Below are 72,089 nucleotides of genomic sequence, written 5' to 3' on the forward strand. Positions count from 1 at the left end.
CGATTTGCAACCCTAGTTTCCTATTAGGTTGAGACTTTTATTTTTGATCAATTTGTTCTGAAGAGACAGTAAGGGAAAATACAGTGGGTTCGAGATCTTCATTGTGCTTTGCTTCAGGTAAAGAATTTATCTTGCTTCAGTACTCCTTAAAGAAATGTGTGCTATGTTTCACTGGAAGAAGATTATTTAATTGTGGTATAATAGGCACTATACAACTGAAATTATCCGCTGTATTAATGCAACTGTGCTTGAGACTGTTTGGAGTGAATTTGAGCAGGTGACATCCACATTTGATTTAATTTTGCCCTTTCAAACTCATCTCCAACCCAATGGGTGAATTATTTTTGGAGTTCTATATGTTAAAAATTTGCACATTTTTTTTTTTTCTGCTGCTTGAAAGATTCCACTTTCAACTGAGAGGCAGCTCAGGTCTCTCTGTGACCACAAAATGTCACCCTGTGTGGGGCCTGACGAGATTCTCTCCAGGTCCTTGGTGTCCTGGGCATGAAGTGAACCAGATCAACAGGACAGCTAGTGAAGGTGCACATTCCCTGGAAGCCAGAGAGAGAGTGTCACTGACCAAACTCACAGCAGCCTCAGGATAAAGGAGAGGGGTCTTTGGTGTCTGAAATTCCTTGATTGTTTCTCCTGTGTGCGGATATGGAGAGTTGTTCTACCGAAAGCTCATTTTGCCTGACACAGGATTTAAACTGTCCAGTAGAAATCTCAAATGGCTTCCTCCAGAGGAAAGTAGAAGGTTAGAAAGCACTTTTTGACTAGTTTTGTGTACAGTCCTCAGGAGCAATAGTGTCACTTTGCATCCTGGGTTCAAAACTAGTTTTCTGGGTCATCATGACTTTGACAAATTGCTCCCCATTGCTTTTTTTTTTTTAATTTTCCCAGTGCTTATCGCCTGCCCCACAACCATATAACACTCTTGGGTCAGGGCTGATGAGCTCTTGTGGCCTGGACCACCGGTCATGCTGGCTGAGAGTGGGACTCTTCTGAGCTGGTGCTGTGCTGAATAACATCACTCAGGGGCCCTCATGTACTCCAGGCTCGCCAATGGCTGACCATCTGCATAGGGACACAAGAAATCTCAACACGTAACTTAAGTTACACTTGCTGTGAAGTAAAACAAATGCATCATCTGAACTCTTAGCATATGTTTGCTTGGACTCCTCATCAATCAAGATTGTATTTTTAGTTGTTCGGTGATATATCTTTCCACAACTTAACTACAGTAACTTTTAAGCTTTGTTTTTCCATTTGTAGAACAGTTGAGTTCAGATACTGATTTGTATTGAGCTGGTTTCTCAGATTTTGTAACTCAGAAATAAATTGGGTATGTAAGAATGAGGTAGTTATAAATGCATTGATAATAGTAAAATGTCTAGTTTGCTTCTAATTAAGATAAAACATTTAAAATACATGCTAAGTATAAATCCAAGTATTCTTGGATTCCTAAAAATCTTTAAAGTAATATACTTAGGTGTATTAAATACACATGATAAAATTTATTGCTTGTCTTATAGTGAACCATCAATGCATGAAACTGTTTGGTCATGATGAATGATTTTTTTTATGTGTTGTGATCATGATTTATAAGTTATTGAGTATTTTTCATGTATGGTAATCAGGACCAGTGGTCTATAGTTTTATTTTTGTTGTTTCCTTGTCAACTTTGGTAGCAGCATAATGCTGGCCTCATGAAATGAGTTTAGAAGGATTCCCTACATTATCATTCTATAAAATAATGTATGAAAAATTAGGATTAACTTTTTAAATACTTGGTAAAGTACAACAGTGAGTCATTGTTTGGAGACACTTCATTCTCAGTCTCATTAATTCTTATTGGTCTATTTAGATTTTCTATATACATTGTACTTAGTTTTGCTAAGTCATTTATATCCCAAAATCATCAATTTAATTTACATTTTATGGTTTAATAAATTAATGTTTTCTCATTATTCCTAACTATCCTTTGAATTTCTCTGTTATCAGTTATAAAATTTCCTGTTGCACTTCCAATTTTGTTTTTTTAGGTTCTCTCTCTGTATTGCTTCTCTCTCTCTGCCTCTATGCCTGTTTTTTACTCTGACTGTGCCAGTTCTATCTGTTTTATCATTTTACATTTTCAGAGAAGTAAATTTTGTTTTATAGATTCTTTTTATTTTTCTTTTGTACTCTCAGTTATTTTGCCATGATTTTATTTATTTTTTATTGCTTTTGGGGTTTCTTTGTTTGTTTTGGTTTCTGTTTTTGTACTTTCTGTTCAATTTGAATATAGTTTCTTTTTGCTTTTCTAAGACATTGAGATGCATCATTGGGACATTTATTTTAAACCTTTCAATTTTTCTGTAGCTAATCATTGCAATAATTTTCATTTTTAATAATACTTTTGTATCTCACAAGTTACATTGTATTTCAGATCACACATTCTATTTTCATTTGCTTTAAAACATTTTGCAATTTTCCCATGAATTCCTCAACGGCTCACTGTTTATTTGAAAGTCTGTTGTTTGGTCTATATCTATTTACATAATTTCTAACATTGCTCTTGATAAGCACTTCTAATTATTGTGATTACAAAAGATATAAGATATGATTTTTAACAACCAACATTTTGCTAAGGAGAAAAAAAACCAAACTCATATGTAGTAACTACAAAATCATAAAAATGTAAGAATCATCATGAAACAAAAATACATGTATACATCAAACTGAGAAGATAGTGAACAAATCTGAAAAACATATAAATGAATGGGAATGAAGACTATAATCATGTTTTGGAAATATTAGCATAGATAAACTATTCCTGCTTCCAGAAAACCTAGATTTTAAACAAAGAGTCAAGAGACAAACTACGTATTAGAAAAAAAACATACTTTGCACACATACCTGAAGAAGGAAATTAATATCCAAATCATAAAATGTTCTAAAAAGTCATAGATTTGGTCAACAGACTTGAATGGTGCTCAATGTGACTACTGTCAGGGAAGAGACACTAAAAGCACAATGAGGAAACCCCTCACCTTCATATTGGCAGGTATCCAAAGAGGATTATGAATATGATGATCACTTGTTAATTATAAATAAGTATGCATCAACAAATGAATACATAAAGGAAACTTTGGTCAAGAACCTGAAGAAAAAGCAACATTTGTAAATTACTGATGAGATTGGCACACTCTTATGCAAATACAAATGGAGTTTCTTACACATCTGAAAATGGAGATATCAGAGGATCCTCTAGTGCTATTTCTAGGTACTAATTAGAATGCCTGAAGTTAATGTGGTGAAAATGTCTGCTCCTCCCCACACATTGATGTGTGGTGCAGAGCAGCTAAATTCAGAATTAAACTGCATTTTCTTCAGCAAATGAACTGTGAAGTAAGTTGGTATCAACACACAATTGAATACATTTAGCACTAAAAATGAGATTTGACTTTGCTACCAAAATGTTTGAAATTGAGAACCATTATACTAAGTGAAATGAGCCAGACACAGAGGTAAATGGCTGCCTTTTCTCACTTGTATCAAGATCCTAAGGAAACTGAGCTGAAACAGACAGAGCTGTCCGCTGGTGAGCAGAGGGTATGTAGGAGGAGCAATGAGGAGAGGAGGACTGAGAGATGCACAGCTTCAGCTGGGTCAGGTGACGTCCTTTCCCCTCCTACAAGACATTACCCAGAATAACAAATGGAGTCAGTAAAGTAACTTACATTCAAACTCGCAAGGCTAGTAAACTGTTTCCACCGCATGTAGAAAATGAAAGGTATTTGAAGAGGGGACTGTGTTCATTAAATTGATTTAATTATTGCACACTGTGTTTATAAACCATGGCATAATACCCAGAAATATTCACAACTATAATTTGTCAAGTTATATCTAAAATAAAAGCAGAAAATAGTGTATAGATACATGGCTAAATATACATTTAAAAATAGACACTAAAACACATAACTAGAGATCACACATATAAAATTATGTACTCACGTATAGAAATAGGTACAGATCTGTAAATAGATGCACATAAGACCGCAGAACACAGTTTTGCTTGACTCAGGCTGCTACATTTGTATGTCACAGAGATATTTTTCTTTGGGTAACAAAATCTAAGGCTGCAGAAGATAGACATAGAGATAATATAATTAGGTCTAACCAAAACGATATCTATATATGCTAATAAATTTCTGTATACCTCCAGGTGTTTTTTCTATATGTCAAGAAAAAAATTGTTATTTTAAAAAGTCATCCTAAGAATTCATCACGAATAGAAGCAAATAGAGAACTGAGCAATTCTGCTTTACTATTGCACTTACTGTGAACTTCCTCTACCCCACACAGCCCTTGTGAGCACCCTTTTCACCTCTGTGTTCCTCAGGCTGTAGATGATGGGGTTAGGCATGGGGGTGATGACCCCCATAGAGCACGGAGATGAGCCTGTCTCTGGCAGGGGAGTATCAGCTGGAGGATGGGCAGATGTAGGTGAAGATGGTTGTGCCATAGAACAGACAAACCACCGGGAGGTGTGAGGCACACATGGAGAATGCTTTATACTTCCCTTCTGAAGACTGGATCTTCAGGGTGGTGGAGATTATGTACACATAGGAGATCAAGGTGGTCAGGAATCAAATGAACCCAAGAGATGCCCCCCACCATTAACACAAGCATTTCAATCATGTAGGTGGATGAACAAGACAAGGCCACCACTGGTGGGATGTCACAGTAGTACTGGTTAAGCGGATTAGATCTGAAAAGGACAAGCTAAACGTTAACACTGTGTGCATGGTGGAGTTGAGCAACCCAGCATCCCAGGTCCCTGATACAAGCTGGGCACAGGGAGCCTTGCTTATGATGACAGAGAAGCAAAGTGGGAAGAGATGGCCACATATCTGTCATAAGCCATGACAACCAGCAGGAAGACCTCAGTCCCCATAAAGGCCACCAGGAAATACAGCAGCAGGGCACAGCCAACAAAAGAAATGCTGTGGTCCTCAGTCATGAGGTTATGGCCACTTTAGTGGATGGGCAGAATATGTCTAAGAGGGACAAGTTTGTCAGAAAGTAGTACATAGGCATGAGAGGCAGACTGGCCTCAGTGCTGATAGCAGGAGTATGGCCTGTTTCCTACCAAGGTGAACTTTTAGATGATGGCAAAAGCCACAAAGAGAGGGTAGTGCAACTCAAGGGGGTCAGAGAGCCCAATGAGGATTTACTGAGTCACCATGGTGACATTGAAGGTGTGCACCTCCTGTCTCTCCAGTGTCACTCTGGAGGGAAGAAATCAGTAAACTCAGAGTAAGGTGGCAAACAAAGACCTCAGTGCTGAGAAATTGTTAGAAAACAGTTGATGTGTGGTTGGTGATGAATTATTTTGGTCCTAATTTAGTAGGAGAGTTTAAGTTTTTGAAGTACTATGCTCTCATTTCTTGACATATTTATTCTCGGTCTTCATCAGGTTGAAGCCCTGAGAGTCTTCTCTAGACTCAAAAGAGTTTTTCTGTCACCATTCTGAGTCTTCAGAATTCACATCTCCGAGTTTCAGAGATTTCACCTTTTACTGAAAAGTTTACACATAATTCTAAAAGACAGAAGTGACATTTTAGGTTGTAATGATCTCAGGTACCTTACAAGGAAGATTTTGTAGTAATCGGGTGGCCAAATTAGTACAGAATGAGTAAGTTCTTCCAGGCATTGTAGTGGACACCTGTAATCCCAGCATTTGGAAGCCTGAGGTAGAAGAATGGCCATGAGTTTGAGGCCAGCCTGGGCTACATCATGAGTACAAGGCCATTTTGAACTATATGGTGAGATTATGTATCAAAAAGCTAAAACAAACAAACAAGCAAGAATACATTGGTGATATGCTAACTATGCCATAATTATAGTAATCAGTCTTCCAACATATGGTTATACCATTAAATATTTTTATAAACATTCATTTTCATGAGAGAATAACAAACATTTTCATCATGGTGTCATGCTTTTAGTCAGTGAAGGTTGTGCTTCATTCACATAAAGATCCAAAATGAGAACAATTTAGATTCAAAAGGAACAGAAAAGTAAGCCCATTGAACCTGTAGCTCACAAGTCAATTTTGCGTGGATACACTATTAAATATGAAAATAATCCAAATAAGACATGTATTATTGGTCTTCAAATTAGATAGAATGATTTATTCAAACTATTAAAAATTACTTGCACCTTTATTAATCTCATTTCATATTTATGTGTATTTGCACATGCATATATAAATCTGTTTTAAATTAAAAATTTTAAACTGTATATTGATAATGGCTGATATATTTGAAACACATCTGAATAATAGAACACATTGAAATAATTTTTGTTCTCAAATTTGCTTATTTTGTAAATTATCATTTTAATTTTCAGCAGTTCATAAAACATTATGATTGATAATTTGAAATTTTGCTCTCTTTAGGTTTTCCACTACAATTTTTGTAGTTTATGAAACATATTTTAATCTATATTCTATATGACTTTAAATTTTGAGTGTTTTGAACAATATATGCTAATGTGCCTGTATTTCACCTCCCCTCATATCATTATCTCCAATGCTGAATTATTTCTAATCCAGTTTAATGTTGTGTGATTGGAAATTGCAAAAAACTACTTCAGAAATCTTCTCTCAAAAAACGGTGCTTCCACGTAATTAAGGGCTTTCTCTTCCCACCTAAAGCAATGTAGAGGACCTAAACATTTGAAATCTCTTCTGTGGTTTCACTCTCCCAGCTCAGTTCCAAAGACTCCGAGTTGCTCTGAACACTTCAAAGGAGCCATCCCTGTGTCACAGATTCACCCAGGGAGTATAAATATCTGACCTCATTTGAGTTATTTTCAAATTGGAGAAGGAATTCCACTGAAAGTGTATTTCCTTTTATAGAACTTCTCTAGATTTTAAAAATATGAGAAGATGAGCCAAATGACTTCTAAAATCCAATAATTCTTTGTTGTTTTATAATAGGAAAAACCAGGTCGGTGTGCAGTTACCCGGAATTGATGCCATCCAAGGGTTGACATTTCCCCTTTCCTTGCAGCTTCCTGTCTCTTCAAAGCAGTTAATTATTAGGCCGCCTCTCAATGTGTATTTTATATGTCATTTCTTGGGAAGCACCCATAGAAGAATCACTCAGGATCACCTGATATCTCCCCTCCCGGAACCGGAGATGTTAATTTTCATCACTACATGGCAAGAATTTCTGCATTCTAATTTTTCTTTATTCATGATAAAATTACTGTTTCCCCATGATCAATTATAATAAAAGTAAGCTTTATTTTAGGACTTTTATGAGTTCACTTATTGCATTTACCTCTTACCCAAGGGTAAGTGATTCCTGTGTATGATGTAAGGTATGGATTTAATTAGGTTATTTTCACTCCACTATCCATTCTCCTAGGACAATTTATTTAAAAGTTCATCATGGACTCCAGCAATCTGGGCTATCACCTTGTCATCTACTCCCTTTTCATATGTACTTGATTCTTCTGTTGGGCTTTCTGTCCATTTTACTGATCTTGCTCACATGCCAGCACAATACTACTTTAACACAGAAGTTTCATATGTCTTAAAACATTTGTTCTCATAGCTTTTCATTTTCTGCATTCTTGGATGTACATTTTTCACTGTGAACTTTGTTATAAACATATGTATCTCTACTTTTAAAACAAAAAGAGAAAGGTTTATGAAACTCATTCTGTTGGATGTTGACAGTCTAAAGTAGTTTTGCACCAGCTCTCTGAGGCCTTGGGATCTGTGAGGTACTGGTGGGTGAGTAGGAGAGGAAGTGATCTCAGAAGACAGGAGCAACTAAAGGGTGGTCAGGCCTGTGTTTGCAGGGATCCTCTCAGGAAAGAATCAGGATCCAAGAGAGTTGCTTGTCTCTGGTCCTTCCAGGGACAACACCTCCAGGTCACACTGGGTCCACCTCCAAAGGTCCCATGCCTCTCAGACCACCACACTGTGCAGAGTCCTAACACCTGACCCTCTGGGGGCACACACATACGAACACTGCACAGGTCACTCCCCCTGCAGCTGCGCCACATCCCTCACCCGGAAGGAGGAGGTGCTAGTTCATGGAAGCTGGTTTAAGAGGCCTCCTAAGATCAGTGCCCACCCCAGGTGCTGAATGTGTGACAGGGTTATCAGATCACCATCAAATGCAAGGAAATTCTGTTCCCAGTCCTTTTTACTTGAAAGGATGCTTAAAAAGCAATGAATACTGGTAAGTGCTATATGTATGTTGAGTGTGTTTATATGTGTGAGAGTGTGTGTTTTATATGTATGAAACATCTGGCTGATAGAATTTATGCATGTTTTATTACTATTCAAACTAGAATGACTTATTCAGACTCTTCTAAAATTACTTGCACCTTTATCAGTCTCATTATATATATATATATATATATATATATGTGTGTGTGTGTGTGTGTGTGTGTGTGTGTGTGTGTACATGCATATATAAATCTGTTTTAAATTAAATATTTTAAACTGTGAATATTGATACCTAGGCTGATACATTTGAAATATATCTGAGTAGTATAACACATGGAAATAACTTTTGTCCTGAATATTTTCTAATTTTGTAATTTATCACTTTAACTTACTTTCTGATTTGATTTATTTTTATGTTGGAGTTAGTTATATGAAGATAGCACTCATCATCCAAATAATAGCTATAAATATGCTTTTAGGTCTGTTGGTTATAATTTCCAGTCTACTGTTTATCCAGCTGAAATGAAATAATAAGGTTCAGATTAATGAGTTTATGAGTTGATGTAACTTGTGTCTAGATGTCCTTGCAAAGCCTCATGGGATCATAGGTTGGTCTTTCTTAGAGGTGGTGCCACTGGGGTTTATTTATTTTGCAACACAAGTATCAAAAGCACCAGGATTAAGAATGTGAGTTCTACCCTCCCTAATCAGCCTGGAGAAAATATAAGAGATAAGAGATACAAAGTACCGTGGTCATCCCTTATTTGCTACTTTCTGCCAATAATGAAAAATTTCTCTTCTGCACTGCTGTGTGCCATGCCAACCTGCATTGGAGCCAGCCCATTTATGTACTGAAACTCGTGCAAACTCTGAGCTAAATAAATCATTCTCCTTTAACTTTGGTTGTCAGATATTTTATTTCAGCAATGGGAAATATCAATAAGATACTAGTATCAATAAGATACTAGTGTTATACTTGTATCAATAATTATAATAGAAATTTTTGCACAAATAAAAAGTTTATTTTGTGAAATACAGCAACAATTGACTTATATAACTTTGAAAATGAGGAACAAGAAGTAGTGTAGATAAATTCAACACTTTCATGAGCCTATATTCTTATTTTTTCATTTATTTTAGCCCTGATTTCCTCTTTTTTCTTTTTATTGTCTTGTTTCTGAAATAAACACAACCCTTGAATTGTTAAACAAAAAGTTAAAATGGAAAGCTTGTTTCATTTTCTTATTTTTCTTAACTTCTCCCTGAGAGATGTGTGACATCTTTCAAACAGGCATTAAGCAAATATAGGAGTTCTGCAAGCAAAGGGAAAATAAAGAAATGCACACCCCAAGGGCCAGCAAAATGGTTGCCGCCTTCCCAGTTTAGAGAAGCAGATTTTATTAAGATAAAGGCCAAAGAAACTCATAGTGTATATGCTTAGATTATGTAACATGTTTTCTTCTTGTTCTTATGTTTTTATCATGGGGGCAGGGGATGTTTCAAGGCATGCACCTTCCACCAAGACACTGTCAACAGTTGTGTCCAGTACAAAATGGAGTCAGTGTGGCCTATCTAATTGTCTACCTCTCAAATGCCCAAACCAATTCTCAAATCATGAAAAATAGAGAAGGTCACAGTATCATGTACCCCACTGACCTCCAATAAATCACACTGTTGAACCAGAGTCTACTGGTAGTCAAGATCCTCTAGGGTCTGATATCCAGTTGACAGCTTTGTTGTTGTTGTTGTTGTTGTTTTTTGTTTGTTTGTTTGTTTTTTATGAATCTCCAAACTGAAATTCATAGCATTGTGCTAATTTACATCCCACCAACACTGGAGAATGTTTCCTTTACCCCTGTAGTCTCACTAGCATTTGTTACTGTTTCATTTCTTGATTATTACCACATTTTCTGGGGGAAAATGGAATCTCATCATTATTTTTGTCTGCATTTCTCTAGTGACCAGCAATCTGGATTGTTTTTCCATAAAATTATTGGCATACTCTTAGGGGAAATAAATGAGACATAAAAGTATAAATATCACATTGTTTCTCTTATGTGCATACCCAAAATTTAAATAAAGAGGGAAATAAAGGAGAATATCTCCCACTTGTGGAAAAAGAATATAACATACAAACAAGTGGGATATATAGAAAGCTAATTAGATATTATTAGAAATCTATACCAAAGTACATCATAATACTCAATATTTCAAAACAAAACATTTAATTCTTTTAGAGAAAATAACTAAAACATCTAAAATTTAAAGCTCATCAGAATCAGAGAATGCTCAGCAAAAATCATCAATGCAAGGGAAGCTTGGAGTTAGGAATTTCAAGTCACAAAAGAAAATTACTTCCGAAAAGAAATACCAGAATAAAATCAAAATTAAAAAAAGGAATTAGTAAATATCTACAGAAAATTTCCACCCATAGCACAGAAATAGAATCTTCTCAGCTGCACATAGGTCTTTCTCCAACATTGACCATGTACTAACTCACATAAAATGCTTAAATAAATGAAAACGAAGTGAAATTATTCCATTCATTTTTTAAAGCATACTGTTAATGAAATTGGAAATCAGTGTCAGAAAAACTCACAAAAAACTGCAGAAATACTTGAAAATTAACTAACAAGCCCTTGAACAGCCAATGGGTGTCAGGTGAAATTAAAGAAGAAATCAGACAATTTCTACAATTAGACTATTAGGCTATTATGAGATGTTGCAACTTAAAGGATGCGATGAACGCATGTCTGAGGGTATTTACAGTGGTGAATTCCCACATCAGGAAAACAGAGCAAGCTCAAATAAAAAACTGATGCTTGAATGTCAGACTCCTAGAGAAAAGGAGGCTGCTAAATCCAAATGACATATGAGAGAAGAAATTGTACAAATCAGAGCAGAAATTCATGCAAATGATACTAGGAAACAATGCAAAAAATCAATGAATTGAAGGTTTGCTTCTTTGAAACACAAAATGAAATAGAAAACCTTCTAACCAACCAGAATGGAAAGAGAGATGAAAGAATCAAATCCATGCACGTAGGAAAGAAAAGGGTGAAATGAGAACAGATTCTTCAGAAAGATCATGAATACCTATTTAGAAAAACTTTATTCTTGTAGGATGGAAAACAGAAGAAAATGAAAGATTCCTAGATATACACATCAATTAACAAAGCTGAATCAAGCCGATACAAAAATTCTAAGAAATGTAATGTGAGCTGACGAAATTGATGGTGTAATTAAAAACCTGCCAACAAGAAAAGCCCAGGCCATGATGCGTTTCATTGCTGAATGCTAGAAAAACTTTAGAGAAGTCCTAAGGCCATTATTTTGCAAACTCTACAATAAAATTGAAAGACAGTCAAGATTCCCAAAGTCATTCCTGGAACAAATTATTCCTCTGATACCAAAACCAGAGAAGGATACAAAGAAAAGAAAATGTCAGACTAATCTCTCTAATGAACAGAGATGCAAAGCCCTCACTAAAATACTGGCAAATAGAATGCAACAAATCATCTAGAAGCTTTTACACCACAGATGCTAAGTCTGACCAACCTGGAAAAGCAACATCAGTGGTCCTGTGAGTAGATCCTGCTGTCTGCACTGTGATCTTTGCTCTCCCACTTCCACTCAGGCTAGGATAAGAAAACAGGTGATTAAGAATGCCCAACTCAGGCCTGAGTACACAATGGGCTATTAATACTGAGACCCCTGTTTGCTACCCTGTCTATTGCATCTGCTAAAAGCCCTTTGATTCATTTGGTGAAATTAGGGCACAGAACAATGGAACTTCACAAAATTTGTATTTTGGGAGGTTTGTTTCTCCCTGTGCTCTGGGTGAAGAGATCCACTCCATGCCTTATTCATTCAAATTTTTTTGCATAAAATATTATCAGATTGTGGTATGGAGACTGAGACTCAGATTTATCTCTATTGACAGGTCATATGTGCACATCTGGTACATTTATTTTCATCAAATTGTGTATGCACATGCATTCATTGAAAATGGAAATGTTTTATTTTTCTGGCACCTAATCACTGAGCCTGTAACATAGTGGTTAAAATACATACATTATTGTCAACTTTGTGTTCCAGAACTGAATTCCAAACTTGCCTAGGCTTCTGTCCAGATGTCTTGTCTAGGAAAACCCAGCACTGAGGTGCTGGCACCCATCTATAACCTGTCTAGCACTGGGATAGAGGAGCACCAGTTCCTCACAGAAGCAGATAGCACTTGGCACCATGGACCCCTGTCATCCCGAGCTTACACCTGCATGAAGCCTACCCTCCTCTGATGCATGAAACACTTCAGCTTTCCATCTTTCATCTGTTTCTCTCCAGCTTTATCTAGAAAACATCAGACAGTTGTTTATATAATATGCAAACTTAATTTAATTTAATTTCTGTATTTGTCATCAAACACACTCCCTAACCCAACCAAATATACCCACATTTCCTTTTAAAGTATAATTTTATCTGGGTTATCTCTATGACTGATGACAAGGGGAAACAATCCCTCTGTATCTTAAACAACCCTGCTGCAAACAGATTTCAGTTTCTGAATATGAATTTATTTTGGCCTATTTTTGTCTTTATTTAGATTCATATGCATTTTTCTATCCAATTTGTTTTCCTCCAGTTTTCTGAAAGAACAGGTAGATTAATTTCTAATTTCCATGATTCATTTATAAATTTATGTTGCTCAAGTTCTTCTCTGTTTTTACTATTTTGAACATATGATTTTCACTAATGGATTTGTAAAATTTCATATTAGTATTTTTGTGCATTTTCAAATTGTGTACCATTATAGATTAGACATTTTCAACTGTAAAATTTAAATGTTTTATACTAGGAAATCTTATTTATAGTTTTTTGTCTTGGGTAATTTTATGTATTTATTCATTTACATATAACAATCATATGATTTAAAGGATGCATTATGATTCTTAAGGTTTACAATGTGGAATTATTATTATTATTATTATTATTTTGGTCTTTTTCCTCTTTTATCAGTACCGGGGATCGAACTCACGACTGCCTGCTTGCAAGGCAGGCGCTTATGCTGCTGAGTTAAATCCCCAACCCCCAAAGTGGAATTCTTAAAGGAAACTAATTATCAAATCTATCATCCATTTATCTTAACATTTTTGGTGTGAACATTCAATGTCTACTTTTTCCAGCAATTGAAAATACACCACGCATTATTATGACTGTTTCTCACCACTCTGTGCAGTAGATCACTGAAGCCAACTTTTTCTATTTAGTTGAAATTTTGTACACTTTGATCAGCATTTCTGTTGTACACTGAACTCCCTGTCAGAGGATCTGGTAACAATAATTCTATTCTCTAGGCATATGAATTCACATTTGTGAGAATCCACACTGAAGAGATTTATGGAGGTTTGTTTTCCGTGCCTGGCTTGTTGGATGCAGTATAATGTCTTCAAGGTTCAGCCATGCTGGTACAAATGACAGGACTCCCAGATTTTTAAGACTGTATACCTGCATCCCATTACTGTGTGTACTGGAATTTACCCCTTATGTGAAGAAGTCCTAGTTTGCTTTCACATCAACAAACCTGCAGTGAATTAGAGATTGAGGGTATTTCTCCAGTAGACTGACCTCAGGGTCTTGCATACACACCAGGGATGGGATTACTCTGTCATATATGCTTTGGCTTGTAACTAGATGTCCCCACAAACCCTCAAGCCTCATAGATGGGGACCTTGAGGGGTGAATGGATACGGGGTGTGTGAATGTGGATGATACATGTTTCGTAACTAGATTCACCCACTGGTTGGATTAACATGGTTCTGGCTCTGTGATGCCCCTCTGCCATGCCAACCTACCTTGAAGCCCGCTAACTATGGATTGAACCCTCTGCAAACTGTGAGCTAAAGTAGACCTTTCCTCTGCTAAATTTGGGTGCTGGATATTTTGTCTCAGGAATGAGAAAAGTGACTAATACATTGTAATAACTTTATTTTTGTCATTTTGAGGGACCTCTATGAAGTTTTCCATGATAGCTGTGCTAATGTGCAAACCCACTAATAAACACATGACTTATTTGATTCTGTAGCTTCACATACACTGTCACCTGTCTTTTTTTCCTTTTTATTTTTTGGATAATATTTATATTAGAAAGGAAGTAATACCTTGTCTTTTCATGAGCATACTGACTGCTCTATGTCTCTTTTGAGAAATGTCTGTGCATTTAGTTGGCCCATTCTCTGATTGGGTTTCTTGTTTCTTTGATACTGAGTTGTTTTACTTCCTTATGTATTTTAGATATCAGTCACTCATCATTATATGGTTAGCAAATATTTTCTTTCAATCTGTTAGTCATCTAATCACTTTGATAAATTTTATTCTTTGCTGTGAAAAACATTTTTTTTAATTTTTCAAAGTATTTACTTATTGGAAAAAATAAAAAAATACAAAAAATTATTTATTTTTTAGGAACGCATAACTTGCATTTGTTATATGGAATTTGCATTTGTACAGGATAAATATGAACTGCCCTTTTTTTCATTATTTTTTCATCCCCTCCTTTCAAACCTCTTTATCCTCCTTGTTCACAAAGCTCTGTTTGTTTATTCTCTTTTTTTTACTTTTCATTTTAAAAGGAAATAAAACTGATAATATGAAATTTCAAAGCAAACAAAATAAGAGATTAGCAGTGGTTAATATATTGCATATTGTTTTCTTCAAAGTAGTTGTTCAGATTAAAATATATAGGCATGAAAACAATGAAATCACAAAAAATTATTTTCAGTGAACTAACAGAGATTAATAGTATAATTACCTATGATATATATGATGTATATTCTATTCTTTCTTTTCTCCATTTCCCCATCCTAATTGTTTTCCTTTTGAGCAGTTTCTTCCCGTTTCATATTTTCTGTTGTAACTTTTGGAACTTACTTACTCTCAGTTTTTTACACGAGGGAGATAATATGATGTTTAAATATTTATTTCACTCATTAGAATGATCTCAAGTTGCATCCTCTTATCTATCAAAACCTGGAGTTTATTCTACTTTATAGCTTAACAGTACTCCATTGTATAAAAAGTCACATTTTTTTTTCATTCTGTGGTTTATGGGGATTTGGGTTGTTTCCAAAATTTAACTATTATAAATTATGCTGCTATAAACATAATACATACATATATATATATCACTGTGATACGATATTTTTAATTCTTCTAGGAAAATATTCAGAAGTGGAATAACCAGGTCAAATGGGACAGCCAATCCTAATTTTATGAGAAATCTCCACAGTGATTTTTATAGTGCTTACACCAGTTTATACACTGCCTTTTGTAGGGCAAAAATGTTCCTTTTTTCTTATGATCCTGCCAGCAATTTTTGCTTGCCATTTTCTTGATAATAGCCATTCTCCAGTGTGAGATGGAGTCTCAGCATTGTTTTAATCTTGGGTGACCAGTGATGCCAAGCATTTTTAAATATTTTTCTTTACCATTTTTAATACTTTTTCTGAAAAATGTGCATTCATCTCAGATACCCATTTTTGGACTGAGTCTTTAAATTTGAGGGATTTGATTTTTTTTTTTTAGTCCCAGATAGTCTAGATATTAGTCCTCTGAAGAACAATAATTTTCCTCCTTTGTGCTTTGCATTTTGTTGGTGATTTCTTTTGTTGTGAAAAAGCTTTGTAATAAGATGAAATCACAGCTGCTTTTTGTGATCAAGATTTTGTTCGTGAAATCTTTGGCTACTCGTATGTCTTCCAGAGTCCTTGCTATTTTATCTTCCAGTCACTTTATTGTTTCTATTATAATATTTGGGTCTTCTATCAGTTTTAATTTTAGTCTAATACTGAATGGTACACATGGGTCTAGTTTGAATCTTTGGCATTTGGAAATCCAATTTTTTCAGCACCATTTATTAAAGAGGTTATATTTCTTCCAGTGTGCACACTGGTCCCTTTGTCAAAAATCAAGTGGATAAATGTATCTGGATTGTTTATACATCTTGTAGTTTGTCCCATTGACCCTCAGGTTTACGTTTTTGCCAAGTACCATGCTTTTTAAAATCATAATCATATGTAATATAATTTTAAGTCAGGGACTGCAATGTCTCCTGACTTTCCTTTATTGAGCAGCATAATGAAAATGATCATACCCCAAAATTGCTCTATAGATTTAGCACAATTCCAATCAAACTACCACTAGCATATCTCACAGAATTAGAGAAAACATTCCTAAAATGTATTTGTTCCCAAAAGAGGACTAGATTAGTAAAATCAATTCTGGGCAACAAAGGCAAATCTGTTAAAGAACTCTCATACTATAGTGACATATGAATACCTTTGTTTATAGCAGCAAGAAAAAAACAGGTTCAGGTTTCTGCTCAAAAGAAGGGCTGCATTGGTTGTTGGACTCCAGTGGATGTGTGTTATGGCTTGGCAGAAAGTTTGTCTGCATTTTACTAGTGTCCAGAGACTTTGCCTGACTCTAAGATTGAGGGCAATGGACTGATTAATCTGGAATTAGAAATTTCAAGGCAGCTGAATGTTGAATCTGTGGCATGGCTATTGTTAGGGGCTTTTAGCCAGATTTATGTTGCAAAACAAGAGCAAAGAGCCATCAGGATAATTTAAAAAGCTGTGAGTTTGGTCAGACAAAAAACTCCAGTAAATCTGTGGGTTATAAAGAGAGCTGAAACTTCGATTGTTGAGATGGAACAGAGAAATAAAAATGATGGCCATCGGGCATCCCAGGAAGAACCAGGTCTCCATCCTTTGTAGCCTCAAAACTGAAAAAGTGAAAGACTGCTTAGAGAAGAAAGCTTCAGAACACCATACTCCAAAATGGTGACAGAGGCCACATGATGTTCCAAAAGGTGGCAGCCATATGAGGTTCCAAAATGGTGACAGCCACACCAGGTTCCAGAATTGAGGCAACATAGAAAACCTTTTCCTCATAAACAGGTTTTCAAAGCTCAGTGATTCAGGCACTGGACCCCTACAACCAGGAGAGAGAAAAGCCTGGCCACTGCTCCAGCTGGCAGAAAACTTTGGTGGCACTCACTTGGTGCTGATTTTAGGTGCAAGGAAAATGCACAAATTCTGAGGGTAAGATGGCTTCCACTCCAATTACAAAAGGCCTAGGAGGCAAGCAGTATACTCCTGAGAGGGTAATTTTAAAGTTGTAAAGGTTAAGCCAAAAGTGCAGTGGAGAACCCAGAAATTATGAAAAACCAGGAACATGGATCACCCTGGGAAACCTTCAAGACTGGAGCAGAGGTGCTAAAGAGAAAATCTGCATGAGCTGAAATCCCTGGAGGGGCTGTGGTGATAAAATCATGCCAGGCTTTTGGAGCCTGCAAGCAGATTGCTCCAAATGCTGAGCATGGAACTCTAGGACTTAATGTTCACCCTGCTGGATGTTGGATTTGCTTTGTTTCCAATGCTTTGTGTGCCCCCATTTGTAACTTTTGGAATGGTAATGTTTATCTTGTGCCTTTTCATTTTGGAAATGTTTAACCTTGTTTCATTTGTACATTTGTAAAAATATGTGTTATTTGTATTTTATGTTTTAAATAACTCAAATTAAAGACAACAAAGGGGCTCCTGGGCAGTACTGTTACTGGAGTTCAGGGACAACACAAGAACTCAAATTTTCTTGTACAATCCCTATTCTAGCTTGTTTGGAAAAAATGAAATAATCTCTAAGGCTGTGAAGACATCATAGAATAATATGACCAAGAAATTTGTACTGCACACAGAACAAGACCAGTTGTCACTTACCTCTGCATAATGCCAAGATAGATGGTATTTGTTATAAAGTAATAGTATGAATGAACTAGCAATATCCTGTAGGGGGATTCTTTTAGTGTGTGGTCTACAAAAGTTCACTTTCTTAAAGCCAAAGTTTTTGAAATAGATTGATTCACTCCATGGCTTAATTAATTCTCAAGTTGCATAATACTATTTTCCTTCTTCACTGAAATACAAAGCTCCAAAGCAACAACAATAACAAAAAAATCTAGATCTACTCTGAAGAAATCCTTCAATTTCCTCTTCTGTTGAATAGTACTTCTCTATCGCCAATTGTTATCTCTAGGCCCTGTGATGGTATGCAGTGCTTGTGTCAGCATTTCAGGTTTAACAGAAAATACACTGGAGGAAACCACATGCCATCCATGTACAAGCCTTGTTTTGCCATCAAAAATCTTGAGTCTCTTACTAAGTTAATGACTAACCCTAGATACTATTTACAATAGTAATTAGAAAGCACTTCTTCATATAATAATCAACAATGGGTCCTTTTGTGCAGTTCCACTGCCCTTTTTTCCAATTTTCATACTCATTATCCTAAAAATCCCATGCATCAACTCATTCTTTCCACTTTCTGAAGCATATATCAAATACTCCTCTTTTGTGTCTTCATGAGATGTGACCAGACACACAGTGAATGCTCCTGTCATCTAATGGAAAGGCAGGAGCATAGGAATATGACAGTATGTCCCCATCCATGATCACTGACCTGGCCTTGTGTGACTTCTAGCTCTTGCCCAAAATCAAAATGACTATGAAAAGGAAACTCTTTGAATAGATTCAGGTCAAGACAGCTGTGACAGTACAGCTAAACACATTCAGAAAGAAGACTTCCAAAACTGCTTCAGCAGAAGCAATACTTATGAGATGAATGTGTTGGAATCCAGATCTTTCTGGCTTATTCCAGGTGAAGATATCAGAAGGCTGGAATGGGCTCCACACCAGTGGTCTTCATGAGAGAAAGACCACCTGTCTCACCCCTACACTATGTCTGTCTTTGATCTTGTTGCTCATTCTGTTATGATGACAGATTTCTATAACTCATTGGGAAAAACTCTAATTTTTTCTAAGTGTCCTAGTATTCTATTATTTGCTCAGTGCTACTACCTTTTCAGTGTCTTCCTACATCCTGATTTAATTGAAACTGAGAAATCAACCACAGCCTTCCAGGTTATTTCTGATTGTCACTTCAGCAGGATGCTTCACAAAAGTGTACCTGTGTTTGAAGTATGGATCTTAAAAATCATTTGAACCAACTTATTTTCCAGTGAACGTTTCGTATGAAAATGGTACCAGCGTTCCTTTGTTTCATTTGTGGTATCACCTGATTAGTTTGCCATTGGTGACAGGTCACATGGCAAACCTGCAGAAATAGGCAACCCCACTATCTTCACAGAATTCCTCCTCCCAGATGTCGATATGTCCCAGCAGCTCTGCCTCCAACCTAGACTGATGATCTCAGTGATCCATGTGGGGGCTCCTGGCAGGTATCTGCTGACCATTCTGCCCTTGTGATGGAACCAATAGCATGCTTTCTAATATCCTTCTGAATACAGAGTTTATCCCTCATAGATTTTGGTTACATTTCTGTTACAGTTCTCAACTCACCCATAAATTGTCTGACATGAAGAAAATGGATTTATCTTCCAAAATGTGACACGCAGTTTCCTTTTACCTTTTTTAGATCCACTGTGTTACTGTTTTCTTGTGTTTATGTACTACACCTGCTCTGTCATACTTTGCCACTGTCAGCACTAGGAGCTCCCCACAACTCCAGGGCTTTGCATGCAGCAATATGGGGCTCTCAGGCCTCTGGGATGGATTATTCTGCTGCCCATATCCAGAATACTCTGCAGAAGTCCAGTGAGATCCATTAATATTTCTGAGATAGACTTAAGTCATAAGCATCTCATCACAGGCCACGCTGATTCCATGCACTTGCATTTCATTCTGTTCTGTCAACTTACTCACTTCTGGTGGTACCATAGCTTGTTTTTTATTTTCACTGGTGTGCGTTTGCAGTATGTAATGATTGCTCTCATCCTGGTGAGTAGGTGTGTATACACAACACCTCTTTCCTCTTCTTTGAATCCCCTTTCTATACACTCCCTTTTGCATCTCTCCATGTCTTGCTTCCATTCCCTTTGCAAAATATCTATCTGCCTACTTTATAATACTTATAACTTTTTATGTACCATTTGGGTTTCTTATGTAATATAAACTATGTGATATTCAAGCTGTGAATCTGATGCACCTCACTTAACATTTAACTCAAGGCACATTCATTTCCCTTCAAATGATTCAGGTTTATCCTTATTTATAGAAATTTTGGCACCCAGCACACCTGGTGTTAGTGAGGCCCAACAGGCTAGAGCAAGCCAACCCCCCTGACTTCATCAATTGCAGCCCACACAGCCTCTCCTTCAGGCTGATTCCACTTGCTCCTGACAGCTTTCCCTGGAAGATATTTAGGTTCCTGTCCTCTCTGGCTTCCTGTGGTCTCTTTTCGACATTTGGCTTCAATCTCTCAGCTTCATCCACCCAGCTCTCAGAGGTTTCTTGCCTGGGCTCTGTCAAGAATCTTCCTCTGGCCCCACCATCTTATATCTTGCATCCTACACAGCCAGCATCACATTGATGACACCACAGCTCCTCACCAGCTTGAGCAGTAGGCAGGACCCTGGATCATGACAACAGGAGCTATGTACCACCAGGATCACTGAGCACCAAGAAATAAAATCTAGGGCACCAATGCCTTTGGCAGCCCTTCTTCAGCAGAGTCCCAGAGGCTCACCTCTTAACTGAAAAGCTTGTATTTAGCACAATTCAACCAACAATAAATGGGTGTTGCCAACTTGTGCAGTGTGTGGAGGACATCTTTCTTCTTCTTCCTGTGCAGACCACATGGTGGCCTTACAATGGCACGAATCACTACAGCAACCAAACCTTCTTTGGTTAATTTTACTTTAAAGAGAAAAAAAAAAAGATAATGAAACCGAGTTTCAAAACAGATCAATTCGACAGTTACAATATTGTATACATTGTGCATTTTCGTCTTTGTAGTAGTTTATTCAGAGTACAGGACATAGACATGGTAGCTTGTCTAAAGAATATTAGCACAAAACATTCTTTTCAAGGAACAAATAGAAGCCAGCTTGACTATCTTGTTTATATGTGTATTTTTTTGTTTTTCCCTTTCTTCCTTTCTCTGTTCCCCTACCAGAGTTTGTCTTTTCTTTTGAACAATTTTTCCTCAATGCACAATAACTATTGTACATTTCAGATCTTATGTACTTGTTCAGGTTCTCACACTAGGAAAACAATGTGATTTTCACAAGAATGGGTCTGATTTACTTCATTGAAGGATGGTCCTGAGTTGCATTCATTTACCTATAAATGTCTACAATTTATCCTTCTTTATGACTGAGTAGTACTCCGTTATATATATATATATATATATATATATATATATATATATATATATTTTTTTTTTTTTAAAATCACATATTTTTTATCCATTCTTTGGTTGATAGGCATCTGGTTTGTTTCCAAGATCTATTACAAATTGTGTTTCTACAAACATGGGTGCACATATAAAGATGGGCTATGGTATTTTGAATTCTTCTGATAAAATACCTAGAAGGGAAATAGCTGGATCAAATGGGACCTCTAATCTTGTTTCTTGAGGAATCTCCACACTGATTTACACAGTAATTTACCAGTCTAAACTTACACCAACAATGCAGAAGAGTTTCGTTTTCCGCACCAGCATTTGTTATTGGTTAATTTATTGATGACAGCCATTCTTTCTGGGGTAAGATGGAATCTCAGTGTTGTTTTAGTTTACATTTCTTAATTGACCAATGATGTTGAATGTTTTTTCATATATTTATTTGCCATTTATATTGCATCTTAGAAATACATATTCATCCACAATGCCAATTTTATTTCATTTGTGTTGGGTCCTGCTTTTGGTTTAATACCTATAACTCTTAAATTATTTCTATTTGCATTCATTTTGCAGCACTTGAATTATTATTTCCTATTTACTTGTTATTTTTAAGACATTTTTCTTTCACCATCACTAGCTAAAATCCTGTCCTCAAGGTCTAAAAGTCTATATTCAGTCTCTTTCAAGCATTTTGCCAGCTTTTCATCAACTTTTAATATTTCTTGAATTTCTCTTTGAATTAGTCTCATACATTTTAATTCCTTTCTATATTGTTCATTCATGGTTTTCATCATTTTCCTGTGCTTCTCTTTTTCTCTACGTCTTCTTTAGATATACTCAGAAGTTCATTCATTATGTTTGTGATTTCTTATTTTACCTGAGACATTATTTATGATTTGATTTCTCTTACAATCTCATGAAATTTTTCTTTACTTCAGTTGCTATTCTCTCGGGAATTTCACGTGTGTGACTTATCTTTTCTTTTATGTCTATATCTACCAGACTTGTTCTGTGTGGGCTGAAGGTCTGAGGTTGCCTTTTGCTCCTTCATCTTAATATTCTCCTGGGTTTCTTCCCAACAAATTGGTTGTGGGGTCCTGGCACTTCCCACACTGGCAGCCCCTCCACAGGGTAGGGGAAGGGGACAGGCACCTGGGTTTCTCTGACTCCAGGTTTACAGGAAGGAATCAGGGGATGAGGCAGGAGTCTCCAGAGCCATGCAGTTACACTAGGGCTCCCCTGATGGTCAGGGGTTCATGGTGGTGGGGCTGATTTTGTCATCTTGTGTGTCTACAACAGGACTCCCATGGTGGTGGTGGACACACAGGGATGGGTTTCTTTGATTCTCCCAGTGGGTAAAGGCTGCCTAAAAGAAAGAAAGGACTCAAGTGGTGACCTGTAGTTCCACAGGCCTATTTGATTGTGTCCTTGCTCATGCTGACTGACCACAGGAAGCAAGCTTTCCAATGGCAGCTGTACTTTCTTTCAATTCTGCTGTGAATCTAAAATTGCTCTAAACTTTCCAAAGCAGAGGGAGATAGTGGGTTATATTCAGAGATGTCACAAAAGATGAGCCTTCCTTGCAAGCAGGCAGTTGTGAGTTCAATCCCTGGTACTGATAAAAATGAAAAAGACAAAAAAAAAAAAGAAAAAAGAAAAGAAAGAAAAAGAAAAAAAAATGATGAGCCTTAGGGCAGGCACAGGTTGCTTGAAGTTGGGTTGATATAAACCAACTCTTCAGTACTAGGAACTTTTCCTTCTGCTCCCCACTCTTGCCAAGTGCCTCTTGGGGTGCACCACACTGATGCTTGCTCTTAGCTCTTGGCTCCTGCTAAGCCACCATCATGATTATCTTGGCTCTTGGCTCCCTTCAGCCACCATCATGATTATCTGTTGGGACCTCATTAGCCATGATGAGATGTTCTCTGACATTTACAAGATCAGGGAGACGCAGACAGGCTGTGCCTGATTGAGACCAGCGAACTCTTGCTAAGGATGCTGCTGTCATTAGATTTTTGTGCTTCTCCCACCCAGTGCTCACAGCTCTGCAGGTCCATGGCCAGGAAATAGAAACAATTTCCTGAGTTGCCCCAATGTTCGTTGATACAGCCTTCAATGGTACAGCCCAAGACACTGAGACACACAACTGTTTCTGAGGAGATATCTCCCAGCCAGTGGAGCCTGTGGATTTGGTTGAACAAGGAAAAAAAAAATGCCTTGCATTGATATAGGACTGGAAAGGCCAAGGAGAGTTGTAATCAAACTTTTATACAATAAGACTGGCATTCTCCATTCATTCCATAGTGACACAAAATAGCATATGATTTTTAAAAAAATAATAGAAAGTAAAAAAATAAATAAATACATATTAATGAAGATTTCATGCTCCAATTTTAACTGTTTTGCTCAGTATGGGCCATGTGTGATTTTGTAGCATCTTTTATTGATTCTATGGATACCACTCACACACAAGTTGACACTACTTCCAGTCACAGCACACTGATTGTAGAAAGATAGCATTTCAAGGATTACTATGATGTAAGTTTGTTGGGAGCCGCGTCTGTGATAGCTCGCCTTGCTCGGCGGACGTGCGGCCTGTGGTAAAGAGCAAAGCCTGAGGTAGATTACCCCTCCCATCGAATATGTTAGTTTCCTGCTTACCGCGTAAACAACCCGCTCAACAATATAGTCTGCCTGGCAACTGATGATGTTAGCCAATCAGCTTGCCTTGCTTACTTTAACATGATTGGACACTGTACCCGTATATATACCGGTGCCACCCCTGGGCGGAAGTAGAAGCCAGGTAGAAGCCCGGAAGTAGAAGCCCAAAAGGAGCCACGGAGAGCGGACCGGTAGAGGCTTTGGGGCAGACTGAAGCACAAAAGGAGCCGCGGGGAGCGGACCAGAGGAGGCTTCAGCTGGGAGAACCCAGGGCAGGCTGTACGGAGAAGGAAAATAAAAAGAAAAGGTTGTCCACTACCAGACTTTGTCGTGTGTCCTTCCTGCCGGCCGGGAGCGGACATCGACATTTGGAGGCCCGCCCGGGGACTGATCACCCCCGAGACGTGGAAGTGGACAACGCTCCAGTACAGAGCTGCGAGACAGGTGAGTTGGGGATAAGCCTGGGCTCTGGGTGGCGCGCACCTACAGGGCTTTTAGACTCCCCTCAGGCTCACGCGTAAGTGGCGGATTCCTTGGGCCTCACGCGGTGAGTAACATATTAAAAAATGGGAAACATGCTAGGTAGCAACACTAAGAGCGAGGGTGGTTGTGGAGAAAGCTCTCAAGAGCTTACAAAAGTACGCAGGGTATCTGAGCAGGCCCAGTCAGGGAGCTCCCGAGAGGGGTCCGTCAAGGGGAACAAGGATGCTAAGGAGGAGGACGGGGCTCTAGCCTCGGAGTCGTCTGACTCCGAGGACGAGGGAAAGTTGAATGGCAAGGGGGCCAAAGAGACCAGCTGTCAGGAGCCTAAGTCGCTCAATAAGGAGTCGCAGGGTTCTTTTCCAGCGTTGCCCCGTGAATTGCGCTCTGCTCAACCTGGTCTGCGGAGGAGTAGAGAGCTCCTGAGCGCTCCCCGGCGCGAGAGGGAGGCGAAGCCTTCCGCCCCACCTTGGGGGCCGTTTCTGGAGGCGATTCCTCGCCACGAGGCGGCCGCCTGGGAGCCCCCCCCCTTTCGCCAGAACAGGAAGTGATGCACGGGCCCCCATTTTCCGCCCAATCATGGCCGCCGTCTTATGCTCCGCCGCCGGTGGGTCGGTATTTTTACAGGCGGCTTTGGCAGGAGGGACGCTTGTCTCATGAGGTACATCCACCTGGGATAGATAGTGGCCCCTACGAGATATTTCCTGTACAAGTAGCTATGGGCCAGGGACGCAATGTATGGGAGCCTTTTGAGATAAAGCAGATTAGAGAACTTAAAAATGCAGTTACAACCTTTGGGCCGACTGCGCCTTACACCATTGCCATGCTGGAGAATCTGTCTTCTGGGCCCCTCACCCCCGCGGACTGGATTCAGCTGGCAAAGGCGTGTCTGCCCTCGGGCAGTTACCTGGATTGGCGAGCCTGGTACACAGAGTTCTCTGCAGAGCAGGCTGAGAGAAACGCCAATCGGGGAAACCGGGGGTGGAACAAGGAAATGCTTATGGGAGAAGGTCGGCACGCTGATGATCAGACCCAGTTCCCCAGCGCTGTCTATGAACAAATCAATGCCATAGGGCTCCGCGCCTGGAAGCAAGTAAGTGGTGCCGGAACAGCCTCCTTGTGTCTTTCAAAAATAATTCAGGGTACCACAGAGCCATTTGTTGACTTTGTGGCCCGAATGCAAGATGCTGCCGATAAGATATTTTCTGATCCGGGAGTGGCTCGACCGCTGGTAAGGCAGCTGATTTTTGAGCAATGTACAAAGGAGTGCAAGGCAGCGATAGCTCCTCATAAGAACAAGGACCTCAACGCCTGGATTAGGATATGCAGAGAGATAGGGGGGCCGCTCTCCAACTCGGGAGTGACTGCTCTCCTGGCCGCGGCTGTACAGCAGAGGGGACCTCGCGGGTTAGAAGGGGAATGTAAGGCTAAAGGGTGTTTTGCCTGCGGGGAGCCAGGACACATTAAACGTCACTGCCCAAACAATGCAGATGCTAGGCCTCGTCCTAGGAATGAAGAACCATATGTTTGTGGGCGATGCAAGAAGGGATCACACAAAGCTGAGGAGTGTAGGTCGGTCTTTGATGCTCAGGGCAACCGTATTTGTGGACAAGATGCTACAGAGCCAAAAAACGGCCAGAGGGGGCCCCCTTCACAGGCGGGCCCCCGCCCCAGAGACAGGACAGCTCAGGGTGGCAGCCTTCAACAAGGGCCACCCCTGGGTCAGCAGGTGTGGACCTCAGTGTCACCTCAGGACTTATATTAGTGCCTGATATGGGTGTTCAAGTGGTTGAAACCACCTTTAAGGGACCGTTACCCGAAAATTCCGTGGGTCTGGTGATCGGGAGATCCTCCACGGCCCTTCGGGGTCTCACAGTAGTCCCGGGGGTCATAGACTCAGACTACACAGGACATATTAAAATTATGGTTCAATCTCTTGTGGGTACTATGGTAATCAATAAAGGAGACAAGATAGCGCAGCTCTTGCTGCTCCCCAGTCTCCACAAGAGATTTCCCTCAAAGCAGAAAATTAGAGAAAGTCAAGGTTTCGGTTCCTCAGGGGAAGTCTTTGAGGGACTCCATATGACACTTGGTAAAAGGCCCATGCTCTCACTTAAGGTCAATGGCAAGAATATAACAGGGCTCCTAGACACAGGTGCTGACCGTTCCATTATCTCCAGAAAGGATTGGCCTTCCAACTGGCCCACCAACACTGCAGATAACACGCTGCAGGGCCTGGGGATGATGTCAGCTCCTCAGGTTAGTGCTTTAACCCTGCTCTGGTGCGATGAGGAGGGTCATCAGGGCCATTTCCAACCGTTTGTGTTGCAGTTGCCAGTGTCTCTATGGGGAAGGGACATCCTCGCTCAGATGGATGTCACGCTTACGTCAAACTGCTCCCCCCAGGCTAAGGATATACTCAGGAACCAGGGATATACCCCCGGCAAAGGCTTGGGCAATGCCCTGCAGGGTCGGACATCCCCAATACCAGTAAAAAACAAAAAAAGGTAGGCAAGGATTGGGTTTTTCTTAGGGGCCGCTGAAGAAGCTCTCCTACCCACTTCGATCAAAATCACCTGGAAATCAAATGATCCGGTTTGGGTACCTCAGTGGCCCCTGCCTAAGGAGAAGCTATTAGCCTTGTCAGAAATAGTCAGTACACAACTTAGATTAGGACATATTAAGCCGTCAACCTCCCCATGGAACATCCCCATTTTTATAATTAAGAAAAAGTCTGGCAAGTGGAGGCTGCTCCATGATCTAAGGGCGGTCAACGCGCAGATGCAGCCCCTGGGGGTGGTCCAGAGGGGGCTGCCAGCTCTCTCAGCCATCCCTCAGTCCTGGCCAGTTTATGTTATAGACCTTAGAGACTGTTTCTTCTCAATTCCCCTGCACCCAGAGGACACTCATAGGTTCGCCTTTACTTTGCCCACCATTAACCAAGAAAGCCCTGATCTCAGATACGAGTGGGTAACGTTGCCCCAAGGTATGGCCAACAGTCCCACTATGTGTCAGATTTACCTTGATTCCCTACTGGCCCCCCTACGAAAATCCTTTCCCAAGATAAGATGTGTGCATTACATGGACGACCTTTTGCTCAGCGGCAGGGACCCAGAAATGCTAAATAATATGCTCGGCCAGTTGGTTGAGGCCCTGAGACAAGCCAATCTGCATGTTGCCCCCGACAAGATTCAGGGAGGAGAAATGGTGACCTACTTAGGCGCGAGACTCTCCCCTATGCTAGTCTCTCCGCAGAAGGTCACCATTAGGATGGATGGCGTTAGGACCCTAAATGACATGCAAAAGCTATTGGGAGACATTAATTGGATTAGGCCATATTTACATATACCAAATTCAGATCTCAAACCCCTGTTCGACCTTCTGAAGGGAGACCCAGATATAGCCTCCCACAGGAGGCTCACTCCTGAGGCAAGAGCTGCCTTACAGAGAGTGGAGGAAGCCTTAGGTGGGACTACCTTACACAGAATTGAACCAGGGCGACCCTTTGATGTCTGTTTGCTACAGACTAGTCTACAGCCTACAGCGATGATTTGGCAGAAAGGACCACTACTGTGGATACACCCTAAGGTCTCACCTACAAAAGTCATAGAGCATTACCCGGAGGCAGTCGCTTCATTGGCCCTTGAAGCGCATGATAGAGCTGTCCAACATTTTGGCTCAGGACCACAAGCCATCCGAGTACCCTATACCGCCAGCCAGATCAAGACCCTGGCTGCCTGCATAGATACTTGGGCCATTCTGAGATGTGTTTTCCATGGGGATATAAACAATCAATACCCTAAAGACCCTATCTTGTCATTTGTCACTCAGCACCCTATAATTTTTCCAAAGGTTACTGCCTCTGAGCCATTAGTCCCAGCAACTACAATATATACAGATGGCTCCAAGACGGGGATAGGCGCCTATGTGATCCTAGGCAAGCCCCCGGTTACCATACAATTTGAACCAGATCAGCCTCAGGTGGTGGAACTGCAGATCGTTAAAATGATTCTTGAACGGTTCTCAGAAGCCATTAACATTGTCTCCGATTCTAGGTATGTGGTCAATGCTATGCAAGTGCTTGAGACTGCCAGTTTAATTAGATCCACTTCCACAGTGGCTGGGCTGTTCCTGTCTATCCAGACATTGCTTCAGAACAGACACCATAAGGTCTTCACCACCCACATAAGAGCACATACATCCCTGCCAGGGCCTATGGCACAGGGGAATGCGGCTGCTGACACTGCCACTCGCCCATTATGGATTTTTACCTTACTGACACCAATCGAGCGAGCCCGTGCCTTCCATGATAAGTTTCATGTCAATGCCAGGACACTAGCAAACCATTTCCATGTTTCTAGAGCAGATGCACGAGATATCGTGCGACTATGTGACTCCTGTGCCACATACAAACCTGCCATACCGATGGGAGTAAACCCTCGAGGTTTGATCCCTGGTGATGTTTGGCAGATGGACATCACACATATACAGGAGTTTGGGACTCTTAAATATGTTCATGTTTCCACAGACACCTGTTCTCGCGTCATATTTGCAACAGCAGAAACAGGTGAAAAAGTGTCTAATGTGATCAATCATTGCCTGGCAGCTTGGGCCACATGGGGCAAACCAAAAATATTAAAAACTGATAATGGACCAGCCTATATAGGCAAAGCCTTCAATGAGTTCTGCAAAATGATGGAGGTTCAATTAAAACATGGTATCCCATACAATCCCCAAAGTCAAGGAATCATTGAGAGGGCTCATAGAAGCCTCAAAGAAATTTTACAAAAACAAAAAGGGGGAGTAGGCCAAGGCCTGGCCCCAAAGGCACGATTATCCATGGCACTATTCACACACAATTTTTTAAATTTAAATAATGATAATTGCTCCCCAGCTGTGGAGCACTGCAACCCTTCCCCCAACCATAAAGGGTGGGTGAAGTGGAAAGATGTCCTGACAGGACAATGGATGGGCCCGGATCCAGTGGTCAGCTGGAACCGAGGCGCGGTTTGTGTTTTCCCACAGGAACCGGGACGAGAACCACTGTGGATACCGGAGAGACTGACACGGGCAACAAAGCCCTCGACTGAAGATCAGACCTGCCCTACTGGAAATCCATCACAGACCAACCAACAAGATGAATAGAAATAGCGGTAGCCCGAAATGGACAAGAAGATCCTCAGGCATATGCATGGCTTGCTCAATTGGCCCACGACCGAGTCTAGATATGGCGGGCATCCCTCATTCTCCTCCATAAGGTGACAATACACAGCAGGGTAGGTGAGTCAATGACGGGTAAGAGCGTGCCTCCCCAGCACGACTCGACCTAAGCCAGGCCCTACCCCATCCTGCACGTAAGCCGCTGGACTGTTAGATGCTGCCCAGGTCTAAATTTCTCTCCGAGGGGATTTCTTTACGGAGAGAAAATGAGTGCAAGCTTGTGTGCATCCAGGTTCCGTCCAGTTTGTGCCTGGCCCTAGAAAAAGGACGAGGGCCTCAGGGCCTTGGCAGACCATGGCATGGCCAACCAGGGTCTAAGCCAAGGACCTACGGTGGGCCTACACATAGGGCATAAGCCTCTGCACCCAGTCCAGGAAGGGCTACGATGCGCACATTCATAAAAAATAAAATAGGGGGAGATGTTGGGAGCCGCGTCTGTGATAGCTCGCCTTGCGCGGCGGACGTGCGGCCTGTGGTAAAGAGCAAAGCCTGAGGTAGATTACCCCTCCCATCGAATATGTTAGTTTCCTGCTTACCGCGTAAACAACCCGCTCAACAATATAGTCTGCCTGGCAACTGATGATGTTAGCCAATCAGCTTGCCTTGCTTACTTTAACATGATTGGACACTGTACCCGTATATATACCGGTGCCACCCCTGGGCGGAAGTAGAAGCCAGGTAGAAGCCCGGAAGTAGAAGCCCAAAAGGAGCCGTGGAGAGCGGACCGGTAGAGGCTTTGGGGCAGACTGAAGCACAAAAGGAGCCGCGGGGAGCGGACCAGAGGAGGCTTCAGCTGGGAGAACCCAGGGCAGGCTGTACGGAGAAGGAAAATAAAAAGAAAAGGTTGTCCACTACCAGACTTTGTCGTGTGTCCTTCCTGCCGGCCGGGAGCGGACATCGACATAAGTTAATCAACTTTATAATTAATTCTGAATTTGAAAATTCATTGAATTTCCAATGATGCATAAAATATGTTTCTTTTTATTAGATTCCATATGCACAAAGTACTTCTTTAAAAACTGTATTGGAAATTTAATTAGCCTCAGTAGTGTGGCCAAAGAATCCAGGCCAGTCAAAGGCTGAAGGAAACCTGGGCTCCCTGGAGGCTGAGATCCCCAGATCCCCAGATTTTGTCAGAATTGTGACCCCCACACATCCTTAATGAAGACTCCGAAGGATCATAGGTATTTCAGAAGCAAGTTTGCACACATCATTCACATGGAGAATATGAATTTGCTTTACACTCGCATCTCATGGAGAAATGAGTTTGCTTTACACTCACTGAAGAAAGAAGCAGAAGCAAGGATCTCATCAGTTTCTAAGCAAAAGCAGCACTGCTGTCAGTGAAGTTAGACTCATAGCTTCACTGATCAGGTAATTTTTCACATGTTAATTTATGTGTTTCTATCAATAATATTAATGCCTAAGTCACACACCAGCACCTGTGAAATCTGCATACTTCACCACCTAAAGATGACATAACTACTTCTTCTTTACATAGCATTTGTGTGCTTATAGAATAGACAGACTGCTTCATATTCTAGTGATTTTAGATCATTATTTATTCAAATGTTCTCTTGTATTCTGTATTTCATATGTGGCCCAGAGCAAAGCCTGGAATAGAGCATCAGGACATTTGAAGTTAATATTTTCTTCATCTGGCCTCAAAAAGATAATTGAGAAATCTATAAGCTAATGAGATTTATGAGGGGATTTTATGAAAATAAAGCCATGTAAGAAAATAATAATCATTAAGTGACCAAAAAATTTGAGATGTCTAATATGGTCATTATTTAAATGGTAATAAATCTGTAAGCTAATGAAATTTATGAGGGGATTTCATTGAAAAAAAACATGTAAGCCAACATAGTCCTTCATTAGTTAAAAAATGTTGAGATATCTCATATGGAAAATTATAAGTTTTTATAATAATAATTTCATATTATATAAAGTCATAATACTGATTTTAGATATATTATTATATATCAACTATTTTACAGTTCATGGGAAATTAGCCATCACATTCAATCTGTTGTCTGTATTTGAAAATTGTGGGCCAAAGAATTTCAACATATCACAGAAAATGACCCAGGGGAAATAATCCCTGTATTTCCTCTTCTGCACAGGATCAGGACACAGTGTGCAGGATGGAAAGGTGACGGGAATTAATCTCAAGGAAACTTGATCATGTGTTTAACTGAGGAAGAAGGACATGTAATAAGAATAGATGAAGAAAGGAAGCCAGGGTTCCAATAACCCTACCTGTCATTTCAGTGAAGGAATTAAAAATCACTACAGTGCAGTTTGCAGCAGTGATTGACACAATGTAGCAGCTGCACTTTTTTTCAGTGAGCTGTGGATTGGAGATTGATTCTATGCTGAAAGGATTTTCTCTTCACAGAACAATAAGGCTAATAGAAAAATCCACATATAATTCACAGAATTAGAAGGCAAAACAACTCCCATAGGATGTTTTAGTAAAACATTGAAAAGCCACATGAACATAGTACTGTAAACAAATCATTATTATCATGCACATAAAATGCAGAACTGTAATTTTCTTTATTACAAATGTCAAGGAACATATTTTCAGTATTATAATCCTTCAATTCTGTTTTTCACCAGTGAAAGAGTAATACTGAGATAGGCTTCTCTGTAATTTACATACTGAAAAGTCAATTTGTAAACAGATCATTTATGATTTGCATGCTTCAGAACAAGTGCAGGTAAATAAATCCAATTTAAAATAATGATTTAAAAGGAATGAGATTTTAACAAAGGATATGAAGGCAAGCAAAGGAGAGGTCTGGATAGAAAGTTGCCACCTAAATAAATATTAGAATACATTCCTAAAGAACAACATTTTTTTTTTTTTAGTAAGACTACTTCAATGAGTTTTCTTGTTACCTTTTTATAAAATACACAGACAAGGTAGTACAAGAGGGAAATAGTCCATATATTGTTAATAGAAAAATAGAATTTTAAATCCCAAAAGAAATAACATCTTGAATAGATAGTGCAAAGGACAAGAAAAGCATTCACACAGAGGACTGCAAGAGCTCCTGGACTGAGAGAATAGTCCAGAGTGACCTGCCTGATGTCATTTGGATGGAACTCATTATCAAAGGAAGCACAGCATTGTGCATTATATCAATTAAGAAAAACTTAAGAGTAGTCAGCCACGGAAGGCCACAGTCACATGTATGCTCCACCTTGGACCTAGAGAATGAAGAGCATACGTGGGATTCCCAACACCAGGGTTTGTTGCAGAAGCTTTCATAGAATAGGCATGCAAAATTGAGGAAAATGGCCAAAACTCTTGAGGTGTCCTGAGGAATGATAAAACTCTTACATATATTGAATAAGTAAAAGTTTTCTGGGGATTGGACTTTAATGTTTTATTGCTTAATTCTCTCATTTTATGATTGTAGAAACTAACAATATATATCTGCAGTTTGGGTAAGAAAATTGGAATAGGAAAATGTGCACTTACTGCAGTTCAAAGTAATTATATCCATTTCCTCTTTCTTAGTTCCTATTAGAAGCTGAACTGTATTTCTAAAGAGTGGTCTACATTATTCTCATTACATTATTTTTCACTGTAACATCAACTCTGTGGAGACCACGGCAGGTTGGCAGGCATGGACAACTTTACTACCTTCACAGAATTCCTCCTCATGGGTGTCGGAGAATCCCAGGAGCTCCAGCTTCTGTAAGGTGTGTTGTTCTTACTGACTTACCTGGGAGCACTGACAGGGCATCTCGTAACTGTCACTCTCATCATGACAGACACACGTCTGCACTCTCCCATGTATGTTTTCATAAGCAATGTCGCCCGCATAGATCTTGGCAGCATCTCAGTTATTGTTCCCAAGGCCAGAGTGAACTCCATGACAGGCAGTAAAACGATCTCCCTGACAGAGTGTGCTACAAATGTTTTTCTGAATATCCCTTTTGGAGGACTGGAGATTGCATTCCTGGTGATCATGTCCTATGACCACTATGTGGTGATTTGGCACACTCTGCACTATGGGCTCATCATCACTCCAAGTCTGTGTTCTCAGGCCACAACTGGCTCAGAGGCCTCTGGTCTGATCTACTCTGTGATACACCCAGGAACTCTGTTCAGGCTTCCCGTCACCAAGACCAATGTGATCCAGTAATATTTATGTGATATTCTTCAAATTTGTAGCACATCATCCTCAGATATCCAGTTTTCTGAATTTGTGATCATTTTTGCATGTGTTTGCCTTGTCTTATCATGTAATGCCTCTATAGTTATTTCATACATTAATATATTATCAACTCTGCTTAAGATTGGTTCTGTGGAAGCCTATAGCAAAGCCATATCCACTGGCACCCCCACCCATCTAGCCATTCTCCTGAGGTTTTTTTCATTTCTGTAGCAGTGACTGTCTTGGGTCCTATTGCATAAAAACCATCCCTGTAGAATCTGCTAACTGCCATGTTCTACATCACGGTGCCCCCATTCCTAATTCCCATCATCTACTGTCTGCACAACAGGGAGATTAAAACGGCTCTGCAAAGAGTGTTTGATAGATATTCCAAATTCCCACTCAAGGGTTTGCTTGCATAAAAAATCAACAATGATTTGAAAATAGTTCAACTTATATCTGGGCTACATTTTTAAATTGGTATCTATACCTGTGGATCACCTGTTCTTCGTTCTTTGTTTTTGTGTGTGTGCACTTGGAATAGCGAAGTTCAGACTTTGTGTCAAATGTGTTGCTTATTTTTTCTCTATTTTATGCATATTTCCTGGACTTCTAGGCATCTTCTGTACATTGACAAACTATTTTGAAAATATTTGGAAAGACATTGAGTTAGAAGCAAGGATGGTATCATAGGGCATGGGCCATGCTTTGTGTGTTCCACCATAACAGAAGACTGTACTGTTGAGGGAACCACAGGTCATGTTTCTGACCCACCTGGAAATGTGTCATGAGCATTCTGCAAGAAGATACTGCTGCCTGCATGGTGCTCAATGCTTTTGTTCATCCAGTCAGGCTAGGATAAGTGACAAAGTGGTTAACAGGGGACAACTAAGAACCAAAAGCACAGTGGAGCCACTGAGACGCTAACCAACCACATCTGAGCCTGATAAAATCCTTTTGCTCATTCAATGAAAATTAAGACACACAACAACTGACATTCAAAACACTGTAGTTTGGGACTTGTTTTCTTTCTGTGGTCTGGATGAAAGGATGCAGGCCATGGGTGATGCTTTCAAATTTTGCAGATAAGAAACAAACACAAATCTGAGTTTAACACAGACATAAATGGGATGATCACTTTTACTGGAATTTTCCTGGAGAGCAGAAGACAATGCTTGCATTATGCAGTGCACATTTTTCATCAAATGTTACATACACAGTAATTCACCCAAAAACAAAGAACTTCACTTTTCTGACTTCTAAGAACTGAACGTGCAGCACGGCGGCTAACATTCACATGTTAGTGATATTGTGTCTCAGAACTTGATCCAGATTTTCCTTCTTTCTCACCTGGAAACCTTGTTTGTGACAGCCTCAGCATCATGTCACTGGCATCCATTACAACCAGCCTCGCCCTGGGACAACAGTCACTTCAGGTTCCCTGAATCTGTACTTCTGTTTCTCACAGAAGCAGGTAATGTTCAGCAACATAGACCACCTGCCATCCAGAGCTCATGCCTGGTGATAATCTGGACATGGTCCTTCCTCTGATGCCTGAGTTACCTAAGCTTCTCTGCTATAATGGTGGATAAACTTTAGCCATTATTAGGAAAATGTATGCACTCTGAGACTATATTGTTAAGTGAAATAAATCAGACACAAAGTTTAAATGTTGCAGTCTGTTATGAAAGAAACCCAGAAATAAGTAAAAATCAAAATAAAAGACAACATAACTAATAAATAACTAAGGAGATTGGGGCTAGAGATTTAGCTCAGTAGCACAAGTGCTTGCCTGGCAACCATGAAACTTATGAGTTCAATTTCTATATCAAAAAAATAACAAGGAGGTAAGTGTTTTGCAAAAGTGAACGGGCCCAGTAGATACAGTTAGAGGGGAGGGATATTAGGGGAGGGGAGAAGGAAGAATGAAGATGAGCTGTGTGTGTGCTCCACTTCCCACAGGAGACACTCCTGTCATTATGTACCACAAGCATGGACTCATAAAAGTTTAAAGTTAAAAAAACAACACTCCTGTGTCCAGAATTTACCTACTTAACCATGGATAATTTAAAGACTTCAAAGGAAAACCTAGAAAGTCATGCAAGCATAGAAAATCCTTGACTCTTTTAAATGAGAAGAATCAGATTTTGCATGTGAGCAACAACATCATAAAGATGGTAGGAACCACATAAAATTATCTTGGCAAAACAGTCACTGCTGCATAGGCCAATTACCCAGAAAGGTAAGGAGACCATTTTAAAAGTATTCACCAGCAGTATACCATTACTCCAAAAAAATTCTTGTTTGACTTCAAGGCATTTATGTATTAATGCTCAATTTTCAGAATATAAAATAATTTCCTTCTAGCTTGAGCCAGTTTGATCACACATGAAATTATTTTCACAAGGCTCATATTCTTACACTTCCTTCTTATAGCCCCACCAACTACTTTCCCTACCCTTTTCTTCTTTCTTATTTTGAAAAACATTCATTCTGCTTTAAGACAAAACTTACTCCATTCCGCTTAACAAAATAAAGAATGCTATACCAGTTTTACTGAGGAAATATATATAATATAGTACATATATATTACATGTATACTATAACACATATATAGATAATATACAGAGCATTTAGCAGGTAGGCTCACAGTGGCCACCTGCAGAACCAGGAGTGGGATAGTGCAAAAGGGCCTTCAATGCACTGACCAGCTGGGGGATCCAGTCAAAAGCAAAGGCCTTGAGCTCACTCCAAAGTCCTGTGTGAATCCGTATTCAGCACCCACTAGAAGAGAAGAAGAAGCTTCGTGGTAAGCCTGGGGAGGAACATCTGAAAGTTACAGTGAAGACTGGAGCTCCTCCAAAGTAGAGAAATGGAAGGAGGCTTCCTTCTTGCCCTTGTTATTTCATCCAAGCTACAGGCCTGTCCCCAGGGTGAGTTTTCCCTCTCCAGTAAGCTTATCACCCAGGCCCACCCAGAACTGTGCTAAACCAACCATCTGGACATTTCTCTTTCAACTGGGCACCACCACGGTAAATATTCCACGTTCACACAGTGATGTCCTTCCTTAGAAAACTGTGTCTTGCCATGCTTGCCTACATGTACATAGAACTTTTCCCTTCATTGATCTGATTAATCTCATATCTATATATCAATTACAGAGAAAATGAATAATTTTTAAAATTATAGAGTTTACTTTATTATTCTTTAATTTTAAAAAGAGAAAATAAAAGCATTGATACAGAATTTCAATACAAAATATTAGGAGATTAACAATGGTTAATATATTGCATGTTGTTATCTTCAAAGTAGTGGATCCCATTGCTAGATATAGGCATGAAAAGATGATCGAACGATGAAATAATAGACTGATGTTTTTGATGAGCTAACAGAGATTAGTTTAGCAGTATAATTATACATATTATACACACACATATTATATATAATCTTTGTCCTTCTTTCTTTTCTCCTTTCCTCATTCCAGTGTTATTTCCTTTGAGTAGATTCTTCAACTTTCAGTTTCATAATACCTATTTTACATTTTGGCTCTTATTTACTCTTGGAGTTTCTTACACTGTGGAGACAATGCAGTATTCAAAGATGTGAGTCTTATTTATTTCACTCAGTATGAATCTCAAAATGCATCCATTTATCAATAAACTTCACTCAATACGATCTCAAATTGCATCCATTTACCAATAAAAGCCTCAAGTTTATCCTTCCTTAAAGTTGAGTAATACTACTTCGTATAAAAATACAACACTGTTTTATTCATTCTATGATTAACTGGCATTTAGGTTGTTTCCAAGATTTAGCTATTACAAATTGTGCTGCTATAAACCTGGATGCAAATGCATCACTGTTGTGTGAAGTTTTCAGTTCTTATGGGAAAATACCTGGAAGTGGAATAGTTGGATAACATGGCACTTCCAATTCTGTTTTTTTGTGACATATCCTCACATGGCTTCCACAGTGGTTGCACCATCCAATACTCCCACCAACAGTGAATAAAGGTTTCTTTTCCCCTAAAGTCTCTCTAGCATTTGCTATTGTTGGATTCCTTGATGATAGCCATTTTTTTCTGGAATGAGTTAGAATCACTGTGTGGTTTCAATTTGTATTTCTTGAATGACCAGTGATATTGAACATTTTTTCATATATTTGTCATATTATAGTTCTTCATCTGAGAAGTGCATATTTATCTCAAATGCCCATTTTTAGAATCAGTCTTTGAATTGGGGGAGGAGCTTAATTTATTCCATTTCTGTATTCTAGATAGAAATCCTTTAGCTGAGGGACATTTAGCTAATTTTTTTCATATTCTCTGAGTGGTCTTTTCGCTCTGTTGGTGGTTTCTTTTGATGTGCAAACCATCTTAATGAGATGAGAGTCCAGTTGTTTATTCTTTAAAGTACTTCCCATGCAGTCTGCAATTTGTTCATAAGATTTCTTCCTACTGTTATATCTTCGATATTTCTACCTACTTTTCCTTACAGTTCTATTTTAATATTTAAATATTTGACACATTTTGCCTTTAGTTTAGTGCTTGGTGATAGGCAAAGGTCTATTTTAAGTCTTTAGATTGTGGAAAGACAGTTATTCTGATACCATTTATTAAAGATGCTGTCATTCATCCATTGAAAATATTTGGTCCTTTTCTCAAAGATCAAGTGACTGAGTTTATTTTTAGTTGTGTCTGCCTCCTGTACTATGTTCCAATGATCCTCAGATTTTTTAAATACCATTTTAATGTTATTACAGTAGCTTTGTAGTATAATTTCAAGTCTGCAACTATGATTCCTCCAGCCTTGCTTTGTTGCTCATAATTGCCTTTGCTATTCTAGGTATCTTCTGTTTGCAGATGAACTTGAAGAATGCTTTTTTTTTAGGTTTTTAAAATATGTGAATGGTATCTTGGTCAGGATTACACTAAATCTGTATAATAAATTTGAAAGTATGGTCATTTCACAAGGTTGGTTCTTTCTATCTATATGCAAGAGCTATCTTTCCTTTTTCTGAAATCCTCTTTGATTTCTTTTTCCAGAGTACGGTAATTTACAATGTATAAATAATGTACTTCCTTTGTTAGATTGATTCCTAAGTATTTCAGGTTTTTTTAAAAGAAGAATATGATTTCCTTAATTTCTGTCTCAGTAGGATTGTTGTTTGTGAACAGGAATGATATTGATTTTTGTGTGTTAATGTATGCAGCTTCACTACTAAGTTTGGCTATAAGTCTAGAAGGCTTTTGTGTAATTTTGCGGGTCTTCAATATAGAGTATCAAGTCATGTGTCAATAATGATAATTTAACTTCTTCCATTCCTATCCTTATACCTTTTCTCTGTATTGTTCTGGATAAGGTTTCCAAACTTATATTAAATAGAAGTGTTAATACATAACATCCTCATTTTTTTCTTAATTTTAGGTTCACAGATTTCAGTTTTTGTCCATTTAGTATGATGGTCGTTATTGGTTTGTCATATATAACTTTTATCAGATTGAGGTACAGACCATCTATGTAATTTTCTGTAGGATTTTTTAATCATGAATGAGTACTGGACTTTATCAAAAGGATTTTCTTCATCTATTGAGATGATCATTTGATTTTGTCTTTGGCTAAGTTGATGTGATATATTACATTTACCAATTTGCAAATGTTAAACCAACTCTGCACTCCTAGGATGAATCTCACTTGGTCATGATATATACCCTTCTTGAAGATTTCCTGCCTTTTTGCTAGTATTTTATTGAGGGTTTTTGCATCTATGTTCATCAGGGAGATTGACCTGTAGTTTTCTTTATTGGTTGGATCTTTCTCAAGGTTTTTTTTTTTTTTATCAGAGTAATATTTGCTTCCAGGAATGAGTTAGAGGGAATTGCTTTCATTTCAATATCATTAAAGAGTTTTACTAGTATTGGTGTGAAAACTTCTCTTCATTTCTTGTAGAAGTTAACTGTGAATCCATCAGAACCTGGGCTTTTCATTGTTGGTAAATTTTTAATCATATTGCCAATTTCGACACCTAATATTATGCTACTCAGAATTTTTATATATTATTGATTCAGTTTTGGTAATTCATATGTTTAAATGAGTCTGTCCATTTCTTCTGTGATTTCCATTGTATGAACACATAGATTTCTCAAAGTAGGTGATAATTATCTGAATTTCTACCAGATCTGTAGTGACTTTAGCCTTTTCATTTCTTTTTATGTATATTTGAGGTTTTTTCCCCATTTTTTTGAAATAGTTGGCTAAGAATTTATCAGTTTTATATATTCTTTCAAGAACCAACTATTTGATTAATCAATTCTTTGTATTACATTCTTAGTCTCAAGTGCATTATTTGTCTCTCTGAACTTCATAATTTCCTCCCTTCTTTGAGGTTTGGTCATGAATTGCTCTCCCTTTTTTTAGTAGACTGAAGTACAGCATTGGGCTGCTTTTTGTTCATTCCACTTTCCTGATGTGAGAATTCACTGCTATGAATTTTTCTCTGAGGACTCTTTTGTATTGCATACCACAGTTTTCAGAGAGTTGTATTTGCATTAACTTCGATTGTAAGTATTGTATTTTCTCTTTTTAAATTTAGTCTTTGACCCTTTGTTTATTCAGGAGGCTGTTATTTCCATGTGTTTAAGGCTTTCTTGAAGTTTCTTTTGCCATTAATTTCCAATTTTATTCAACTATGGTTAGATAATACACATGGGATTTTTTCAATTCCTTTGCATTTACTAAACCATATTTTATATATTGGTATACGATATATTTTAAAGAATGGCATATGTGCAGTAAGAAGATTGTGCCTTCTTGTTGTCTTGAACACTGTAAATATCTGTTAAGGCCATTTGTTCATAAATTTGGTTCACTTTCATTATTTCTTTGTTGATTATTTTGTCTAGTTGATCTATCATTGTGGTGATGGCTTGTCCACTGTGATAACTGTGTTGTCACATTTTTATTTTTCATAGATATTAATTTTTATCTTATATAGTTGGGTACTCTTGTATTTTGTGCATATATGCTTATAATTGCTTTCTCTTGCTCTTAAAGTTTTCCTCAAATAAGACTTTCTTTATTTCTTTTGATCATTCTTGGTTTGAAGTCACATTGCCTACAAACAGAATGTGCTTTTCTCTGTGTTGCAGCCCCATGGAGCATTTATTTCTGTCATTTGATTTTCAGTCTATGAATTTCCTTTTGATTTAAAGGTTCCTTGAATACATCATATTTTTGAATTTTTTTTCTTGATCCAATCTGTTGGTCCATTTCTTTTGATTGGTGAATTGAAGCCATATACATTGATGATTATAACTGATATGCATTGGCTTATCTTTGTCAAGTTGTCTTTCTGCTCTTGGCTTCCTATTTTTGTCCTCTGTTTAATGCTTGCCCTGTTAGGATGTTTCATTCTGTTGAAGTTCTTGGAATCATGATCATTTTATCTCTTTCTAGAATAGTTTTCAATACTCTTTGTAGGTTGATTTGGTGCTCATAAATTTCTTCAGTTATTATTCATTATGGAAGAATCGTGTTTCTCCATTAATTTGGTCAGGATAGTTTTGTGTGGGACAACAATCTGGTTTAGAAGATGTCTTTTTTCAGGGTTTCAAATACTTCACTCCAAGCTCTTCTTGAATTGATATTTTATGTTGAGAAGTCCACTATGATTCTGAGAGGTTTCCCTTTATAAATGATCTGTCTATTTTCTCTAATACCTTTTAAATATTCATTTCTTATGCTAAATTTCTGAGATCTTGATTATTATTTAGCCTTTTTATATCATTCATGTTGGCTCCTATTTTTCATTAACACTTATAAGTATTATATTGTTTTTCTACACATCACCTTGATCTCTTGAATTTTTTCCCTGGCTCCATGTTATTTCTGAGTGATCTTTCCTTTCATTATTGCTAGCTGGAATCCTGCATTCAAGATATGAAAGATGGGCTGGGGATTTAGCTCAGCGGCATAAGCGCCTGCCTTGCAAGCAGGCAGTCGTGAGTTCGATCCCTGGTACCGATAAAAAGGAAAAAGACAAAAAAAAAAAAAGATATGAAAGTCAAGCAGTTATCCTAGAATTCAGTGCAATTTTTAATTTCCAGGGTATTTCTGAGGATCAGTTTCAGGCATTTTAATTATTTCCTATATTTTTTGTTGAAGTTTTCCACCATTTTTCTATTTTCCTCTATTGTTTATCCATTCTCTTTAGGTATGATAAGCAATTACTTCATTATGGTTGTCATTTTTTTTTCCTGAGATATTATTTCTTTTCTGTTTTCTTTACAGCCTCATGGAATTGCTTCTTTACTTCAGTTGCTATCATTACAAAAATGTTAACTGTATGCCTTCCAATTTATTCTATGTGTATGTCTACAGGATTTGTTGTGAGCAGAATGAAGGTTTCAGACTGCACTTTGCTCCTTTGTCTTGTAATTTTGCAGGATTCTTCCAGAGGAACTTGTAATGGGGTCCTAGGCTCTTTCCATGCTGGCTTTCCATCCCACAGTGTGGGAGAATGGGTCAGCCACCTTGATTTTTCCAAACTGAAGTTTTCCAGGGTGGTAGAGAGTTGATGGTGGCACTTTTGCCTTTCCATGGTTCAGTCTGCTTCCATGATGGTGGTTGGTGTCTGCACTGGGTTGGGTGGGGTTTTCACCTGTCAAGTTTACTTTAATCATTAATGAAGTTAATTTTCCATGATTTAAAGCTGTCAGTAACAAAGTATTTTGCTCCAGAAACCTGCAATTGTCAGATTTTTCTAGCATCTGTTCAAGAATACTTAGCTTATCTACTGATATGGTTTGTCAGCACTGGCACAGAACATAACTACTAATAGTTTCAATGTCTTTAATAATTGATAGAGGAGGCAGGACTTTGTTTATCCTCTTAAGTTTTTTTACTAAGTTCAAAATTAAATTGTTTGTACAAATTTTCCACAGCTTGTAACCCTGAAAAGAAAGAAAACTTTCTCATATTTACAGGATATCTATCAGGTATGAATATAATCTGCTTACTTTATTTTACTTTCTCATAATTCACTTGATTTTAACATTTAGATTTTATTTATTTATACAAATGATACACTAAACACAACATATTGTTATTTTTATACTGCCAACTATGCAATTTTGAAATATTATACGTTTATTGTATTAGTAAAACTAGGTAGGAAAAATTACACATCTTTGTTACATATTACTGCTCACAATAGGATAGATGTACTATTTTTAACACATCAAACCAATATTGTGAAAAAATTGGCAAGAGATAGTCTCTTGTGATGGTGAATTTTATGCATCCATTTTGTTGAGCTCATTAATGCCCAGATAGCAGGCAAAACATTTTTACAGAAGGTTTGTGAGGATGTTTCAGGAAAATATGAACTTTTGAAACTGCAGTATAGAGAGAAAACAATGCCCTCACTAACGCAGGTGAGTATACTTGAACAGAGTTAGTGCTGGGAAAAAGAAAACCAGTGCAGAAGGGAAGGAGTTCTCTGTGAGACTGAACATCCACTGGCTCCTATGGTAAGACATGGGAGTTCTGGGTTCATGGTTATAGCCTTATAATGGAGCTTCTGTCCTTCGATCTTCTTGTTGCAAGCCTTTACAGTTAGACTAAATTACCACACAGACATAACTGACTCTCCACCTTAAAGATGAAGTACAGTGGAAGAACTTTGTATCCATAATTGTAAAAACAATCCTTTCAATACAATGCAAATATGCTTTTTGCTTCTATTTGGTCGACAATGTTTTTTCTCCTTGCTCAAAAAGTTTTATAACATTTTTTTTAACTTCCCATGGAAAATTCACAGATCTCCCTTTCATTCTGATTAGCTACAGAAGCTCACTTTGGCTTCTTTTGTGATTTGTTTTGTTTGTTTCTTGATTGTTCAAGTACCTTGGAGTTTTGAGGTACTGTCTTATTTGCTGTAATCCCCTGCTCCAGGAAAAGGATACCTCAAGAAGACTCTCTCCTAAGGACTTAGTGGACATTCAGAACTTTTACATGAATACATCATGTCCACTACCCTTGATTTCCCTTGGGGTAAGGGCTGGATCTTAGGATGTTCCTTAGATGAATCCCTATGTATGGTAGATACTGGTAGCTGCCTTTTACTTTTTTCCAGAGACTCACCTGACAAAACTTCTTAACTCATGGGAGGGATACACACAAAAAGATTCAAAAAACTCAAAGACTCTGACTAAGACCAAACAATAAATAAATAAATAAAAATAAAAAAGAAAGTCTTACTACAAAACATTACAAATTTTCAAGTGGAAAAAGATAATCTTGAAAGTAGTCAAGAAAAAATTAAGATATTGCAAGTGAGAAATCTCCCTAAAGATATGAGCAGACTTCTGATTAGAAACTGATCAAGCCCAAAAAGGAGGATGACACATTCTAAGTGCCAAAGAGGAAAAGAATCTCCATTATAAATATTACATAATGAAATTCTCTCCTTTAGAAATGAAGAGATAAGAGCATTACAACACCCAAATTAGCCAAGGAAGTTCATTATCCTGAGGCAGGCCTGAGAAGACATCCTCACAGTTTGGTGCATTGGAACAAAAGAGGGAGAAGTAATCACAGGACAGTGGCAGTGATGAGTGCACCAAGGAGGAAACAAGGAAAAGCCCTTGTCTGCTGAGAGAACTCCAGGTAATGGAGCATGGTGCCACCTCAGCTCAGGAGTTCATATGCAGACTTTAGTGGAATGAGTTGCTGGGCACATGGGAATGAAACACAGCCTAGTTACCTTTACTAGTCAGGCTCTAATGTCAGCAGAACAGATTTTCTGCACAGGTAGGTGTCCCACGGCAGACCTCTGTGATGTCCTGTGCTGTGAGTCTATATGCTCTCAGGACATATGTTGGTCACCTCAGGTCTTCTACTTACTCTGTGTTTTTTCTCTAATCCCTGGTCTGGCTTTGGACCACAGACGCAGAATACATGAGTCTATGCTCTTCATGGAATATTGTAAAAATGATAGTATTTCAGTAATAAAAATTTTTGGAATACTAAAATCATATACATTATCTTTTTGTAATAAAATACAATAAAAACACAAATCAGTAACAGGAGAAATTTAGAATATTCACCAATACGTAGAAATTTAAAAATACATTCATGAATACTGAAAATTTCAAGGAAGAAATTAAAAGGGGAATTTAAAATATCCACAAATCAATGAAAATACAAATATTGCACATAAAAATACAGGATGCACTAAGGAAAATCTATACTAGAATTTTTAATACCTAAACCAACAAAGAAATATCTCAAATAAGTATTCATCCCAATGAAAAAGATGACATAAACTAAGCCCAAAAGAACAAGATACAAGAAAATAGAAAGATTAAACCATACAAAATTGAAATGAAGAATATGAAGGAAATAGAAAAATAAACACAAGTTAGAAGTGAGCTTTTAAAACAATAAACATCATCAAAATTTTGTCTAGAGTGATTGTCAAAAAAATGAAAAAGGTAAAGTAGACAAAGTCAGAAATGAGAATATTTGCCACAGATAAAGCAGAAATACAAAAAAATATTGTATTATGGACAATTATGCTCCAACACATTGGAGAAGTTAAAAGAAATGGATATGTTTCTACACAAGCACACCCACAGAGATTCATCTGAAGAAGAAACGGAAGATCAGAGCAGCGAAGTAATGAGTAAAGTCATGTAATATCTCATCAATCAAAAGCCCAGGACCACTCTAACTCTGGGTTCAAGGCATGACTACCAAACATTTACATGGTAACACCAAGTCTATAAAGAAGTCTACACACATTTCTTGATTTGACAAATATAAACAAGAAATCCTATCATATAATCCCAGAGATAGATTTTTTTAAAACCACTGTTCCACAAAGCCAATATTACATTAGGGAGGAGAGAAAACGTTTATTCTTTTGAAAATAATGAATTAAAGAGTAATCTAAAATTGGTAACAGAGGTGTACTAATGAATATTTCAAACTCTGACTTCAATGTTTTAATTTCTAACATGGTACAAGATTTTCTACAACGTGTTCTAGTTCTCTGAAACATATCAAATCAAAAATCAAAGTCACTTTTTTGAAACACAGTATGTATGACTATATAATATCAAATGGATATACTGTAGTATAAGTAAATTATTTTCTTAATACATGTAAATGTGAAAATTTGTTGAGTCTCTAGTGATGTCTAAAGCATTTATGAAGGCTTTTTATTAAGTGTCACACCATTAAAATATCTCTTAAATCTCTAATGACATTTAATGAGTCTCAATTGTGTGGCCAAAAGAATCCTGGCCAATTAGAGGTTGGTATTAAAGTGGCCTCCTGCAGGCTTGGATTACCAGGTCCCCAGAGTTCAAAAGAAACCCCACAGGGCGTGGGCTTAGTGAAGACTCACTAAGCTCAGGACTACTTCAGAAACAGGGCTGCAATGTAGTTCACATTTGGGAGTCTCACTGAGAAGAGGAGCTTGTATCTTACTCACTGATAAGGACAAGGATTTACCAAGTTTCTTAACATTCTGTGAAACAGTATTCATGTCAGTGCACTTAGTTAGACCTATTGCTACACTCTCAGATAAACACATATCCTTTAATGTATTTCACTAAACATTAGCAAAAACAATTTTTATAGAAATACCTGTGAAATATTTCAACTTTATAAGCAAGTTTAACTATTTCAGCTCCATGGGATGTATATGTGCTTATAGAACAGACATATTTTCCTGGAGTCTAATATAATATTTGTTTTAGCCAGTTAGCTCTTCATATGCTCTTAAAAGATCAGTGTTTAATGTATGACTCTGCTACAAAAAAAAAAAATACCAGAAATCATAATGATTGGAATTACCTTGAAGTTAAGAAGACTTTCAATTGGAGAACTGTGCTGCCAGAGGTGGGAACTGGTTTACCAGCAGGAGTAAGTTTCTGCTCATCATCCTGAACCCAGGAGAGTTTAAGATCATCACTTCCAGTGGTCAAGGATGTGCCTAGCTTTCAGCCTCATGAGACTAGGCTTTGTAATCTGACAAGTTTACACCTAGCAATATTCTTCAATCAGGGGAGTTGAGAGCATGTGAAGTGAGTTCCAGCGCATTGATCCTTGCCTGGGGAGAGCACTGGACCATAATCCATAGTAGTTAGGTGCCTTCCCAGCTTCCTGGAACACTAGAGTTTACACAGGAGGTCCTGTGGGCCTGACTGGTACATGTTCGGCAACCTGCATTTAGTCCCAGAGCTCAGAGCATAGGAGACGATTTCCAACAGGCTGAGGGAGGCCTTGGAACAACACTTGAAACATTAAAATATAGGAAATTGACAATATGAAAGACCAAAATGCAATCTCAAACTTCCAACACACCCCAAGAAAGCCTAGGAGCCATATACATGGAAGAAAATATATGCCATACACCTGAAATACCTGAAATAATAGCAAAGGGAATAAAGAAGCAACTTCAGGAAGCTTTAAAGGAATTCAAAATACAATTAATCTCCAAGGTAAAAGAAAAAATGATAAAAGTAATGGTGAGCACGTCTAAAGAAGACACAATTTAAAAATTAGAGGAATAAAACAAGAAGATAGAATTCCTGGATGAAAAATACAAGAAACAAACAGAATACATGAAGCAGATTCAAAGAGATATACAGGAAATCAAAAAGTCCACTGAAAGTTTTCAAAACCACCTCAATGAAAGTGAAGATAGAGATTCAGACCTCAAAGACAAGGTTACAGCTTGTTAACAGGAAAGAAAAGGTCTTTTAAAAATAACAAGTAATCAGGAAATAAAACAACAGCTGCAATATGATGCAAATAAAAACAACATAAGGTAAATAGGGATAAATGAAAAAGAAGGCGATAAGCCAATTGATACCATCAGGCTATTTACAGACGTGATAGCTGAAAATTTCCCAAATATGAGATTGGATATTGACATATGGATTAGTGAAACATATAGAACTCCAAATAGTGATAACCAAAATAAAACTACAACAAGACATACAATAATCACCATCCAAGAAATTCAACATAGGAACAGAATATTAAAAGTTGATAGAGAGAAAAGACAGATCACCTATAAAGCAAAACCTATCAGAATAAGAGAAGACTTCTCAACAAAAACAATGGAGTCAAAAAGAGGAGGGAGGCAAGTATTTCAGATCCTAAAAGAAAATGATGTACAACCTAGACAGATGCACCCTACAAAACTGTCCTTCAAAATCGATGGAGAAGTATGATATTTTCATGACAAAGAAGAGCAGAGAAACTTCATGATCACCAAAGCCAACCCTGCAAAGAATACTGAAAGATAGTTTAGATACAAATAGGAAGAAACCACTAAGCAAGGCAGCCAATTAAACAGAATGCAAAGATAAAGATGCAACAGCAGAAAGATAACATGTAAACAATAAACCAATATATAACAGTTATAACCACTAATACAAATAGTCTGAATTCAACAATTATAAATAAACAGACTGGCATAATGGATCAGGAAACAACATCCAACCATATGCTGCCTGCGAGAATCCCATCTAGCCCAAAAGAAAACTCACAGACTGAAAGTCAAAGAATGGAAAACAAAACTTCATGCAACAAGAACCTAAAAAAAGTGTGGATAGCTATTCTGTTTGCAGACAATGTGAAATTCAAACCTTCTTGAAGAAATTTCCTTTCTGTTTATCTTTTTGTCAAAGATCAACACATTTTAGGTAAGGTTCATTAAAACGGTAGCATGTTTTCATCCATGTTATTCACTGAATCTAGCACTGCGTGAGCTTTGGTGCTAGATCAGTAAAAATGACTAAAAAAGAGAAACATTTTTGTATAGATCCCAGATTTCAAGGTAGCAACAACAGAACAACTAAAATGATTCACAAAAATAGACTTCCAGAACTCATGAGAAAAGTAGAAAGAACGATGAGATGAGTATGTATATATGGAGGGGAGGGCTTTGAGAGGAATCAATGGCAATTTGTCTTGTACTCTAGTGGGGTTTTTTTGTAATTTAAATGCTCATTGTGTGTATGATAATACCTCAAGAATATCTGAAGAAAACTGAACTCTTGTACACAGTTGATGAAAATTTCAGCTAATATAAATAATTATGGGAAACAATAGAACTTCCTTGAAAATTAACACACAGCTCCCCTAGGATCATACAATCCCACTTCTGGGTATATATTTAAAGGTAGGGAAACAAGGATTTTGAAATGCAATTTTCATGGCTGTAATCACTACAGTCATTCATAAAATCCAACATGTGCATAGCAACTACGTGTCCAATGGCAGATGAGTATATCAACAAAATGTGATTCATAAATTCTGGCTTGATATCTGTTCTTAGAACAAATCCTACTACATATAAGAAGTTGGATGAATGTTGAGCCCCTTATGCTCAGTGAAAGAAGTGGGTACAGAGAGGCAGTTACACACTGCATGAATCACATAAGGGGACTGAGATCATGGAACTGCCACAGAGAAGGTACACAGTGGTGATGAACAGCAGCTGAAGGGAGAGGAGGCAGAAATGCCAGTCAGGAGGTACATATTTCCATTGTACAAGATGAGTAAGGTTGACGGACCATTAGGCTACTGCCAGGGAGTCTTTAGCCTTTGTCAAATCTCTTCAGCTTCTTAATATGGATTTATACTGGACACTGAAGTAAGCTCCAGCATCTGAGGTGGGCACTTCAGCCTCTAGCATGCATACACCCATTGAGTTCCTGCACACCATCCCAAGCCCTGGGAGAGTTTAACATCATCGCTCCCAGTGGTCAAAGACCCACTCAGCTTCCAACCACACTAAACCAGGCTTGGGAGGTTTTGAAGCCTAACTAGATTACACCCATCTACCTTCTTCAATCAGAGGGATTGAGGGCACATTAAGTGAGTTCCAGCACATTGGTCCTAGCCCAGGGAGAGCTTTGGACCATCATCCATAGTGGTTAGGTGCCCACCCAGCTTCCTAGAAACTGGAGGCAGCACAAGAGGTCATGTGTACCTGACTGGACCATGCTCAGCAACCTTCATTCAGTCCCAGGAGCCCAGGACATAGGAGACAATTTCTAACACATTGAAGGGAAGTCTTGGAACAACATTTGAAACATGGAAATACAGGAAAAAGACAAAATGAAAGACCAAAATGCAAACTCAAATGGCCAAGCCATTCCAGAAAGTCTGGGAGCCATGTACATGGAAAAAATATATGCCATACACCTGAAATAATAGCAACTGAAATAAAGAAGCATCTCTGGGAATCTTTAAAGGAATTAAAACAGGAAATAATTTCCCAGGTAAAAAACGAAATGATAAAAGTAATGAAAGAGATGCTGAACACATATAAAGAAGACACAGTTAAAAAATTAGAGGAATGAAACAAAAAAATAGAATCCCTGGATGAACAATATAGAAACAAACAATACATGAAACAGACTCAAATAGATATGCAGGAAATCAAAAATTCCATTGAAAGTTGTCAGGACCACCTGGATGAAAGTGAAGACTGAATTTCAGAAGCCTACACAAGGTTGCAGCTAATGAACAGGAAAGGAAACATATTTTTAAAAATAACAAGGAATCAGGAAATAACTATTCAACAGCTGCAAGAAGATACAAAGACAAACAACATAAGAATGATAAGGATAAATGAAACAGGAGGGGAAAGCACAAATGATATCAAGAGGCTATTTACAGAAATAAAAGCTGAAAATTTCCAAAAAAATGACAAAGTAAATTGACATTAGGATTAATGAAGCATATAAAACTCCAAATAGCCATAACCAAAATAAAACTACACCAGATGTATAATAGTCACCATCCCAGAAATTCAACATAAGTATAGAATATTAAAAGCTGTTAGAGAGAAAAGACTGATTACCAATAAAGGAAAACCTTCCAGAATCACAGCAGACTTCTCAACACAAACAAAGTCAACAAGATCTTTGAGTGAAGTATTTCAGAACCTAAAGGAAAATGATTTCCAACCTATACCGATGTACCCTGAAAAACTGTCCTTCAAAATGGATGGAGAAACAAGATAATTCCATGATAAAGAACAGCTGAAGAACTTCACTAAGTCAACCTTGCAAAGAATACTGAAAGAAAGCTTAGATATACATAGGAAAATAATCAAAATACAAGGCAGACAAATAAACAGAATTGAAAGATAAAGATGCAACAGCAGAAAGATAACATGTCAAAAATAAATATATAAAAGTTATAACCATTAATGTAAATGGTCTCAATTCAACAATTAAAAGAAACATACTGGCAGAATGGATTAAGAAACAAAATCCAATAATATGCTGCCTACAAGAAACTCATCTAACCCAAAAGGAAATGGAGAGACTGAAAGTCAAAGGATGGAAAACAATTCTTCATGCAACAGCAATTGAAAAAAAAAAAAAGCAGGGGTAGCTATTCTGTTTGCAGACAATGTGAACTTCAAATCAATAATAAATCCTAAGAGATAAAGAAGGTCACTAAATACAGGTTAGGGCAAACTTCAAGAGGAAGAGATAACAGTCTTAAGTATATATGCACCAAATTCCAGAACATGCAGTACAAAGCAGGCATTAATAGAAATGAAAAATCAAATAAGCAATAACACAATTATGACAAGATATTTTTAACACATCATTGACTCCAAAGGATAGATCAACCAGACAGAAAATCTGCAAAGAAATAACACAACTGAATCAGACTTGTGAACAAATGGACTTGATAGACATGAACAGAGTGTTCCAACCAACAACATGAGAATAGACATTATTCTCAGGAGTACATGGGACATTCTCTAAAATAGACCATATAGTAGCCCACAAAATATATTTAAATAAATGCAAAAGAGTTGAAATTATCCCATGGATATTATCAGATGATAGCACCATGGAATGAGAAATTAATGATAAAAGAACCTGCAAAAGCCCTACAAACACATGGAAATTGAATAATACACTCAATGTAGAATCAGTCAGTCAGAAGGGAAATTATACAAGAAACTGAACAATACTTAAAAGCAAACAAAAATACAAACACATCTTCCTGAAATATGTGAGATGCAGGGAAAGCAGTCTTCAAAGAAATATATTGCACTGAGTTCCCACATGAGGAAAACAGAACAAAAGCAAATAAACAACCTGATGCTATATCTCAAAAATCTAGAAAAAGAAGAGAAAGTCAAACCCAAACCCAGAAGATTGGAGTATATTATAAAAATCAGAGCAGAAATTATTGCAATATAGACCTACAAAACAATCAAAACAATCAATGAATCAAAGAGCTGGTCCTTTGAAAGAATAAATAAGATTGGTAAGACACTAGCTGAACTTATTAAAAGGAAAGAAAAATCTCGAATTCATGCAATAAGGAATGAAAAATGTAAAATCATTACAGACTCTGCGGAAATACAGAAAATCATCAACACGTTTTTCTTTTTTTTAATTTTATTTAAGAAAAAAATAAAAACAGAAAATGGTACAAATAATAAAGAATTTCAAAACATAAACAGTAGGAAATCACTAGTTAACAGATTACATATTGTCATCTTAGAAATTGTTTTTCAAGTTACAAAATTAAAACATATAAAATGGAGATCCAAACAGTGACACTGCAAACAGTTCTGTTCAATGACAAAAATTCAGTAATATGGTTATCTATCTTTTATGCCTAAATATGCATGCAGTTATATTCTTTAGAGCAATTTCTTTCTCTCTTTTTTACAATGACAATTACACATTTTGGGTTTTATTACTCCCACAGTTCTTATTACTTTTTTTGAAGAGAATAAAACCAAGTGTGACTTAACAAATCAGGGTCAGTCAAATCAAAAGGATGGACATAGTATATAATATCAAAACAGAATACAAGGTGATCCACAGTGGTTACCATAATGCCTCTTGCTATCTTAAAAAGAATTGCTGATATCATCAGTTTTAATAAATCAATAAATCAATAAAAACAAAGAAAACAAAGAAAAAAAATCAATAAAAACAAACATTGGAAACATTACAGGACTTCAAAAGAAGATAATAATCAAACCAGAATGGGAATCATAGTGAATCTTACTGTATTCAAAGTTGTTGCCTATACTCTTAAACTTGGTACTATCAAGCAAAACACAATAGCATAAAATGAGACAAAACAAGATAGTGAGAGCAATACAGGGTTTCAAATCATGTAAACAGGAAATCAAAGTGTGTTACTATAATATTCCCTGCTATTTTTTATTTACTTTTTCCCTGAATTAAAAACACAAAGATAAAAAAAACTAGTAAAAATGAGATTGAGATATAAGTGTACATAATAACAAAACAGCATAAGTCAGAACAATACAATTTAAGTCACATAGTGTCTTCCAGCTGAGTTTCCGGGTTCCAGGTTCTGGAGAGGGTTGCTGGACATGTCTCTAGGCAGGCCTAAATCCTGCCAGATGAGTGCAGCCTAGTGTGTCTGGGCTATGGGCGGGCCCTTGAGCTCTGGGAACAATGATCTTAACACAGTCTCCAGAACTCTGGATAGGTCACTGAGTGTGACCTGGGGAACCATGAAACCTGCCAGGTGAGAACAGCTTAGTGTGGCTGGGCTCTGGGTCAGCCCTCGAGCTGTGGAAGCAATGATCTTACCACTGTCTCCCATGTTCTGGATATGGAGGTGACTCACCCATGCCACCAGCTGAATTTCCTGCTTTCCAGTTCCAGAGAAGGTTGCTGGGTTTATCAACACCTATTTTGAAATCCTCTACTCTCATAGGTTTGATAACTCAGAAGAAATGAAGATTCCTAGAAAAATATGAGGTACCAAAGCTAGTTCAAGGAGATGTTAAACTGGTAAATAATCCAGTTTCTATTAATGGAATGGAAAATGTGATTAAGTTCTTACCTAAAAGAAGAGCTCAGGCCCAGATGGATTCACTTCAGAATTCTACAACAAATACAAAGAACGCTTAATGCCAACACTTCTCAAACTCTCCAATGAAATTGAAAGGGAAGCAATTCTTCTGAAGTCATTGCTGGAAGCAAATATTACCCTAGTACCAAAACCTGAGAAAGACCCAACTGAAAAAGAGAATCACAGGCCAGTCTTCCTCATGAACACAATTACAAAAATTCTTATTAAACTGCTGGCAAACAGTATGGAGCAAACCATCAAGAAGATTATACGATCAAGTGGGATTCAACCAAGGCATGCAGGGATGGTTCAATACACATAAATCAATAAATGTAATCCACCATATCAATAGAGCCAAAAGTAAGAATCACATGATCATTTCTATAGATGCAGAAAAAGCTTTTGATAAGGTCTGGTGCTCATTCATGATAAGAACCTTACAGAAAATTGGAAAAGATGGTCTTTACCTCAGTGTGATAAAGGCCACTTACAACAAACCAACAGCCACCATCACATTAAAAGGCAAAAAACTGAAAACCTTTACTTTACAAACTGGCATAAGACAATTCTGTCCCTTATCACTGCTCCTATTCAACATAGTACTGGAAATACTAGCCAGAGCAATTAGACAAGAGAGACAAATAAAAGGGGTAAAAATAGGAAAAAAGGAAGTTAAATTATCATTATTTGCAGATGACATGCTACTCTACATAGAAGACTCTCAAAACTCCATTGTAAGTTTCCTAGATATAATGAGTAAATTTAGCAATGTACAAGGATACAAAATCAATAGCATTGCTTTACAATAAAAGCAAATCTCTGAGAGATAAATAAGAAAAGCCAAACCCTGCTCAATAACATCGCCAAAAATGAAATACTTAGGAATTAATCTCCTGAAAAAAGTAAAAGATCTATACAGGGAAAATTATAATACTCTGAAAAAGAAATTAAAGAGGATTTCAGAAAATGGAAAGACATCCCTTGTTCATGGATAGCACGAATAAATATTGTGAAATGTTCATGGATACGAAGGATAAATATTGTGAAAATGGCCATTCTCCCCAAACTGTATACAGATAAAATGCAATCCCAAACAACATAATAATCAACAAATCTCATAGATCTAGAGGACTCACTCCTAAAATTCAGCTGGAACCAGAAGAGACCTAGAATAGCAAACAGTTACTATCTTTACTATGACTGATCTTATTTGAATCAGGCTTGTTAGATCACTGTTTTGTCTTGATTGATTTTATTCAAATTTTGTATGCTTGATAGTATCAAGTCTAACAGCAGCAGCAACTACTCTGAAGATGACAAAATGCAATAGGGTACACATTCTAATTTAAATATTAACTGCTTTTGAAGTCCTATAATGTCTCCAAAGTTGTGTTTTTTAATCTTTTTTAAAATTTTATTTAAAGAAAAACAAAACAAAATAGTAAAGAGGTACAAGTAATATAGAATTAAAAAAAAACATAAATAGTAAGAGATCACTAGTTAATAGATTACATATTGTCATCCTAGAAATATTCAAATTACAAAATTAAAGCATACAAAGTGGAAATTCAAACAGTGAGTCTGAAAACAGTTGTGTTCAATGATCCATCAAAAACTTAGTAACGCAGTCATCGAACTTACATGCCTAAACACACTTGAATTGTATCATTTAGAGCAGTTTTTTTTTTAATAATAGCAATTACACAGTTTGGGTTTTATTACTCCCACAGTTCTTATTACTTTTTTGGAAGAGAATAAAACCAAATGTGATAAAACAAAGCAGAGTCAGGCAAAACAAAGGATGGACATAGTACATGATGTAAAAACAGAATATAAGGTAGTCAACGATGGTTACCATAATGCTTCTTGCTACCTTAAAAAAGAACTGCCTATATCATTAGGTATAATAAAATTGATCAAAACAGTACAGAACAAAACCAATAAAACCAAAACTTTGGAGACATTACAGGACTTCAAAAGAAGACAATAGTCAAACCAGAATGGGCGCTCTGGATTTGTGCGCCCAGACTGCTGGAGTTCCCTCAGGCTTCCAGGGGCAGTGAAGGAGAGAGGTGGGTTTAAGGCTTCCACATCAGCCTCCCCATTCCAGGCTTCATTTGGAGACCTGCTGAGCTCCCGATAGGTGGGCTGGCCCACACTACCAGCCTAGCCCAGCCTGTTTAGCTGCCGCGCCTGGCCACAGGTCTGCAGAGGAGGAGCTGGGCAGATCTGGGGTGCCCTCACTGGCCTCTCTGCGTGTCTGGAGGACTCTGGATTTCTGCGCCCAGACTGCTGGAGTTCCCTCAGGCTTCCAGGTGCAGTGAAGGCGAGAGGTGGGTTTGAGGCTTCCACATCAGCCTCCCCATTCCAGGCTTCATTTGGAGACCTGCTGAGCTCCCGATAGGTGGGCTGGCCCACACAACCAGCCTAGCCCAGCCTGTTTAGCTGCCGCGCCTGGCCATAGGTCTGCAGAGGAGGAGCTGGGCAGATCTGGGGTGCCCTCACTGGCCTCTCTGCGTGTCTGGAGGACTCTGGATTTCTGCGCCCAGACTGCTGGAGTTCCCTCAGGCTTCCAGGTGCAGTGAAGGAGAGAGGTGGGTTTAAGGCTTCCACATCAGCCTCCCCATTCCCGGCTTCATTTGGAGACCTGCTGAGCTCCCAATAGGTGGGCTGGCCCACACTACCAGCCTAGCCCAGCCTGTTTAGCTGCCGCGCCTGGCCACTGGTCTGCAGAGGAGGAGCTGGGCAGATCTGGGGTGCCCTCACTGGCCTCTCTGCGTGTCTGGAGGACTGTGGATATCTCTGAAACCAGGGAGGGTCCACAGGTTCCTGAAGCACTGTGGCCTGTGGTGAGTACCCTAACCCGGCTGCGATTGAAGAACTGTGGAGCTTCCAAGGGGCAGGTGGGCACACAGTGTCCCTGAGGCCGAGCTTGTCTGGAACTGTGGAGTTCTGAGCAGGCAGAGGAGGGCCACTGGTTCTGTAGGCCTAATGGCTTGGAGTAGCGCGGCACCAGAGTCCCAGTAGCTCCAAACATAGAAGGGGATTTTCAACAGATCCTGAGGAAGCTTTCAAGTAACACTTGAAACACAGAAATATAGGAAAATGACAAAACGAAAGACCAAATTACAACTTCAAACCTTCAGCCCATCTCAAGAAACCCTAGGAGCGATGTATATAGAAGAAAATATATCCCATCCACCTCATATATCGGACACAATAGCCACTGAAATTGACAAGCAACTCCAGGAAGCTTTAAAGAAATTCAAACTCGAAATAATCTCCCAGATAAAAGAAGAAATGATAAAAGAAATGAAAGAGATTCTAAATATATCTAAAGAAAACACAGATAAAAAATTGGAGGAACTAAACAAAAAGATAGAATCCCTAGACGAGCAATATAAGAAACAAACAGAATACATAATGCAGATGCACAGAGATATACAGGAAATAAAAAACTCCACTGAAAGTTGTAAAAACCGCCTTAATGAAAGTGAAGATAGAATTTCAGACCTTGAAGACAGGATTGCAGCTAGTGAACAGGAAAGGAAAGATCTTTTGAAAATAACAAGGAACCAGGAAACAACAATTCAACAACTGCAAGACGATGCAAAGAAGAATAACATAAGAATGACAGGGATTAATGAAAGAGAGGGAGACAACATGAAGGATGTCAGGAGGATATTTAGAGAAGTAATAGCTGAAAATTTCCCAAGCATGAGATCAGAAACTGACATCAGGATCAGTGAAGCATATAGAACTCCAAACAGTCATAACCAAAATAAAACTACACCCAGACATATAATAGTCACCATCCCAGAAATCCAACACAAGAATAGATTATTAAAAGCTGTCAGAGAGAAAAGACAAATCACTTATAAAGGAAAACCTATCAGAATCACAGCAGACTTCTCAGCACAAACGATAAAGTCAAGAAGAGCATGGAGTGAAATATTCCAGATCCTAAAGCAAAATGATTTCCAACCAAGACTGATATATCCTGCAAAACTATCATTCAAAATAGATGGTGCAATACGATACTTCCATGACAAAGAACAGCTGAAGAACTTCATGAACACCAAACCAACCCTGCAACAAATATTGAAAGACAGTTTAGATACACAAAGGAAAAAACCACTAAGCAAAGCAAATAATTAAACAGAACCGAAAGATAAAGATGCAACAGCAGAGAGATAACATTCCTACAATTAACCAGCATTTAACAGTAATAACCATTAATGTAAATGGTCTCAATGCACCAATCAAAAGAAACAGACTAGCAGAATGGATCAAGAAACAAAATCCAACCATATGCTGTTTACAGGAAACCCATCTAACCCAGAAAGATACTCACAGACTGAAAGTCAAAGGATGGAAAACAATTCTTCATGCAGCAGGAATCCAAAAAAAAGGCAGGAGTAGCCATTCTGTTTGCAGACAATGTGAACTTTAAACCAACAATGACCATAAAGGACAAAGAAGGTCACTACATACTCGTAAGGGGAAAACTCCAAGAGGAAGAGATAACTATCTTAAATATATACGCACCAAACTCCAGAGCACCCAGTTATATAAAACAATTATTAACAGAAATGAAAACTCAAATTATCAGTAACACAATTGTAACAGGAGACCTTAATACACCACTGACCCATGGGACAGATCAACCAGACAGAAAATGAGCAAAGAAATAACAGAACTGAATCATACCTGTGAACAAATGGGTTTGATAGACATATACAGAATGTTCCACCCAACAACATCAGAATACACATTCTTCTCAGCAGTACATGGATCATTTTCTAAAATAGACCATATATTAGCTCACAGAACATATTTAAGCAAATGCAAAAGAGTTGAAATCATCCCTTGCATATTATCGGATCATAGCGCTCTGAAATTAGAAATTAATGACAAAGGATACTGCAAAAATTCCACAAACACATGGAAACTAAATAACACACTCTTGAGTAATCAGTGGGTCACAGAAGAAATTAAAGAAGAAATTAAACAATACCTAAAAGAAAATGAAAATGCAGATACAACTTACCGGAATCTGTGGGATGCAATGAAAGCCGTTCTGAGAGGAAAATTTATTGCACTAAGTTCCCACATCAGGAAAACAGAATGAATACAAGTAAATAACTTGATGCTACACCTCAAACAGCTAGAAAAAGAAGAGCAAGTCAAGCCCAAAGCCAAAAGAAGAGAGGAAATTATAAGAATCAGAGCAGAAATCAATGCAATAGAGACTAAGAAAATAATCCAAAGAATCAACGAATCAAAGAGTTGGTTCTTTGAAAGAATAAATAAAATCGATAAGCCCCTAGCCAACCTTATTAAAAAAAGGAAAGAAAAAGTTCAAATTCATGCAATAAGAAATGAAAAAGGAGAAATCACTACAGACCCAATAGAAATACAGAGGATCATCAACACCTATTTCGAAAACCTCTACTCTCAAAAGTTTGATAACACAGAAGAAATAGACAGATTCTTAGAAGCATATGAAGTACCAAAGCTAGATCAAGAGGATATAAAACTGTTGAATAACCCAATCTCTGCTAATGAAATTGAGAATGTAATTGGGTCCTTGCCCACCAAGAAGAGCCCAGGCCCAGATGGATTCACTGCAGAATTCTACAAGAAATATAAAGAAGACCTAATGCCGACACTCCTCAAACTATTCAATGAAATTGAAAGGGAAGCAATCCTTCCTAAGTCATTCCTGGAAGCAAATATTACTCTAGTACCAAAACCTGAGAAAGACCCAACTATAAAAGAGAACTATAGACCGATCTCCCTAATGAACACAGATGCAAAAATCCTCAATAAAATATTGGCAAATAGGATCCAGCAAATCATCAAGAAGATTATACACCATGACCAGGTGGGATTCATCCCAGGAATGCAAGGATGGTTCAACATACGCAAATCAATAAATGTAATCCACCATATCAATAAAGCCAAAAATAAGAATCACATGATCATCTCTATAGATGCAGAAAAAGCCTTCGATAAGGTCCAACACTTATTCATGATAAGAACTTTACAGAAAATTGGAATAAATGGTCTTTACCTCAATATAATAAAGGCCATTTATGACAAACCAACAGCCAGCATCATACTAAATGGCCAAAAATTGAAAGCCTTTACTTTAAAATCGGGTACAAGACAAGGATGTCCTTTATCACCACTCCTATTTAATATAGTACTGGAAGTACTAGCCAGAGCAATTAGGCAAGAAAGAGAAATAAAAGGGGTAAAGATAGGAAAAGAAGAAGTTAAATTGTCATTGTTTGCAGATGACATGATACTCTACATAGAAGACCCCCTAAACTCCATTGAAATACTCTTAGATACAATAAATAAATTCAGTAATGTGGCTGGATACAAAATCAATACTCAGAAATCAATAGCATTCCTATACACGAACAACAAAATTACAGAGAGGGAAATAAGAGAAACTGGACTATTCACATTAGCAAGCAAAAAAATGAAATATTTAGGAATTACTCTTACGAAAGAAGTGAAAGACTTATACAGTGAAAATTATAATACACTGAAAATGGAAATTGAAGATGATCTCAGAAAATGGAAAGACATCCCTTGCTCATGGATAGGAAGAACAAACATTGTGAAAATGGCCATTCTCCCAAAACTGTTATACAGATTCAATGCAATCCCAATAGAAATACCATCAACATACCTTATAGATCTAGAGAAATCACTCCTAAATTTCATCTGGAACCAGAAGAGACCTAGAATCGCAAAGGCAATTCTAAGCAGCAAAGACAAAGCAGGAGGCATCACAATCCCTGACTTGAAGTTATAATACAAAGCAACAGTAGTAAAATCAACATGGTATTGGAATCAAAACAGAGCTGAAGATCAGTGGAATAGATTAGAAGATACAACCACAACTACGAACACACTCAACCACCTTATTTTTGATAAAGGAGCCAAGCAGTTTCACTGGAAGAACGACAGTCTCTTTAATAAATGGTGCTGGAAAAACTGGCTCTCCATTTGCCGAAAACTAAAGCTAGACCCATGTCTATCACCATGTACTAAATTAAAATCTAAATGGGTCAAAGATCTGAATATTAAAACAGAAACACTAAATCTATTGGAAGACAAAATAGGTAGAAACCTTGGAGACATAGGAGTAGGTAAAGAATTCATGAACATGACTCAAACCGCACGGGAAATACTTCCCAGAATCAATAACTGGGACCACTTCTTATTAAAAAGTTTCTGCATGTCAAAAGAAATCTCCAGCATAGTGAAAAGAAAACCCACAAACTGGGAAAAGATTTTAGTGAACTCTCTCTCAGACAAGGGCCTCTTGTCTAAAACATACAAAGAATTAAAGAAACTCAGACCTCCGAAATTCAAAGATCCAATCCAAAAATGGGCATCTGAGATGAATATGCAATTCTCAGATGAAGAAATGCAAATGGCAAATAAATACATGAAAAAATGTTCATCATCATTGGTCATTAGAGAAATGCAAATTAAAACCACACTGAGATACCATCTTACTCCTGAAAGAATGGCCAGGATCAAGAAAACCGACAACAAATGCTGGAGAGGCTGTGGGGAAAAAGGAACTCTCCTGCACTGCTGGTGGGAGTGTAGACTGGTACAGCCTTTGTGGAGATCTGTCTGGAGATTTCTCAAAAAGTTGGGACTGGAAATCCCATTTATTCCAGCTATTCCACTTCTAGGCATATTCCCAGAAGAACTGAAAGCATCATACCACAGTGATATATGTGCACCTATGTTTATAGCAGCACAATTTGTAATCGCCAGATCTTGGAAACAACCCAAGTGCCCATCAACTGAGGAATGGATAAAAAAGTTGTGGTATTTCTATACAATGGAGTATTATTCAGCTATAAAGAAGGATCACATTGAGATATTTATCAATAAATGGGCACAGCTTGAGACCATACTCATAAGTGAAATAAATCAATCTCGCATGTGTGAATACTGAATAGTTTCCCTAATGTAAGTAATGATTCAAATATATAAAAATATGTGGTAATCATGATTCCCCATTAGGTGGCCTTGAAGCCTTATAAAGTTTTCACTCATTAATTAGAAAGGCTTTATTCTGGGCTTCTTGATATGAAAATATTTGAAGCTAGAGTATATGAAGTTTTACCCAAATATTTCAAGGAAAAAGACACTATGGTAACTACTATTAGGTTGGGTTGTAAGGTGGTGAAGTACTGGGTTGTTGAAACAGTCATGCTGTGACCTCTATTGTTATATTGTTATGTCCTGTTTTATCTCAATCTCCCCCTTATTGTTTCAAAAAAATTATTTAGTCATTTCTTATGTTTGTCTTAATTAAAAAAAATTCAAAAAAATTAGGATATATAAATAGTAACTCTTTTCGATTTCCTATTAACTTGTTTTGAAGTCCTGTAGTACTCCCACGATCTTGTTTTGACTTATTAGACTCTGTTCCATTCTATATGATAGTATCAAGTTTGAAGACATAGGCAACTACTTTGAAGACAATAAGATTCACTAAGATACCCATTCTGGTTTGACTATTGTCTTCTTTGGAAGTCCTGAAATGTTTACAATGCCTAAGTTTTATTGGTCTTGTTCTCTACTGTTTTGTCCAACTTTATAATATCTAATAAGATAGACAATTCTTTTTAAGGAAACAAGGGACAACGTTGATAACCATTGTTGATAAACTTGTACTCTGTTCTACACCATGTGCTACGTCTATCCTTGGTATTGACTGACAGCTTTGTTTTGCCATATTTGACTGTATTCTCCCCCCCCCCAAAGAAAGTAATAAGCACTAAGGAGTAATAAAATCCAAGATGTGTAAATTTTGTTGTAAAAAAGAGAGGGAAAAAAAAAAAGAAAAGGAGCTCTAATGGATATAACAGCAAGTGTGTTTAGGGGTGTTAAATAGCTGACTTTATCAATGTTTTTGGAACATTGAACACAGCTGTTTGCAGTCTCCCTGTTTGAATGTCCACCTTGTGTTCTTTGATACTGTGATTTGAGGAACTATTTTCAAGAAAATAGTGTGTAATCTACTAGCAGGTAATTTCTTACTGTTATGGTTTTTTGTTTTGTTTTGTTTTGTTTTGTTTTGTAGTTCTGTATTGCATGTACCCTTACGCCGCTTTGGTTTGTTTTGTGTTTTTCTCTTTTTCCTCTTAAATTAAAAAAAAAAAAAAAAACAAAAAACAGAATGGGCCTCATAGTGAATCTTATTGCCTTCAAAGTAGTAGCCTATACTCTCAAACTTGGTATTATTAAGCAAAACAGAATAGAGTAAAATCAGCCAAAACACGATGGTCAGGGCAATACAGGGCTTCAAATCAATAGGAAATCAAAGTGGGTTACTATAATATATCCTCCTAATTTTTAAAAAATTTTCCCTTAATTAAAAATAAATAAATAAATAAACTTTTAAAAAGGGGGAGATTGAGATTAAAGAGGACATAACAACATAGCAATACATGTCATAACAGAAAAATTTAAGCAACATAGTGTTTCACCACAAGATAATCCGACTTAATATCAGTTATCACAGTGTCTCTTTCCTTGAAATATTTGAGTATAACTTCATATATTATAGCATAAAACATATCAAGACAGTGTGGAAGACAGAGGATGAAAGAATTACACGGTCTTTAGGACCAGCTAACCGCAAGAGAACAATGGTTTCTATATTATCTCTTTGTCTATAAAAATTTTTGCTTATACTATCACATAAAATAAAATGCAATAAGATGCAACATGAAAAAACCAATGGAGACAGAAGAACAACAGCTTGATGGCACTTCAAACAAGATGGTATTAAATCAGCACTAGCTATTATGAGGCCTTGTTTTCTTCAAAATAGCTGTTCATATCATCAAAGACAATGAAATCAAACAGCCCAGAATAAAATCATTCCAATTGAGTGAAAACTTTTAAGGGTTTAAAGCCATATAATGGAATTCATCATTACCACAAACTTTTATGTATTTATATCATTTCTTACACTAGTGAAACTATTCGGTATTCATAAATGTGAGTTTGATTTATCTCCCTTATGAGTATGGTCTCAAGCTGTGCCCATTTATTTATAAATATCTCAATGTGATCATTCTTCATAGCTGAGTAATACTCTATTGTTTAAAAATACCACAACATTTTTATCCATTCCTCAGTTGGTGGACATTTAGGTTGTTTATAAGATCTAGCTATTGCAAGTTGTGTTGCTATACATATGTGTTCACATATATCACTGTGGTATGATGCTTTCACTTCTTCTGGGAATATGTCTAGACGTGCAATAGCTGGAACAAATGGGACTGCCAATCCCAGATATTTGAGCTATCTGCAGACTCACCTCCACAGTGGTTGCACCAGTCTACACTCCCAAGAAAAGTGCAGGAGAGTTCCTTTTACCCACAGCCTTTCCAGAATTTTTTTGTTGGTGCTTTTCTTGATTCTGGCGATTCTTGCAGGAGTGAGATGGAATCTCAGTGTGGTTTTAATTTGCATTTCTCTAGTGAGTAAAGATGATGAACATTTCTTCCATGTATTTATTTGCCATTTGTATTTCTTCATCTGAGAATTGTGTATTCATCTCAGATGCCCATTTTTGGATTGGATCTTTGAAGTTTGGGGGTCTGATTTTTTTTAATTCTTTATATGTTTTAGACAGAAGTCCTTTGCCAGAGGGACAGTTCACTAAGATATTTTCCCAGTTTGTGAGTTTTCTTTTCACTATGCTGGAGATTTCTTTTGCCATGCAGAAACATTTTAACAAAATGTGATTCCAGTTATTGATTCTGGGAAGTTTTTCCCGTGTGGCTTGATTCCTGTTCATGAATTCTTTACCTACTCCAATGTCTTCAAGTATTTTACCCAATTTGTCTTCTAATAGATTTAGTGTTTCTGTTTTAATACCCACTGAATACTCAGGAGTGTGTTATTCAGTTTCCATATGTTTGTGGGATTTTTGCTGTATCTTTTATCATTAATTTCTAATTTCAAAGTGCTATGTTCCAATAACATGCAAGAGATAATTTCATCTCGTTTGCATTTATTTAAATATATTCTGTGATCTAATGTATGGTTTATTTTAGATAATTCCTCATGTGCTGCTGAGAAGAAAATGTATTCTGATGTTGCTGATGAAGCACTCTTCATATTTCTATGTGTATATATTTGGGGTTCCTGTAGCATGAAGTATTGTTTTCCATCCTTTGACTTTAAGTCTGTGAGTATCCTTTTGGGTTAGATGGGTTTCTTATAGACAGCATATGGTTGGATTTTGTTTCTTGATCCATTCTGCCAGTCTGTTTTATTTAATTGTTGAATTCAGACTATTTACATTAATAGTTATAACTGTTATTTTTGTATTGTTGACCATTTTATCTTTCTACTGTTGCATATTTATCTTTCTTTCTCTTTAAATGTCTGCTTTGCTTAGTGTTTTTTCCTTAAGTGTATCTAAATTGTCTTTCAATATTCTTTATAGGGTTGTCTTGGTGATCATGAAGTTCTTCAGCTGTTCTTTGTTGTGGAAGTATTTTATTTCTCCATTGATTTTGATGGACAGTCCTACAGGGTACAACAGTCTAGGTTGGAAATCATTTTCCATTTAACATCTGAAATATTTCACTCCATGTTTTTCTTGACTTTATTGTTTGTGCTGAGAAGTCTGCTGTGATTCTGATAGGTTTTCCTTTATAAGTGACCTGTCTTTTCTTTCTGACAGTTTTTAATATTCTATTCTTATGTTGGATTGCTGGGATGGTGATTACTGTATGTCTGGGTGTAGTTTTATTTTGGTTATGACTATTTGGAGTTCTATAAGCTTCACTGATCCTGATGTCAGTTTCCAATCTCATGAATGGAAAATTTTCAGCTATTATTTCTCTAAATATCCTCTTGAAATCATTTATTTTGTCCCCTTCTTTTTCATTTCTCCCTATCAATCTTATTTTTTTTTCCTTTGTGTCATCTTGCAATTGTTGAATTGTTATTTCCTGATTCCTGTTATTTTTAAAAGACCTTTCCTTTCCTGTTCACTAGCTGTAATCTTGTCTTTGAGGTCTGAAATTCTGTCTTCACTTTCATTGAGACAGTTTTTACAGCCTTCAATGGAATTTTTGATTTCCTGTATATCTCTTTGCATCTGCTTTTTGTATTCTGTTTATTTCTTGTATTGCTCATCCAGGGATTCTATCTTTTTGTTTTGTTCCTCCAATTTTTTAACTGTGTCTTCATTAGATATGTTCAGCATCTCCTTCATTTCTTTTATCATTTCTTCTTTTACCTGGCAGATTGTTTCTAGTTTTAATTCCTTTAAAGCTTCCCAGAGTTGCTTCTTTATTGCATTTGCCATTTTGTCTGATATTTCCAGTGAGTGGAATCTATTTTCTTCTATGTACATAGCTTCTAAGATTTCTTGGGATGGGCTTGAGGTTGGAAATTGTAATTTGGTCTTTTGTTTTGTCACTTTCCTATATTTCTATGTTTCAAGTGTTATTCCAAGGCTTCCCCAGGGTCTGTTGTAAATCGTCTTCTATGCCCTCAACTCCTGGGACTCTGGCTACCCAGTTACCTAGATTGAGAGAAGGTCACTGAGATTGGGGCAGGCCTGCTCAAGACTTGTCAACCCAGTCCAGTGCAACAGGACACTGTGAAGTTCCCTCTCCGGGCTGAGCAAGGATTCCAAACTAGCTGTGCTCAGGGGAAAGTGCGGAGGGAACTCACCCCAGTTTGCCCATCCTCTGGAACCAATGGCACCCCCTTGCTTACTCAGAACTCCAGAATCCGCCAAGCATGGCTGGGAGGAAGAGGCCTTTGCAGGCCCTCTCAGGATCCACCACGCTGGTCCAGTGCCCAATGCTGTGTTTTTACTAATATTGCTATGTAGTGCTATGTTCAATTATATTATGCCTGATGATATAGACAGTTCTATTGAAAATATGAGACATCATGGTAACTATTGTGCATCACCTAATATTTTGGATTTATATGTTAATTTTTCGTGTTTTTTCTAGGAACATATTTTGTTATCTTTTGATTTGTTTTTCCAACTAATGCAGAAAAGATAGGTATACAGGTAGAGATTCATGCATGTGTAGAACGTCTAAACAGTTTACAAGAATAAATTATATAATGCACAATGTAATGAACCGATACTCTGAAGAAAAAGAGACACTAATGTACCCAGTGCTTATTCTATAGCATCATGATATAAAATCTAGCAATCCTATTATTCTCTGTCCAGAGTAGTATTATTCTGTTTTCTTTTGTTTAATTTCAACATACATAATGATAAGGAAAGCTTTTTTTGAATAGAATGAGAAACATTATGGCAGCTATTGTTGACTTCCCTGTTGTCTGGTCTTGAAGATCTTAAATGCCTTCATCATCCTGCTCTGATCAGCTTAGTACTATTTAGTTTGGTATGTATTCACTGTGTTTGAAGATATGGACAACTATTTGGAAGAAAACAAGAGACAATATGATAGACAGTGAAGATCTCATGCAGTCTTGCTTTGAAATCTGTGTTCCTTAAATTGTTTTTTTATGATGTTTTGTTCTGTTTTGTTATGTTTAATTTTATCCTCTTTAAAATTAAAAAAAAATCCTTTCATTTCCTTGAGGGTCCGATAACACTGTCATATGTGTAGTAACTAGATTTGGAGATTTTAGATTTAGTTTTATTTTACAGGATTGTCGCATCTATCATAATTGATTTGTATGTGTATGTTTTTCTTGTTCCCTCTCTCCTCTCCTCTCTCCTTTCCTTATTTTTCTCCCCATTTACAAAACTCTGTTGGGACTATCTTCTGTAGACTTTCTCTACAATGTCTCCCTGTGCTAATGGACACTACACCTCCTGGCTGGGGAGTGTGGGTGCAGCTTCCAGGTGTCACCAGAGGGTTGAGTTTTGCCAGTGTGATCACAACGTGGTGACCTGAGAGGCACTGGCACCTCGGGAGGTGGACCCACCAGGACCTGGAGTTGTTCTCCCCAGAGACCAGGAAGCTCTCCTGGCTTTACTGCTTTCCAGAGAGGACCCCTGACTGCCCTCAGTCCCCCCTGACATCATTTGAGATTCTTCCTCTCGCACTCACCCACCAGGACCACATGAATCAATTAATACTTATTCTTTTGCCATTTGTATCTTTCAAAATCTTTCTGATACCTTTCCCTAGGCCATTACAAGAAACAAAAATGTCACTACTGTGATATAGATTAAAATTGTTGGCTATGTTTTCTCACATTCATATGTTGAAAGTAAATTGTGTTTTTGAAAAAGAGACGAATATTTTCTCTAAAATCTTTGCTGTAATGTTTCCTTAAGGAAAGTAGTTGAATATAAATTACAGGCTCAAACCTAATATAGGTCTTAAATTATTTTATTAACTGTTCCAATTGGTTTGTGGGATCATCCTGTGTTCTTCTTGCTGAAAGGTTTATTGGTAATATGACCTCTCTTATTTATAGTAATATTTCCTTGATACTGAAATAGCAAATACAGCATATTTTTAATTTTGTTTAGATTTGAAGATCATGTATGATATTATTGCTTATTTGAATCATGTTACTTCTTTATGGAGCAAAAGTTTGAATTAAGTATTTATTGAAAATAAAAGCATACTGCATAATACATTTATCACTGACCATATGAAAAGGATAAATCATAAATAATAAGAAAGTTTATGTTTTAGACAGTTTCCAGTATAGATAATGTTAGACACATATCCCTTGCTGTTCTCATGATACTGAGTACTTAATCCACACATTTATACCAAGTAGTCACAAAATTCGTGTGCAGAGGTTACATTTCATAGGAGCTTCTCCAATCCCTAGTAAACAAACTACTGCTCCTTTAGGTTAATGAGAAATGTTATGAAACTTTTCCCTAGTAAAGGAATTATTGATGTCATTTTCATTTTTCTAATTAAATTAGAAGTATATGTAACATAGAATTTTATATGTCATTACAAGAATCTAAACTTGTAGTGCCTAGGAAAAAGTATGCAATAATCAGTATAGTAGAGCAATACAGTATGTTACTGCAGAAGGTATAGTTTGTTGATGTAAATATAAATATCCTCACCATATGAACAGATTTTTAATTTTACAGATCAAGACAATAAATATCATGGAACAAATAAAAACAAGTGAAACATTTAGCATACATATGATAATATTTGATTGTTATATCATCACCTAAATTAAGAAACAGCACACTATCCTTATTATAATGTTACTACATATACAGTCTGATTTAAAACATCAATTGTATGTATGAGAGGAGAATTAATATGCAAATTAATATTTAAGACAAGATATTACTTGCAATATTTACTTATATCTGCTACTCTATTTTCTAATTATTAATATGCAGATATATTGACAAAAAGTAAAGATCTGTTTAATCATGAGCATTTAAAAATCTAAGAACTGATATTTGAATTGCTATTTTTGGAATAATTTTCACTGATTAGACATCTGCATCAATTGCAAGGTGCAGAAACATTTTGAAATAATTTACTGTCCTATATCTTAAGACGTGAAGAGATTGAAAATAAAAGATTATTTTCTCAAAAGCATGGAACAAAGCAGTGTTGCTGCAGGGGATAAATATGACATGTCTCTATCATCGCAATTCTTAAATCCTGAAAAATAATGGTAGTGAAAAATTATCCCAAAGCCATGTATTTTGTGTTAATAAATAATTATACATAATTTGTACTATTTGTTAATTTTAATTGATGAAAGAAAGCATGGAAAGCTTTATCTAAACACTGAACTAAAAACTGTGCATGAAAATTCAATTTTCATTTTGTTTTCTTATCAACTTTTATCCATGAATTTCCTTTCACATACATATTGTTTTAAATGTAAACATTATATTTAAATTGATAGAAAAAATACTACAGAGCATTGACTTGAAGGCTTTTAGACAGTTTCTTACACACTCTGATTTGAGAACTGCTAAGGTGAATAGTAAAGTTTCCAATCATATTAATACAATTTTGAACTTCCAAAGCATTCTGTGCTGTGTCTTAACAGTGGAGATACCCTGAACAGATATCGATTCATTTATGAAGTCTTTCAGCCTGTAGTTACCTAAGTTTCCAACTCATCGAATTCCTCATTTAAAATGTTATATATAATAAAGTCACACACATAATTTATAATAAATATCTGTGAAATACAAATATGAGGCATGTAATACAAACATATAAAAATACAGCACAATAATATACAATAGACTGTTTCTAACTTTGCAATGTTTTAGTAATGGAAAGGTGCATGAAACCGCACATGTTGTGATAATGTAAGATCCAATGAAGCAAGTTCACACACTATATTTCACTGAACTATGAAATTCTTGAAATTGTTGAAGACTTAGTACTATAATATAGGAGAAGTGCTTTCTGGAGTCCATAGAGCACTCACAGGGATTCCTCCTGATGAAAGCTCAGGATAAATATGTCGAGAGATATAAGGATAGTACTTCAAAAATCTAAACTCTCTTAGTAAATTAGGACCAATATAGTTCATCATCAGCCACACATCAACTGTTTTCTAAGAATTTCTCAGCAGTGAAATCTTTGGTTGCCACTTTACTCTGACTTTACTTATTTTTTCCCTCCAGAGTGACACTAGAGTAGATGGGAGATGGACATATAAAGTGTGACCATGGTGACTCAGTTCATGCTCATTGGGCTCTCTGACCTCCCTGAAGTGCACTACCCTCTCTTTGTGGCCTTTGCCATCATCTACCAGGTAATGTTGTCAGGAAACAGGGCCATCCTCCTGACCATTAGCACTGAGGCCAGGCTGCACATGCCAATGTACTACTTTCAGGCAAACTTGTCCCTTTTAGACATTTTTTGCCCATCCACCACTATGCCCAACATGCTCCATATCCTCATGACTGAAGACCACAGCGTTTCTTTTGTTGACTGTGTCCTGCAGCTGTATTTCCTGGTGGGCCTAGTTGGGACTGAGGTCTTCCTGCTGGCTGTCATGGCTTATGATCGGTACCTGACCATCTGCTTTCCACTTCACTACTCTATCATCATAAGCAAGGCTCGCTGTGCCAAGCTGGTACTGGGATCCTATATGCTGGGTTCCTCAATTCCAGCATCCACACGCTGTCCATCTTCAGCTTGTCCTTCTGCAGGTCCAATCTGGTTAACCAGTACTATTGTGGCATCCCACCAGTGGTGGCCCTGTCTTGTTCATCCACCTACATGGCTGAAATGCTAGCATTAGTGATAGGAGGAATCTTTGGGACCAGTGCCTTCCTGACCATCTTAATTTACTACGTCTATATAATCTCCACCATCCTGAAGAACCAGTCTGCAGAAGGGAAGCACAAAGCATTCTCCATATGCACCTCCCATCTCCTAGTGGTCTGTTTGTTCTATGGTATAGCCATCTTTACCTACATCTGCCCACCCTCCAGCCAACAGTCCCCTGCAAGAGACAGGCTCATCTACATGCTCTATGGGTCATCACCCCATACTCAACCCTGTCATCTATAGCATGAGGAACACCGAGGTGAAACGGGCACTCACAAGGGCTGTGTGCAGTAGAGGATGTTCACAATAAGTGTGATAGTAAAGCAGAATTGCTCAGTGCTCTATTTGCCTGTACTTGTGATGAATTTTTAGGAAGAATTTTTACTATAACATCCTTTCCTCCACTTATAGAAAAAAATACTTGGAGATATGGGGAAATTTATCAGCATATGTAGTTATGACTAGTTAGACCTAACTATGTATCTCTAACTCATCCTCTGAAACCTTAAATTTCAATACCCAAAGATAAATCTCTCTGTAATTTAACAAATTTACAGGTTTTCTGAAGTAATCCAGGGTTTTTATATCTTACTATATCCATGTCTATATACATATTTATTCCTAAACATATATATGTGTAATCAATACTTATGTAATTTTAGCAAGACTAAACCATACTCAAATGGAAGAGAAAATTTAAGAACAATAAAATCATTGCAAAAATTGAAAGATAGTATAAAAGAAAAATACAAGAAATCTATCAAACAAATTTGCTTATATGAAAAGCTAAAGTTGTCAAAAACTTAACTGAGAAAGAGTCAAAGTTAGGAAGAGAGACAGA

The 72,089-nt window shown here is 37.5% G+C and overlaps 2 pseudogenes; one reads left to right on the forward strand and one right to left on the reverse strand.

Moving 5' to 3' along the window:
* Positions 1 to 4,321: 4,321 nt before the first annotated feature.
* On the reverse strand, positions 4,322 to 33,638 carry LOC100724718 (olfactory receptor 5V1-like; annotated as a pseudogene).
* A 36,981-nt stretch (positions 33,639 to 70,619) lies between these two features.
* LOC100724439 (olfactory receptor 5V1-like) lies at positions 70,620 to 71,558 on the forward strand (annotated as a pseudogene).
* The last annotated feature ends 531 nt before the right edge of the window (positions 71,559 to 72,089 follow it).

Source organism: Cavia porcellus, unplaced genomic scaffold (assembly GCF_034190915.1).
Source record: "Cavia porcellus strain 051 isolate PalLab524CR breed Dunkin Hartley unplaced genomic scaffold, mCavPor4.1 scaffold_2, whole genome shotgun sequence".
Lineage (NCBI taxonomy): Eukaryota > Metazoa > Chordata > Mammalia > Rodentia > Caviidae > Cavia > Cavia porcellus.